At 39.9% G+C, this 72089-nt stretch overlaps 1 protein-coding gene across 3 annotated transcripts; it reads left to right on the forward strand.

Moving 5' to 3' along the window:
- Nucleotides 1-12292: 12292 nt before the first annotated feature.
- On the forward strand, nucleotides 12293-50075 carry DCTD (dCMP deaminase). 3 transcript variants are annotated; one of them, XM_040065683.2, is made up of 6 exons: nucleotides 12293-12311; nucleotides 33045-33156; nucleotides 34491-34626; nucleotides 45034-45150; nucleotides 46363-46459; nucleotides 48429-50075. In XM_040065683.2, exons 2-6 carry the CDS (start codon nucleotides 33106-33108, stop codon nucleotides 48505-48507), a joined length of 480 nt encoding a protein of 159 aa, XP_039921617.1. In that variant the 5' UTR covers nucleotides 12293-12311; nucleotides 33045-33105; the 3' UTR covers nucleotides 48508-50075. The 3 variants fall into 3 exon arrangements, with proteins under 3 accessions (XP_039921617.1, XP_039921614.1, XP_039921615.1); XM_040065680.2 differs by lacking the exon at nucleotides 12293-12311 and adding an exon at nucleotides 29002-29081; XM_040065681.2 differs by lacking the exon at nucleotides 12293-12311 and adding an exon at nucleotides 29459-29551.
- The last annotated feature ends 22014 nt before the right edge of the window (nucleotides 50076-72089 follow it).

A 72089-nucleotide genomic window follows, 5' to 3' on the forward strand; every position in this document is an offset into this window, starting at 1 on the left:
ATCCTATCAAATCCCTATTGTTTACTTTTGGCATTGTATTCCAAAGCTCAGCCCATTCCAGTGCCATCTCCTGCTTTTTCATAATTTATTGTCAGAACAGGAAGTATTTTGTTAGCATCATTTATTAATATTTCATGTGCCTTTTGCCCAGCTACAAGACAGAAGTATTTCTTGACCATGTCTGCCTTTTTTTCTCTACATCATGTCTAATTCTGTTATTGCTATCCATGAATAGAACAATACATCCTGTGACAGCAGAATGTGAAAAACTAAACTACACAAAGTCAAAATACAGGACTTAAAGTAGACCTGTATTTTTGAGCTCTGATGCCATTAGAATTATTCTGAGGAAGCTGACATACATTTTAAGGTTTTTCATGCAAAGATTTGTACATACCTTTATTTTACTCGAGTCGATTTTGATTGAATTAATGTAGTATTAAAAATAATTTTAAAAGGGGGGGTCATTCTTTTTTCACACTTTTAGTATTATCTTAATACTATCCATTAATCTTAAAATCCATACACTTTTTCCAGAAGGGCCCTTCAAATTTCTATTACTTATTAAAAATAAGGGCTAATAATTATAGTGATAAAACCAAAAATATCATTAAGACCTTACTTCAGCCCTACTGGTCTTGCTTTATGTCATTGACAGTTTATTTCACTATGTGTAATTTTTGACTAACCACAAAATAATTTGGGCTTTTTATTAGGAAGTCTAGAATTGATTTGTAAAGATATAATGATTTTTGTTTTATAAAGTAAATTTTCAACCCAAGAAAAACACAATCAAAAAACCCTGGGCTTAGAGACATTTAGTAACCTTGAGTTTCTTTTGCTGAGGGCCCCTTTAACGCTTTGACAAATCTCCTGAATACTTTTCATTTCCCATCAATTCCTAGATGTCCCCTTCTGTCCCCAGCCCTGAACCCTGCCTCCTCTCCAGAAAATCTCAGTCACCTTTCCTTCAGGGACAGCTTGATAAATCGATGCAAGATAAAGGTTTGGCATTCCTGCTCTGACTCCCCATCTGCCTGGAAGAGCTATAGTAAGAGCACAGAAACGGACATAACCCTTTACTGTAGCATATTATTTTCTGGACATTTTTCTGCCATATGAAGCTGTGATTTATGGCTCAAATTAATGAACACATACTCCCACCTTCCTCAGGGGTGTCTGGATGGTTTTGAGCCACCAGTATGTGGCATTGGAAAGCTGCAGACCCTTGATTTCCATAGGAGCAACACTCTCCTTCCTGCTGAGAGCAGTGGGAACAGCAGGAGGTTTTTTGTCTCCTGGACTGTAGCAAAGGGCCCCGGCTGCCAGGCGGCATTGCCTCACTGAATGGGCCTGGCTGAGTGCATCCTCATCCTCCCACAATCAGCAGAGCTTTTGGTAGGGAGGATTTTGTCACACTACTTCTCTCCCAGCAAAGCAGACTTACAGGACTTTTCTTACGGCTCAAGGTTTCTGATTTTCTAGTCACAGGCAGACATTACAACAGGGAATAAGCATATTGTGATCTACTTTCAAATTTCTTTTCAAACCACTAGTCCAGGTACTTGGGAAATATTGATAATTGTCTGATAATTTTTAAATAATAATAATAATAATAATAATAATAATAATAATAATAATAATAATAATATCATTTGGAAGGCTCTACAAGAAAGTCTATGTCAAAAATGTATGTAGGAAGGGGATAAGTCAGCACCAATTATGTTAATGCATTCATTGTTAGACTCAATAATTCAACAACTTCTTATTGTTCTACCCAAGTTTATATTGTTACATCCAGAGGGGAAATGATTGTCACAACAGGTGAGCAAAAGGTTTCTCCTAGCAGGATCCAACTGTGCGGAGCTAGAATCCACGGTGTTTCAGAAGGCTTGAGGCACTTTCAGAATTCAGTCTTTCTAACTGCCTTCACAAAAAAGTTTCAAATCTGTTTGCATGCTTAGATTTTAAGATCACATGTAGATAACAAGTCACACATGCAGGTACAGTACAGCATTTGGAAGAGCTGAGCCTTATGAATCAGCAGAAGCTTGGAAACTTAGCAAAATACACTTTTAAGTTAAATAGCAAAAATAATGCTAAGTGTATATAGGTATAATTTGACAATGCACTAGGTTTTGCTATTCTCTGCTAAGAACGATACCTTTAATCTCCTGCTGCATCCAAACATCTATTTGAAAAACACAAATGTGTTTTTTTCATAAATATTACAAAAATTGTGCCTTAAATAAAAATATTGTTGCCATGGGACAAAACTTTAGATAATATATGCAGAAGTTACAGTAGCATCCAGGAGTTCATATTTTGTAGCTATTTACATTAGGGAAAACCTGTATTAACAGTTAGCAATTTGTTTCTCAGCAAAGTGCTTTCAAAATATTTGCTAATTAAAACCTTTATATCTTTTAGACAGTAAAAGTGCTCTTTCCAACCTGCAACAGCTACGTAACTTATTTTATTGGTGGTGTGGTAATAAAGTCAGATAAACCGTTGATTTAATGATTAGCATTTATAGAGTGCTTCTGCTTTCGGAGTACTTTGCAAACATAAACTAATTAATTCTTGCAACTAATTCTCCTGTAATTTGGGGAAGCAAATATATTCATAGACATTTGCCTATGCTATGGGGAAGAAAGTATTATCTCAGACATGTTATGAAATAGAGGCTTAAGACATAAAAACTGTTATTCACTTAAGTTCACAAAGATGGAAACGTTGTCAGAGTAGGAACTGAGATTAAATTATTGTTGTGGTTTAATGTGGCAGGCAGCTGAACACCACATAGCTGTTTACTCACTGTCCCCCTGCCACTGAAATGGAGAAGAGAATTGGGGGAAAAATGGTAAAATTCATGGGTTGAGACAAAGACAATTTAATAGAACAGAAAAGAAAGGAATTATGACGATGGCATTAGATATGATGATGATGATGATGATGATGATAATGATGATAATAATAATAATAATAATAATAATAATAATAATAATAATAATAATAACAACAGCAGTAGAAGGAGACTTGGAATAAGCAAAACAAGTGGTGCACAATGCAATTGCTCACCTCCCACTGACAAATGTCCAGACAGTTCCCAAGCAGTGGGCCCTGGCCAGCTTTCCACCTTGTTTATATACTGAGCATTCTTGCAACTCACATACCTGTCCCTCTAGGGTTGGGGTTGGTTTTCCTCCTCTCCTCTCTGAGTTCATGCAGATAAAACCACAGGGTGACCCACAGTGTGTAGTCACTCTATCCTCTCTCTTGAGCAGAGTCCTCATAACTGAGATGCTGGTCCATAGTGGTGGGGAGTGGAATATTTGAATTGCTGGAATTCGCAGGACAGTTTTTTGGGCAGTTTCCCCACAGCTGAGGCATGCCTCCGTAATGAGGCAGACACTTTCTTCATATTGTCAGAACTGGACAGCCAATTCACCCACTGTTTGTCCCTCTCTGTCCCTCTAGGTCATTACTGACAATGAGTGGGCATACAATGGTGTTGAGCTCTGTATAAACTCCCACACCTGCCTTTCTCCACTTGTCTGGGTTATACACAACAGCTTTCTTGAAGGGATATTTTTCCCTAGGGCTTGATGGGTGTCAGCTCCAGAAGCTGAGTACTTGTATCCCTTTTCCTACTGCGTTGTCAATGTCCTCTTCCCTAGAAAAGGATCCCAGCTATTTGGCTTTTCCACCCTCTAATTTGAAGGTGATCCTAGCAGCAAAGCTGTGAGGTGACAATGTACTCACCTGGATGATGGCTGAAATCTTTTCACATATCTCATATCTCTCCTGGGTACACGTTATCCTCTCCTTTATGAATCCTGCATCTTCTTTCTCATGTTCTCCTGATGGTCCTGCTCTGGAGTAGTCTGCCTTGTCATTTCCTCCTTTAGTAAGGGAAGAGTTTCTTCCTTTTCTAGATGAGTTGACTTTTGCTTCCAACATTTCTTCTTGTGTGTTGAGCAAACTGATACTGGCAAGGGTCAGTTCTCTAGTTCAGGTGCAGTGCTTGCCATGGAGGTTGGAGTAGCTGTGCCAGTCACTGGGGCTGGAGTAGCCACCTGCCTGTCAGGGGGCTTGGAGTAGCTGTAGTGCGTGTTGCAGGTATTGAAGTAGCTGCAATAGTGTCATTTTCTTGTCAGATCCAGACACTTTCTTTTCCCCTTGTGGCTGCTGAGTAGTGTTGAGCAAGACTTGGTTGGCCTGGGCCAGTCCCGAGCATTTGCAGTGATTTTTGTCTCTCTGGAATGGTCAGGGTAATGGCATAATTTTTCCAAATATTCTACTAATTATTTTATATTCTCCAGTTGTTCAGAAGTGAAGTTCTGAAACACTGGAGGTTTGCACTGTCCAAGGTACTTGCCCATACTATTCCCCATACCCTGCCACTCACAACTATCCAGCCTTGGGGGAGATCTCTGGGTGGTATTCTCAAAGAGTTGTTTAAACATGACCTGAAGCATATTCAGGAGTAGGAGACATATCAACAGGAACATGCTGGTTTGAACATCCTGAGTAAATAAAAAATTTTCAAGAGCTGTTTTAACTAGCCTGGAGGAGAAGGGGAAGGTGAAGGAGAAAAAAGGGAGGTAGAGGAGCAGGGGAAAGTGTCCTGCCTTGGGTTTCCCACAGATTTGTGCTCTGAGTTGAAAAGGTAAAGAGTGTAATTATCAATAATTAATAGTTCTGAGACGGCTCCCAAAGTACTGAGATGGCAGTAATGCTGAGTACAAATACCAGATTAGTTTCATGGGCAGTAATTTTATCCTATCATAAGCCAGTGTTACAAAGTACAACAAAATTATAGTCTTAATCCAGGCCCCAGAGGTGATAAACAGCACAACAGGGAACATACACAGCAAATAAAGTGTTATATAACACAACCCTGAGAACAAGTGCAACAGCCCTGATGGGAAATAACTGAACATTGTGACTAGCAGCTACTAAACAATTTCATAAATGCTTATGGAAATTTTGTTTTAACACATTTTGGTCTGATCTCCTGTTGCATCAACCCTTTGTGCCCCATGTAGGGTGGGACATTGTGGTTTAACCAAGCAGGCAACCAAACACCACACAGACACCTGCTCACCAACCTCCTGCCATGGAGATGGGAGAGAGAACTGGGGGAGAAAGAAAAAATAAAATTCATGGGTTGAGATGAGGACAGTTCAATAGGACAGAAAAAGGAGGGGAAATTATAATGATAATGATAATAATAATAACAACAACAACAACATACAAAACAAGTGATGAACAGTACAATTGCTCACCTCATCCTGATCAATGTGCAGCCAGCTCTTGAGCAGTGGCCCCTGTCCATCTTTCCCCTAGTTTATATACTGAGCATAATGCCATATCCCTTTGGCCATATCCCTTTGGCCAGCTGTACCAGCTGTGTCCCCTCCTGGCTTCTTGTCCCCAGCCTGCTCACTGATGGGGTGTGGTGAGAAGCTGAAAATTCCATGGCTTACTGTAAACGCTGCTCAGCAACAACTGAAACATCAGCGTGTTGCCAACATTATTCTCATCCTAAACCAAAACAGCACTGTACCAGCTACCAGGAAGAAAATTTACTGTATCTCAGCTGAAACTAGGACAGTTATTCTCTTCATCCTCTTCTCTGCCCCAGTCACTCTGCTCTTTTTGCTGATGTTGTCTGGGAGGGTTCAGCAAGGTCTGCCAAAGCAAAGCAAAGCAAAGCAAAGCAAAGCAAAGCAAAGCAAAGCAAAGCAAAGCAAAGCAAAGCAAAGCAAAGCAAAGCAAAGCAAAACAAGGCAGAATAAGGCAAAGGAAAGCTTTGGACACTGAGGAGGCCCCTCCATCTTCTGTTAACCCAGCACATCAGGCCACTTGCTGGTGGTACATGCGTACCTCAGGAAAACGCGTGGCAGTTCACGCAGCAGGTTTGCCCACATGTGCTGGGCACAGGGTGCGGCCGTTGGACAAGGAGAGGACCTCAGCTGCAGTGAGCTCTCTCCTTGGGGTTCCCAGCCCCTGCACCTCCCACAGTCAGTGACATCCAGCCAAGCAGGCATGTGAGGCTGGGAGCAGGGAGCGTGGTATGCAGGACTGTCAGGGTGCAGCAGTGTACCCAAGTGTCAAACTTCATAGATCTTGTATACAGCAGTGCCCCTCTGGGCTCTCTGACCTCACTAATGAGCTCTTCCCACTGTGGTCTACCTGGTGTTAGCTCTCCAGGCCACCGCCACAATATGAAGACAAAATTTAAAAAGAAGCAGTATTCTCCTGCTGACAGCTTGCTTTATTTCTGCCTAGAGTACCACCTGCTACTAGTATTTATTATTGTAAAAGTGGAATTTGTTTGTTCCCTTTCTTTCCAATGGGTTTATTGATTTGTGGCCTACAATAATGCAGGTTTCCCATTTATTGCATCCCATCTAGGCTCTATGTTATTCTGCGTTTTAGCCATATGATGGATATGTAGCTCCTTGGATGTTGCAAGTGGTATGGGGAGAGTACAAGCTACAAGAAGGCTGTGTCATGGCCGTGATGGTATCAGAGGGTAATGAGGAATCCCTTGCAGGTTTTTAACTCAGCAAGGCAACTCAGTAAGGTCTCTGGATTCACAGGCTTTAGGAAATTTCCTGAAATTAAGATAATATTTTTACAGAAAATAAAGGCCATTAATAAGATTTCAAAATTAAAGTCTTGTTTTCAGTGAAATGGAGAATTCCATCATGTATGAAGGTCCTGTTGTTTGTTTGTCTGTTTTTGTTTTGCTAAATATTTGGAATTAATGTTAGTTTTTCAGATTTTATAAGTATATTATTTTTGGGTGAAGAAATCCTAAGCCAGAAATTAATTGTATTACTGCAGTGCATCAATTTCTCTTCAACAAACATTTTAAAAATCCAAGAAACTCTAGGATGTTTTTAATAGCTCAACCAAGTTTTCATATATCATGGGTCTTCTTTGAGCAAAAAAACCAGAGTGAAACAGCAACAGAGAGCTGTCTGCTAATGCACACTTCATTACATTCAGATAAACAACGCAATTAAATAATGTAGGAGGTTTGTAAAGATTAGGGGCTAAGAACCCCTTGGTGATCAGCTATTTGTTAAGTATTGAAGAGTAACTTTTTGTGATTCTGTTTCTGTATGCTGAGCCTGTCAAGTGGAGACTACTAGAAAACAGAGCAGTGCCGTGTTTTGTAATTGGTGTGCCAAGCACTATTTCTCTATGGAAATGAACAGATTTTTTTTTAATTTGCTACTTCATTGTATTTATAATTAGCCGTCTGGAAAAAAAAGTTCTCTTTTAGCATCTGCAGTGATGCATTGATTCTTTCATTACAGCAAATACACATGACCCCCGGTGTTCAACTGTAAACAATAATAGTTACTGGCTTCATTAGGAAGCTAGCAGATGGCTTATAAGTTCTCATGGTAGCATTTATCCATTTGAGGCTTGCAGCGTGCAAATGTTTGTCTTTTAAACAGAATAAAACAATGGAAAAGGGACTCTGCGCTTTGTTTTTATTAGTAGCAATTCATTTGTTTTTCAGATTTGAATCCAAGTATCTGAGTGCGCTGTCAATATTTCCTGGCTGCAGGTGAAATACTCTCTGGGCCTTATCTCTGCCTCTGTGCCATTTTCTGTCCAGAAGAAATGAGGCTAAATACCACTTCCAGAGCTTTAACAGAGCTGTATTTTTATTAGCAGAACTCGTGTCATATACCCAACCCTGTTTTCTTTCCCCTTTGTTTCTCCATTCCCCTTCCCCAGTGGTGCCCTCCCTTATCAGAGAGGCAGTACTGCCCATGATTTACCCTGCACAGACTGGGGATCTGACCATGACAATCAGTAGTGCCCTTTTGTCATTCCAAAACACTTACATGGCCAAATTTTTGTGCACAGTTTTGGATTACCTGATGAGTAACAGCTCATTTACCATCATCACCAGTCTGGTGCTCGGGGCGTGATGAACTTCAGGGTGCTTCCCAGAGAGGCTGCAGGCAGTTGCAATGATTGTCAAACATAACTGCCACATTTATTATCTCAATAGCCAGAGCTATCTGAAGACCAGTTAATATTCAATAAAATTTAGTAGAGCACAATAGCACTTTTAAAGCAGAGCAGTGTGTGGGCCTTTGATGGCTTTTCCTGCACTGCAAATACAGCTCAGTCTCTCGTTACGCTTTTCACATACTCAGTTTTGTTGGTAGCTGGAATCAAGCTACATTATCAAGATGTAGAAGCAGGGGTCTTGTATGAAATATGGTGTTAAATACCTCCAGCTCTCTTTGAAAGCACAGACATGTGGTGGTGCAAACTCCCCCAAAGAGTGCAAACTGGATCTGCACATGGAAAAGCCAATGATTACTTGAGAGTTTGTGTTCATGCACTATTGGCTGCTCATGGTTTCTTCATATAAGCGTTTGACTGTTGGTTTTTACAACAGGAAGGTAGAAATCAGCCATACGTTTCAGAAAGGACCATCAAAAATTAGAAACATTTTATAAGAAAAGTCTTATTTTGAGGTTTTAAGTGAACCTGACTGCCTGGGTCTCATGTTTTGTTTTTGTACAATAAAAGCACGAGTGTCAAGAAGGGAAATTCAAGTAAGCAATGGTGTAGTGATTCATTAGGGTTTCATGTTGTATTTTAATGTTTTATATTCAGTTTTAAAATTTAAAATTACTTTTATTTGGAGGGACATCTGTATATCCTGGAAGAGATATTGGAATTTTGCTTCCCGAGCATGTATTTTCACTTTTTATCCTCTTGTTTTATTAAAGATAGTATTTGCATAAAAAACTTCCTTTCTTCTAAGCACATCTGCTCTTACTTCTACCTCACCTGAAGATCTAACCCTTTGCATGTGATATCTACAATGAAGAGTAAGCAGCAGGAGCTGATGAGCTTTCAAGAAATAAAGATCCTATTTTCATGCAAATATACCAGTAATTAAAATCGATGGGAGAAAAGAAAAAGGCAACTCAATATGCAATACCTTCACATTTAATTTGAAGTATAATAGCTTTAAACTTTTCCATAAGAACACCCAGATTCTTTAAGTGGTTTCACTTTGAGAGCAGTAATAATTGTCATTCAGATTAATGGGTTAGTTTTTCTTCTCAAAAGACACCTTTAAAATAAGTTTAGAGGTAATAGTAAGAAGTTTTAAAGGTTGTTGTTTTTTTCCCTGTGGTTTGAACTAAAGCTAAATTCCTAAGTGAACTGAACTTCCACTCAAGCCTGTGGGTGAAGTACGGCTGTACTTAAACATTCAGCCTGAGGCCCACTGCAAGCCCAACATGACTTCCACTACAGAAAGTATGTCAGGCTGTATCTTCAGCATTTACTGTTGTCATTAACCATACCACTTTCCTGAAGGAAGCAGTTATTGAAAAACAAAGACTGTTTTTATTAAGTTTTACCATTACTTTCAATCACTTCAAATCTTACAAATTCAAGAAGGAATAGATACTCTGTGGTAGTAACTTATTCCATAATTCTATCCCTTTGAATTTACTGCAGGAGTTCAGAGAGAATCAACTTACACCTCAGAGAGACTTAACTTACATCGTTTCTCTTCTCTTCTAAAATTTGAGATCTTGAGCGTTCTCTATTCTCATGACACATGAGCACAATTCCCAATAAAATAAAACCATTGTCTAAACATGAAACCTAGTTCCATTCATCTTCAAGGCTCTAAGGCTGCAAGGTTCGAATGCATAAACAACTCTGCCATTTTACCTTATGCTATTTAAATTCCTTCTTCTCTATATAGAACTAGTCACAGCTCTCAAGTGATAAGTGCATCTTTGCTGATTAGAAATAAGTTTACTTCTGATGGGTTTGGAATATACGTGTATATAAAAAACAAAGCTACATCATTTAGAGCCCATAGAATGAAGAAGTGAGGTATTGATGATTTATTGATTAAGGCTTACATTTGGATGATGTGGAGCAGGAGCTAATAAATAATGTAAGAACACCATATAGAGCATAGCTGATGACCATTTACTTATAAGTGAGCTGCCAGTAAGTATATTTAATATATTAATTATTTTCAATATAGTAACATAAAGCAAGGAACTCACAGAAAGTCCTTTTTTTTTATAGTACAATAGTGAGATTGCTTCCATTTCTGCTTCTACCCTCATTTCATTTTCATAGCTTCATTCAGTACATGCCTATTAAATATATTATTATATTTCTTCCAACTTATTAGAAAGACTTACAGAAATTTCTGGATGTCTCGAAAGCTTTGTTAAAAAAAAAAACCAATTAAATGGAAAATTGTCCAGAACAAGATCCCAAGAAACTATTCTAAATGCATTGGGCCTATTTGTATTCATCATTGTACTCACCAAGAGTAGGAATAATACCAGTGATGCCACTTGTGCTAACTGCAGATTGCTCTGTTTTGCATATTCTACCAAAAAAGGTTATTAGTATTACAAAATGAGCATTCAAAAGTTAGAAGCTGACAATATTATGAAAAGAAGCGTTAAGAGATTGCTTTAAGGAGGGATAGTAGGGATAATTTGCATCTTAATATGTGGATACAAAATCAGGAAATCTACTGAAGGTGGATATCTGAAAGTATTGGAGGAAAAATTCCTTATGAAAATATTAGATATTAATTATAGATCTAAGATTCATCAGAGCATTTGACAGCACCTTTATATTATCATCACCCAGTAAGATGATGAAATTATCTAAGATATGTTAAGAATTAAGCAAGAACAGTCACAGGCTAATTCAAGAGAATCGTAAAATAAAATGAGTGCTGTCCATACCCACTTAGATAGGTTTAACAACATAGAGGAGCTAAGTAAAGGCCAACACAGAATGGGTCAGCATGGCAGACATTACTTCATGCCCTTGCTGTGAAAAGGATTCAGATGGGACAAGGAGAATTCTTATTTTCTTCTCAGTACCTTGATCTCCAACAAAAACAAAAACAAAACAAAACAACACAAAACAACAAAAAAACCCCAAAAACAAAACCACAACAACAAAACCAAAAAAACCAAACCAAAACAACAACAACCAAAAAAAACCCAAAAAACAAAAAACAAAAAAAAAAAAAAAAACCCAAAAAAACCAAAAAACAAAAAAAAACCCCACAACAAAAACCAAAAAAACAACCAAAAAACCACAACCCACCAAAAACAAAACAAAACAAAAACCTGTCAGGATAGGATCCCCCACCATCACTGCTTTCAATCCAATTTTTTCCATAGGTGTCTGACATCAGTAGTAAGCATTGCTCTATGTAGTGAAGGTTAGAACTCACTATGAAAAAAAGACCTATTCTATTGTATTAATTTTCTTATGCCTCATTTGGTATGTTGGTATTTGAATTACTTCAATAATGAGGTATGGTATCATTTAACCTCTGCCCTAAAAATCCTGGGGCAACGTGTATGTATAATTTTGGTTTGTGTCATTGAGGAAGGGTCTGTTTTATGGTGTAGTTCTGTAGTTCATCTTGCAGATGAAGCAGAAGGTAGTGACCGGGTGTGATTCTCTTTTTTTCCTGCAAAAATTGATTCTATTTTGATTTCTTTCTCCTACTTCTCTCCCTCCAGAATTCTGTCTTTCATACAGGTAGATGTTATTTTCATAGAGTCTGCCAATGAAGCATCTCTTTCAAGCCATAACCTCACATTCTTCATCCTCTAGATTCCAGTCAGCTTGGCCTGAGGCTGCAGAATACTGGGATCTTAGATTTTCAGATTACAAATCAATTAAAAAGCAGTATGAAGAGTGCAGAATGAGTTTTATGTGACCAGAATTGACTCTGAGTTTCGGAAGATGAGAAAAAGGCTAGAGCGTCTGGAAATTGCAGGTTTCACTCCTCTTTGCTGTAATCTAGGTAACGGAAGTTAAAATAACAGAGCACAATCATTATCTAGTGTAGTTCAACAAAGAGATCTACCAGAGAGCAAGCATTAGTCCCAGATGCAAAAATGTAAGGATCCACAAACCATCCATAATTATGGACTGAGTTAGCCACCTACTGCTTTTTATGTTCAGAGTAGACTTAGCGCCTCTGTGAGCTCTTCAAGTAGCATCACTTATTTCTTTGCTTCAGCTTCAGTCAAATGTTTATTTAGGAGCTGTTGTCAGAAGAATAAGCTGTTGTGATTCTAATGAGTATGGTTATATGTGAAGTGTACTTTACACTTGCTGTTGCCTTATCTTCACAGAATTACAGAATCGTTTGGGTTGGAATGGACCTCTGGAGATCATCTGGTTTGAGCCCACTGCCAAGGCAGGATCACCTAGAGCAGATTATACAGGAACATATCCAGGTAGGTTGAACTTCTCCATGGAAGGAGTCTCCACAACCTCCCTGGGCAGTACTCTGCTACCCAAAATCGAATAAAGTTCTTCCCCATGGTGAGGTGGAACTTCATGTGTTTTGGTTTATGATCATCTTGTCTAACTCATTCTTATTCTGCACTGGAAACTGAAAAGGCAGGTGGGAGACAAAATCCCCATGTGACTTGAGTAAATCAAGGATTTGGTAGCAATAGCTCTGCTTCCAAGTCACTGTTCTTGAGTACACATTTTGAGAGTGAGGGGAGAATTCACACTGCAGCACTCAAAGTGTGAGGATATATACACCAGTGATGAGTCTAGCATACACTGCACTGGTTAGAGAGTACAGCAACAAAGAACATCACTTAGTGCTTAATACATACTCTTCTGAAATACAGTGCACAAATCCCTCTTTATTCCCATAAATATCACAGCAGTCTTCCAACAAGGGTTGTTCTCTACCTCTGTTACTCTTTCTGATTTTTTGACAGTAACTGGAAAATTCTCAGAGTAAAGCTTATTTTGCAATTCTGTCAGTCACTGATGTGTCTGCTGGCATAATTACTAGATCATTGCATAGACAAACAAGTAAACTGATGGAAAGAAGTGTTAATCTTTGTCTTCTTGAAACAGATTCAAACTAATATTGTAGTTTTCAATTCTTGCCATGCTCTTTTGCACTTTTGTGAGTCTGGGTTTAGCATTCTCCATCTTCTTTACATAGTTTTTGTCCTTTCTAGCTGCTGCCAGATATTGAATGACTAATGGTATTTTACATTTTTACCAAAGAGTTTGAACAGAATTTATTATAATCATTTATCTATTTATCTGATGTAAGCTTTTTATTGAACACCACAAGGTCTCTGACATACTCAGTACAACCCATAATTTAGAGCATAATCTCTGTTATTTTAAAAAATATTTTTACTTTTAACATACTTACTTTTATATATTATAAATTTTCACTTTTATAGCATATATATGTCCACCTCTTTTCCATCACTGAATTTGAACTATATTGTCCTTGTTTCTGTTCATGATCAGCTGTTACCTCTATTCCTCACACATCAAACTGCACACGTTGAAGTTCTGTCAATTGTCCAGTTATTTACTGTGATGAAGAGGTGGATCTAATGCTAAGCTCTCTGCATTTGTCATCTTCCTTTCACATTTATGGCCATTCCTTGACTTTGAAAGCAAGCCAGTTTATTGTCCAGTTGAGAATTACTTCCTTACCTTCTCACCCTACTCATTAATAATGCACTTGGTACTGGATTAAAAGCTTCCTTGGAATCCAAGTGAATAATATATGCTTCTTTACTTTTGTCTGCTTTTGTTTCATTTTCCCAAAGAAACAAAGCTAGTTTGTTATGCATGATTTCCATTTTGGCAATCTTCACACCAAAATATTAAATATTCTATTTCTGTGGAAGATCTGGGCAGTTTACCAAAACAGAAATGTTCCTCTTGTATTTTTAGATACCTGTCATAGTGCCATAAGAAATATTTAACATTTTACAGACAGTACATAAAGCAACGTGTTTGGTACTGTACCCAATGCAAAAAACGTTTTCACACAACAGAAATTAACTACAGCCTAATAGAGAACAAAGTTGCTTCCCTCAATAAATACTTTTTAATGTCCTGAAACATATATTTTGTGCACAAAAACCTGCAAGTCAAGTTAATACATCAGTTACAGTTTCAAAGAGTACCTTGGGGTGCAACTCTGTTGCAATGTGAAAACAACAAAAGAAATATGAGTCTCCAAAATTGTCACAAATACATGAAATCTAGAAAGTACCCATTAAATAAATTCCATAAATTCTTCTTTGATGGAAGAAGAGTTACTGTTCCAACCTATTAGGCTGTTATGTATTTGAAACTGGAATTCCTTTAAAAGGCCTTGTCACTGAAACCCCAATGAATTCCACAGCGATGAAAAGAAAAGTCTAATTTGAAAAGAAGTCTAATTTGAGACTTTTGCCATATCCTGTTTTTTACTTCACTGAAAATTTTTTTCTTTGCGTACCTTGTATTTCTGTTCTTTGCGATTTATTAGTGGATAAAGATTTTAAATAATGACCAAAAAAAAAAAAAAAAAAAAAAAAAAAAAAAAAAAAAAAGAGGAAAATGTAAGCATCTTCATTGTTGCCTTTCTGAAATCCAAAAACCAAAGCCTGAGTTTGTGACTCTCCATGCAGAGACCGTTGTGTTCTAAACACTAAGTATGGTCCCACAAATGTGACCGTGCAGCCAGCTGTGCAAGTTGGTAGAGCCTTAGAGGGCTGGTTCTCCAGCCATTCGTGTGACTTAATTTTACCACACTGCCTGTCACATCCTAGCATTGCTTCTGGAGGGTTTCTGGCCAAAGGCCCTCGAACCATTACCAGATGGAGTTGTAACTGGGTGCCAAATAGTGAAGTGACAGAGCTGGCATCTCCCTCTATATAATCTTGGACCGGCAGATATCCCCCCCTGGCATATTCTCTTTCACTCCCTTCAAAGAGGAGACATAGTTTGTATTGTCTGTTTAGGGACTTCACTGGTCTCTGGGACTGCAGCAGAAACCTTTGTCCCACTAAGTATTAATTTTATGGTATTACCAGCACACACTGTCATCTCATTATTGGCTCTCAAAATAGTTTATAAATATACTGAAAAACATAGACAGACCACTGTGAAACTCCACTTTTGACATTTTTAAATGGAAATACTGACCATTTACTCTGATGCTCTCACTTTTATGTTTGAACCAGCTACTCTTCCATGCAGGAGGCCTCCCTTTCTAAGCTGTTATTGTTTAGATAGATTCAGGGTTCTTTATCCTAATATTGTCCCAAAGGAACTTCTTAAGGCCTGTCCTCTGCTCTCAGAGGGTCCTTGTTCTTACTCTGTGCCCCTACCCCTGTCAGCATTGTATTGAAACAAACCTTAATCATAGCCTAGCCAGAGCTCATGTTCAGAGAGTGGACCTGGAAGTGGTTTATGGCTGGGCTTGATGATCTTAAAGGTGTTTTCCTACCTAAATGATTCTACGATTCTATGAATACAAAGAGCAGTGCAGCAGATATTGTTTCTGAGATACATACATATGTATCATAACTTGTGATGGGTCTTTTTTTCCCCAGACATTTTCTTCTGCATTGACTCAAGGAGCACACTCTTTTCAACCACCTTTTCTGAACTTTATCAGAGGCTAACACTGAGCTTAGGCTGAAGCCTCCTAGCATGATTAAGGTCCCTTGAATACTGGGGAAGGGACCCTAGGGAATCTCCTGGGCACCTGTCCTGCATTTTGCTGGAGTCCCTTTTCTACCCTGAGCCTCATCACCCTCTGTAAGCTTTCAAGTTTTTCAAACCTTAACCCTAGACCTTATGACTTACCCTAACCTGAGGCTGGATTCATGTTACTTTCAGATCCTATGGGCTAAAGGGATCATGCCTTAAAAGAGGAGGTACAAATGTAGTGTTAATCCTGTTAATGTTTTAATAATCTAATCATACAATTTACCTCATTAATGCAGAAAAAAATACATTAACAATGCAGCTAAGTTTTTTCCTATAAACTTTGTTTTTCCTACTTGCTGTGGGGCCATACTCACCTTCTGCATATCCCAATGGGTCCTAAGGTTGTCAACTTCCATCTTCCTTAAGAAGATTGCTTCAGAAATGGATGTGTCATTGGCCTCCTGAGTCCTTTGATGGAAAGACTTTGATGTTCACAGTAGGAGTCTCTTTCCTCTCTGATTTGGGACCTGTTTGGGTTTTCTTAAGACCAGTCTGCATCCTTCTCATTGGATGATTGGATGATTCTCAAGTCTGAAATTTTCCCTCAGCTCCTTTCAATGTAAAAAGCCACTGTTACAATGGGATAGTTATGCTTTTACCATATAAAGCATACAGAGACTGTGGTCAACCCAGGTAGGCAATACCCTCTTGGCCATTAGATGATTGTCATACGCACACACTCCCAAAGAAAACCCCAAATTAAAATCTGCCTGTGTGAAGACAAGCCCAGAGAGATCCTGAAACCCAGCACTATTAGATCACTATGGAGTGTCTGGCCTTTTACTTGCATTGACAAAATCCTGTTTACTGAGCTACATCTGAAAGAACTGAAAATAACAACACAGTGAATAGTTTCTCATTTTACCAGTGAGAGGTCTTTGTTTTTCTGGGCCTTTTCCTTTATTTGAGAACAGAAGTCATGCTCTTTGGAACAATTTTTTCTTAGTCTTGTCCCAAAGCCTATGTCAGACCAGGCTGAACTTGCTTAGGATGCCCTCACATAATGTGCTCCTCCAGCACCTCTAAGTCCTGTCTTGGTGGTCTTTTTTTTATACCTTCAGTCTTACCACCCTTGTCACCCTTGTAGATATCTGGGTTTAGAAAACCCTAATTCTAACCTGAACTCATGTCTCTTGGAAATGAAAGTAGGCTGTATCAATATCATCATGCCTATATAATCTACATCATTTTTGGCTCCCTTGAAAAACTACCAAAATTGTAAAGCAGTGTCTTCCTCAACAGAATGCTGTCTTCCCAAAAAAAATCAGATCAATTCAGGTGTCTCCCGATGCTGTTTCTTATCAAAGTTTCTAGTAATTTGTCCTGTACACATCAGACTTAGATTCTTACTATTTCCAGATTTTCCCTGGGATCTTTTTTAAAAATCGATTTCGCATCTTCTGCCTTCCAGAAGCAAAGCAATTTTAAGCAATAGGTTAAACCCTGCAGTGAGTAATTCAGCTCTTTTGTCCTTGAGTTCCTTTAAAAATTTGGAGTGTAGACTATATATTCCTGGTGATATTCACTTTATCTATTTCTTCCATAATCTCTTCAATTTCAGACTGCTCTTCAGATGAGTTCCCTGCCAAGAAGGCTTCTGATTTTGAAATCTTCCCAGTTCCTTCCACAGCGACCACCAATGCAAAGGGTTCACTTAGCTTCTCTGCAATGACCTTGACTTCTCTGAGTACTCTTTAATGCCCTGAAAACAAACTAGTCTTACAGATTCTGGCAAATCTCCTGCTCCTGATGTGTTTTGTGGTGAAAAGGATTATTAGTTTTGATTCCTTTGTTAGGTATTCTTCAGATGCTTTTTGGTGTGCCTTATTATGTTTTCACATTTAACCTTGCAGAGTTTGTAGCTCTTTTCTTCTTGTGTCATTTGAACATGACTTCAGCATTTTCAAAGGTAGGTTTTTGCTTCTAACAGCCTTACTTACCCTGCTGGTTAGTTACACCAGCTTCCTTTGCCCTTTCTGAAGTCTATCTTAAGAGAAAGTATGTACTTCAACTATGATATCTTTAAATAGGTTCCTTGGTGCCTGTACAGCATTGAGAATCTGAGCTGCCCTTCTCTTCATTTTGACAAACTTCCTCTTTCTTACTTCGTTACTCTTTTTTGAATTACAACAGAGCTGTAGGGAAGAAGTGCCTGGAAGTAAGCCCCTAGTTGTTCCTTGACCATGATCTAGTCTAGAGGTTTTTGAAGGAGATTCCTTGAAGGGTTCCTTTCTTCAGAGCTGGGTCTGTAAAGAACATAGAAATAAAAATGGGGGAGATATGGAGGAATATGTGCTGTTCTAGGACTTTCTGTGTGCTTACTTGCCCTTGCTTTTTTACCCTAGTCCTATGGATATTTAATTCATGCAGCTGCCCTGTGCTTCCCTCCCTCGTAGCACTATTGGTTTTCACTGAACTGCTGTCCCCATTTGTATTTTTGTGGCACTCTTAATGGCATCACATCTGGATTGACAATTGTAACGAAAGCGATGCTGTGCACAGTCAGGTTACAGATACGCCTTGAGCTGCCCTGCTAAAGCACCAGGGACAACTCTTCATGGTACACGTTCCGTGACCCAGGTGTGTCACGAGTCTGGCACACGCAGGGCCAGCGGAACCAGAGGGAATGGCTCGTGATGGAGGCCCCTGTGCAGAAGTAACCGTGAGACTGCAGTGGGTGATTACGAGACTGAGCAGAAGGAAAGTGCAGAGTTCCCCTCTCATCAGCCTCATGTAAGAGAGTAACTTGGGTACCTTGGGTAACTCAGCTGCCAGTCAGGCTCATAAGAAGATCCATTGCTCAGGGTGATGACCTGCTTGTGCCATACCTTTGGGTACAGGGAACTGACTGCCTGGTCTGGGAAATCTGTACCATATATGGACCATGGCTTAGACAGTTAAAATTCAGTTAAAAAATCAACAACTTTTCAAAATAATGAGGTGTAAAAATAGTAACAGGCAGGGGTTCTTCTCACTTACTTTCCATGGCACTTTTTAAGACTTTTGTTCTAAGATTTTTTTAACACTCATATTTCTCCGCAAACCAATGCAGAAACCTTTTGAAGACCTTAGGAAAAGACGAAAATACTTCAGCCAAAAGGTAAAATCCAAAAGTTAGAACTTTGCTCCGTGCCATGGCACTTCCCAAGTGAAAGTGAGAAACCAGTGAGATAAATGAAAGTTTGGGTCCTGCCTGCCATTTTAATTAAAAAATTATTGTCAAATGTGAAAAGAAGCATGTAGGATTAACCTATTTTGACATATTCTAAATTTGGGATCAAAGAGATAAGCTTGTCACAGTGGGCTCCCACAGAATTTGGGGAGATAAAATTCCTGAGGCTTTGATCAGCTTTGGCTGATCCTGAGCTGTCATTCAGTGGTTTATATCCCTAGAATATAGAGTCATGGTTACAGTATGTTCCTCCTTTAGTATGCACAGATCTCTGCTCTGCAGAAAGGAAAGGATTTTAAGCTCTTTTGTAAGATCACAATAAAGATTAAGATTTTGCATGGCATAAATACTGGGTTTCATTTATTTATTCTCCAGCAGTGAGACAGCACTATTACATGGGTGGGATTTCTCTATCAATACACTTGCCATATCCCACTTCCTGCACTATCCATTTTGAGCTATAGATGTTATACTTATTTTTGTTCTCTGCATTAGTATTTGCCAGTGGGTGGTCATGAGTACCACAGAAATTCTGTGCAAGCAGCTGGTACTTCCAACAAGGTGTTCTTGGTCCTACTGCTGTTGAATTATCAGGAGAATAGAGTAGAAAAACATTTTTAGAAAGCTACGTTTGATGCCAAGTGTAAACAAAGACTACCACTATCAAAAAACCTTTCTTTCCTGGGTACCTGATGTGCTAAAGCCAGCTAGATATTAATGGTTTTATTAATATTTTTTCAGCTTCATGCTTTGAGAATAAAAGCATTAGCTCTTACAGACCATACTAGTTCTCATGTAAGCCACAGCTCATTTCAACAGCTATCACCTTTCATTTATCAGCTCAGAAAAATTGACAAACTCAATCCAATTCCTGTTATTGACTGCAAAAGCTGCTATTTTCCTGGTAATTATCTTAGTTCATGCCACAAGTCTGAATTTAAGTGCATAATTCAAATTCCTTTGAAGTTATATGAGCATTAGCTGTTTCATTCCTCTGTGTTATGCTTGACAAATTTGGGTCCTATTTAACATTTCTAATTATTTTTTTTATCGTCAAGGAAATTATTCTTGTCAAGCTATTCCATTAAAACATAGCTTTGGAGTAAGATTTTACTCATGGAAGCATATTGTTGTCTTTGCATAAGCAGAATTTATGAGTTCAGCTCCTTTCCCCAAGAGATTAAAATATGACTTTGTTGGCTTTGTGATTTTAGAGGCTTTCAGATTCACTTAGTTCACTTTCAAAACGTAGTTAAAATTCACATTTTATCTACAAAATCTAGAAAAAATGTGGGGGCTTTTTAAACGATAACTCATGTTTTCGCACTAACATTTATTGTCTCTACCTTTTGGAAAACCGTGAACTATCAGAAGACTGGGAATAAAATAGTCAGAATAGTAATTATGAAAGCACCATGGAAGAGCTTTTATAAATGAATAGTATAACAGTAACTGAGGGGACAGAGGAAATTCATGTTTGGAAAATTGCACTTTAAAGTTTATCTGGAGTTGCATTTCTTGACAAAATTGAGGGCAGTTTTATTTTTTTTACAAAAATTGATGATTTTCTAAATTTGGAATCAGCATACAGTCAGAGAGGCTGCTCTGTCATTAAAAGACTGATGAAGACTGCTTTTTAATTATGAAAAATGTATAAATATAGAATTCTAAACATGCTAAACAGAACCCACACCATCAGGTGAACTTTATTTGGATTAAAAATGAATTTTAAATTTATCTTGACCTCAAAATGTATGCTTTTGAACTGTAGAAGTGTTCAAACAGTGCAGAAAATTAGTGAAGTTAATGACATGATGAAAAATAAGGGGAAGGTCAGCTTGGACTAGGACAGACCACAAGACTGTACAAAAACTCTGTTAATGTAATATATATATTTATGTTAATATAATATATGTAATATCTAATGGTCATTTTTAAGCTAGTGATAACAAACATTTTTTAATATTTAAATAAAATTTTGAAAAGATAGGATAACTCAATAAATTTTTTATTTTGCCTCTGCAGACAACATATGACTGTAATTGTAAATGCTTGGGTATCAGTATTATTCGCTTGACTGATAAGAAGTTAAACAATATAAAGGGCAATAGCCTGAAATGGGGCTAGAGTTCCAGGCAATACTTTACAGCTAATTTCTTTAAATAGGAAACAGACTACACAAATCTGAGACTCCAGCATTCTAGTGCTTGCCCACTGAAATATGTGTAAACATTTTATGGGATACACTAATGAAATAAAACATCTGTGGGTGTGGTTTCTATCCACGCTTAAGGCAATTTGTTTAATATCTTGAATTGTGAGGGTTTGAGTCCCATACTCATATTGAGTTCCTTTAATACTATCTTACCTTGCTGTTCTTATTATTCATGTAACAGCAGTTTTTTTTTAAAGTTCTGTTTAGGTCTTGTCTCTAATATGTCTTTCAGACCTAAGTTTACAGACTAATTATGTATCAAGAAAATATTTTTATTGTTATTATATGTGTCAATTTTTTTGTTTCTTAGTATATTTTGTTATTAAAAAAAAGATAAATAAGGGTAAATATTTTACATAGTAATAAGTATTATATATGTCTGCTATGGCAGTATGTCCTCATATCTCCATTTTCTCCCTAACATGGAGGCATCTTATTGCCTTTGCTGCCTTCCATTGTAGTGTTTCATCTTTTGTTGTATTCTTTCAATCCTGATAACAATAATATTGAACACAGTATAAAAGAGATGCTGATGGAAATGTCTCATCTTGCAGTGTTTCAGAATGGCAGAAAAAGCAAAGATATTTTGTTTTTAATAATGTACAGAGAATATGAATTTCATCACATGTTTTGGCCAGCAAATCTAATTCTTAGGATTCTTCTCAGGTCTGGGTTTATGTGCAATTGTCCACTAGAGTGCAGGCTGAGACCAACAAACTCATTTTGTTCCTGTCATAAACTGACTTTGAACCCAGGTGTCTTAATGCACATCGTTAGTACATTAAAGCACTGCACCTTCTAGCTTCAGCTGTGAGTATATATACTGCTATCAAATTTGATGGATATAGCTTGTGAAGCTTAGTGACCTAGGGTGGTGATAATAAAGTATTCTGGAACCTGGATAACATTTTATTCTGTCACTATGGTTTTCTTGCTCTGGTGACATCAACTAATTTGTACTGCTTTGTAGGAGATTTCTGTATCTGGCTTTTTAGCCAGAGTCTCTGTCTCCTTACACTGCTCTTACTCTTCTCTGTCAGACTGAATTTCTTTCAGTGACAAAATGTTGCCCAATATTGATCCCAGAGTGCTAGCTAATTTCAGGTTCTTGTATTGCAGATCAGCTGAAGTGCTGTTCAAAACACTGAAGAATTTTCTAACACAAAATGCACAAAGAAATTGATCCATATAATATCTTCCAACAAGGATTCTCTGTTCCCCAATCCTTTAAAAGACCATTAAACTGCATTAAAAACATTTTTATTCTAAAAAATTATCCTAACAAGAGTAGCCAGTTTTCACTAAGCGCATAAATTTTTTAGGATTTTTGGCCTGTTTCTTATTTTTGCCTGTTTAAGACATTCATCTTCTGCGGAAAAATGCTCACCACAGAGGACATATATACCAGCAGAGTGATTTGGAGTTCTCCTTCTTACAGTCCCTATAGAACCTATTGAAGTTTTTGTAGAAATAATGGGGAGTTTTTTAGTTTACTTTCCTGTAAAGGAGGAATATCGTGTATCAGTTCCCTTTTGCTTCCTCAGTTTTGAAAAAAGTAAAACACATCTGTTATTTAATTTTTTTTATCTCCCTAGGCTGCTGTGAAGGCTGGCTTCAAAAGACAGTTTTTCTACAGTACTTTGAACCCTAAAAACATTTTGTTGTATTCTGAGAAATAAGAATTGAATAAATCTTAACTAATGTCTGTATTCCCTTTCTACAGTCAATAGCCCATCCACTTTTGAATTCCTTAATGATCCCTACTTCAAAAATCACATCCTGCTCTTTGCCTTCTTTAGGTAATCATCTCTTTTATATAGCACAGAGCTGCTGTGGCTCCATGCTAAAACTCCTCATTTACTATATACTGTCTTTGCCATCTGAGTCAATATCTTCCTAATGTGAATATGTTTTTATTTATAATGGTTTTAAAGTTACAATACCATAAAAAGTACGGATACAAACTGAAAAATAAAAAAATAATCTTGGGGTATCAAGTGCTCAGCTTGAGCTATTTCAGCCTGAAGAAATCATGTTTGTCTGATGTAGACAACTAAAAGCAAAATCTCATAATAGGAAAGTGCCAGGAAATATTGAAAAGGAATCATGCTGTCAATTCTGCTTATGGAATAAATTAGGTTTACTAATGGTTATATTTCCACTTATATCTACGGAGGGAGCTCAGAGTTCCTGTTCTTCCAAGGATGTCAAATGTATTTCCTGACAGCTCCGGCTCACTTTTCATTATTGATAAGTTAGAGCAGTGTGGCTGTTAGCTGCTCTTGTGTAATTAGTTCAATGAGGTTAGGAAACAGCCAGAATGTAGAAGAGATGAAAAACTAGTCACATATAATATGTCAGTGGCACCTGAGCTCCCTCTGCGCTGATGCCAAGCTAACACTCAGGACGTTACAAAACGAAGGCGTCGTGCCTTGTGTCTCACGGCTCTCTCGGTGTTATGTCCTAGGGACAGAGCAGTTATCCTCCCACTGAGGAAGGATTAGCCTTTTTTGCTAATTTGGGGAATTAGGTGAACTGGCAAATTGAAAGGCAAGTAAATTGAAGGGATTTCATCATGCTGAGGTGAGACAGGACAAACCCAGAGCAAATACAATGGTTAATTTTAATTTTTTTTTAAATTTAGTTTAATTTTGCCAGTGTATCTGAGAATCCTGAGATATTGTCTTCCCTTCCATGCTAAATCCCATATAAAGATGTAAAAAATTGATTCTGTATAGCAGCTCTAATATGAAGATTAACACGCTGTAATAATGAAATCTAAAAATGCGGTTAAGATAAATGACAGGAAATTATACATAAAAATAGGAAAATTCTCTATAGCCAAAATCTAAAGCTTATCATAAACAAAAAACCCAAAGAAGGTTGGACAGAAGTTTCATTGAAGTTAAAAAACACGAGTATAAGTGGAATTTGTATCAGGAGAAGAAAAGTAAAAATTACTAACAGCAAACTAGTTTGCCCAAATATGAAGGGACACGTATTCAATATAATTTGTAGGAAGAGTAAAAATTTCTGTCTTCAGAATGTGTCTGATGTCATGATTACAGATAATGTTATTTTCCAGTTGAATTTTTTGCAAGCTGATGCACTGCAAGAAATTTGGGGACTTGAGGAAAATTCATGGATGTAGTATGAAAAGCTACTACATCATCACAGGAAAATCTTGCCAAATCAGAAGGGACAGAAATAGAAGTTAATTTTCTCAGATATTAAAAATAGCCCTGAAAAATAAGGGGAAGGTAACAGAAGAAATAGAAAGCTGTGAAGTATGTAGGCAGCTGCTGAGTCCAGAAGCAGAATGCTAAGAAAGTGAAACTTTATACTGAAAACAGAAAATTAATTTCTCACTTCTAACTAGGGAATATCTGTGATCGTGACTAGTATGGGTAGACAAAGAGGGTAATTCATGTTTGGAAGGAATCACTAGGATTGCCAGAAGACGTTGCAGTCTGAGACTTTGCGTCTTAGTTTACTTTCCAAAGGAAACTTAGATTATCTGTGATTTCCAGTTGTGGCTGGAGATAGGAAAAAAGTTCCCATGCAATATCTTCCATTTTTCTAGCACCCATCTTTGTCCTGTTGTCCTGGTTTTGGCTGGGATAAAGTTACATTTTTTTCTTAGCAGCTGGTACAGGGCTGTGTTTTGGTTCAGTATGAAATTGTGTGAGATTGCATAAAAAGGGAAATTTGGATGCAAGGGCAGGTATGAATGGAAAAGGAGTTTCAAAAGTAGAGGACTGGTCAGAGACAGATACAAACATTAGGAAAAAACAGAGGAAAATCAGCAAATAACACACAGCATACAGAAAGAGCAAATCTAGCTGGAAAATATACCAATACCAAAGAAAAACAAGGTAATCAAGGTACTGCAAAGACAACATTTGCCTACAACTAGAACCATAATTATGAATAAAACAAGAAAACAGTCAAAATTAGGAAATCACCATATGTCCATAAAATTTTTATGTGAGATGAAAAATTGTTTCCTTTTAAAAATTGATCAGAAGACTGTTTAAAGAGTATACTTTATATACTCATTTCTAACCCCAGACAGAATAAAGTGCTAACATTTTGGGTTTAGGGAATTTTGCAGAATTTTCTCTGGAGGACTGAGAGTGTGATACTCCAAATAGTATCTCACCTGGACAGAAAGAAGACTTCAATGTAGCACTAGACTCTAGTTTTCAAGGAACAGATGCTATACAAAGGTAACATAATAAACAAGCCATCAAAATCTAAGAATAGAAAAGAGTAATGATTTCCTATTAGGACATGAAAAGCATAGGGATACCTTAATATTGGCTTGACTGATTCTGATAGATACTCACCATACACAGGAATCTCTGGCATTCAGTGCTTATAAATCTGTAAAAAGGTGGGCATCTAAACACAGATTTCAATGGCCTGAATTTTGGCACCTGAGTTTGAAAATACTGAATTTGCAACAGGCTTCCATCTGCACCATAATTACCATGGTATCATCCTATTTGGTTTTAATCAAAAGCTGGTAATAAGTTGCGTTTCCTACCATCTTTATTAATAAGTAGTTCCAAAATTGCACAGTAAAAAGAATTACGTGCTAAAAGTAAAAATCCTATAATAATTCTGACATACTTATGCTCCCTACAGAAAATGCTACAATATAAAGATCTAACAGTTTGTTGCAGTCTGTTAATGGGCTGGTTTGCTAACAAGCTTCTGCAGCTAACTCTGTTTAGGTCTTCCAGCAAGGAGGTTCCAAAATAGGACTTTGTTCCCAGTATGAAGTCTGACATTGCAACAAATGTTATTTGAGCAGTGAGGAAGCCATAACTCCATATTCTTTATTGGATTAGCTGTAGAAATTCAGAACTGCAGCATATACTAGCAGCTGCATTTGTATTTAATGTGTTCCTCAGACTGTAAGCAAGTATGGATAGAAAAGTTTAACTCAGGTAGAAATTCCTGTTTGGAAAAATATTTAGAAGATGAGTCTTGCCTAAAAAATAATGTTATCTACCTATGAAGATTATTCTCTCCATGAGCAGTTATTTCTCTGTAAGACAGAGAAGATACAATAAAGACATACTGTCATATTTATTTATCTTTCTCTTCAAACCTGGTAATTAGTTCCTGAAGAATCCATTCCATTAGAGAAAAAGACAACAGCTCATTTTTTTTACTTTTCCCTTAAATTTTGAGATTGATTTCAGGGTGGACTACCAAAGTGCATGTTTCATATTCTGGTAAATAGTAAACATTACTCTCTGAGCAACAATTTATACATATGGAACATTTAGGGAAAGATCTTGCTTGCCAGCAAAGTTAAAAGAGTCTGTTGGCAAGCAGCAGGAACATGGGGAGGGGGGTCTGTAAACTGGGGGTTCCCCAAATTTGACTTAGTTTGCTTTTGCTGAAATTGACAAAAGGTAGATGGGAATGTTTCATAAGAAGTAAGCTAAAAATATACACAACTTGACAGATGGTTATATATTTAGCGTGTATTTCAAACTTATATCACTTGGTGTTAATAAGAGCATCTAAAGTATTTGTAATCAGCTCAGATTTTTTATTGACACCTATCCAGCAAAGTCATTATAGTCCACACTCAGGACCTTGTTAGGAAATGAGATAGAAAAAACCTCCAAACCAATACCTTTTATTCAAATAAGATTACCTGAGATGCTTGAAGCTTTTTGACATACATCCTCCTTCTATGGAACAAGAGAGGAATGTGCAAGGACAGGACTAGAGTTCAGACATAAATTTAAAATAAGTTTGGCCTAAATTTGAATGCATGTCTGTCTTAACAGGGGCTTTGAGTTACAGCCCTCTAGTTCTGTCACAGAGATCTAAATGTTTCTGAGGCAGATGAAAGGTGCAAATAAGCTTCTGGATCTCAGAGTTAATGGAAAGGAGGATTCAGACAGCTGATCCAGGGCAGCTGCTGCTTCTGCAGAGCGGGCCACTGCCAGAGAAATCTTATGGAACCTGCCAGGCAGCCTGACTTTGCCCCACACCTGTAGTAAGTCAGGCTACCTACCCTCAGCACAGCCCTGAGTTTAGAACACAGGGTCCTGGCCTAGATCTTACCTAGCCCAGGTGTACCCCTCTTCCCACGTGTGCTTAAAGAAAGAGGCTGTTATGTCAGGTACAATAGTACATGGTCAGAACAGTCACAACTTGGCCACAAGGGAAGTTTTCAGTATAACTCTTTGAAAAAAACCTAGGGGAAATAAAAAATTAGCAAGGCTTCCAGAAGATGTGCCACTTAGCAACATTATAGGAGTCTACAAACTTAAATTCCACCAGGAGTTTTCCTCCACAGGCCGTATATCACTGCTGTATTATAAGTAGTAGTAGTTAGTAGATGTTATTGCGTTTATCCTCAGAATCCTAATTATGAAAAATAACAAATTTGTTGTGGATAATTGTAGTGCTACAATTTCAATTCATACTTCAAGAGTGCAGAAACAGATATACAGATAGTAGAGAACTTTTTGAACCGAATTATGCTTTTTTTTTTTTTCTTTTCCTCTTCATATTAATGTGCTCTTTAACTCTCTTCAGGGTCAGCCGTAGTTGGGCCTTTCTTTTCACCTTCAGGCTCTTGCTTTCCTGAGTGATGCTACTTTCATTAAATTTGTTCAATTTTTCTTGCATTAAATAGTTCCTTTTCATTCATTAACAAACTGTACATGAACATTTGTTGTCCATATGAAATTATGCCAATAGAAGTCTTGCAAACTGAAATAGCTATATGTTTTCCCACACTGAGGGCTGAAAAACTTGTCAGTTGAAGTATAACAGGTTGCTTTTGCCAAGTTTTCTGGTTACAGCTGAATAAGAATAGCTGTGAAATTAAGTAACATTTTCATATTTGATAGTTTGTCAGTTGTCTAAAAAAAAAAAAAAAAAAAAAAAAAAAGCTAGCTGATACAGCAGTCTTAACATGAAAACATATTAGCAATATGCTCCTCTGTTGATCACTGCAGGATCTCTCTGGTTCAGCATAGCTTCAAGAATAACTGTGAGCATGGCAGGTTCCTTGGCTTAGCCATCTTCTTGCACTCCTGTCGGCGTAGTAAGGTACCCGCTGTGCAATTTGCTGTGCGTATAGCCAGGAACTATAAAGACAGCTCCTGAGACAGCACTGCTGTGTATCCAGTCTCACAAAAATGTCCTGTTTTCCAGCCTGAAGCATCCTCCTGCATAAAGATTTTTGACCAGGCTGCAGGAAACCATCCTCTCAGCCATGTCAGTTGACCACGTTCAGATCAGCGGTGCAGCTCATGTGCGGTGCGAACCCACGGCTTGCGCACACAAACCCCTCCGGGGATGCTCTCAAAGGCAAGCGTTTTCCTTTTGTCCATCACTGAGTTCGCTGCCCCTGTCACTGCCTCCAGTGGGAACCGAATTGGTCTCGTTCCGCTGGGTTTGGGCCGTCTTCAGTTGATGCCTCGCAGCCCCGTGGGGCAAAGGTGTACCTTGCTCCCATTGGAGTGCTTTCGCAAAGGCATGCCCTACGAACACACCATACCAACATTTTGTGTTTATTGTCATACCTCTTCTTTTGCACTGTAATGGGTTATATATACCTGCTCAGCTACCTGGGCATCCTGGGAGACGTCTATGACCTAGCAGCAGCTGGAAGTATTAATACACCATAACTCAATTTCCATATGAATTTTATATCCAGAGAACAAATAAAAACTCCGGTTTTTCGACGTTTTAATACGTTAATGTCAAGCTTTAATAAATAGCATTTACCTCAAGAGCGTGAGCAGGGCAAAAACCCGCATGCTTGTTTCAAAGCACAACATTAGAAGCAGCGTCTGTCAGAGAATTGAACAGACATGCAAGCACTGGTTCATAGTGTCGCGGGGGCTCGCAGCGGCCCGGGGTGGCAGCGGGATCAGCTCCCGGGCGCACCCGAAGCGGGCTCGGGCCGTGCCGCTCGGGGCGCGGCTCGGCGGCCCCGGCCCGCCCCCGGCCCCGCCCGCCCGCGCTCGGCGTCCCGCGGCCGGAGCAGCGTGGGCCCGGCAGGATGAGCGGCCCCCAGCCCGGCCACCAGCGGAACGGGTACGCGAGGGCAGGGCCCGCGGGGGCCTCCCGGCCTCCTCCCGCCCGTCCTCCCGCGGCTCCCTCTCGCACCGCCGCCCTGCTCCCATCGCACGCCGGCTGGTTAAACTTTTTCCGGGCGGGCCGGGCCGCTGCCGCCTGCGGGTGAAACCCTGGTGGCGCGGCCCGACGGCCGCGGGTGGTGCGGCCATCCCGGCCTCGGAGGGAGGCGGGAATCCTCCGGGACGGGAGCGAGGGAGGGAGGGAGGGAGGGAGGCGGGAATCCTCCGGGACGGGAGCGAGGGAGGCGGGAATCCTCCGGCAGCGGACGGAGAGGAATGGAGAGGAAGGTCCGCGCAGCCGGGGACTCCCCCGGGCAGCGCCGGCCGTCGCCGCGCCGAGGGAAGCCCGGCCCGGCAGGGAGGCGTTTCCTGAAGCCCCTAAAGGCCGCGTGCTGAGGGTTTCGTAATCGCTGGGATAGGAAAAAGCAGGTAGGGTGTCTTGTGTTCATTATTTCCGGAAATGAGGAGCGGCGTGAGTAATATGCAATTAATTACAGAGTCAGAAGTGACTCAGTAAAAGTGAAGTGCGTTCAGTGAAGGGACGTGTTCTTGTGCTGCTTAATTGAGGCTCAGTATTCATACACAGTGTTTATCTTTACAGGTTTGATGGGTTATCTCCCAAGAAAATTGTGAATATAATTAATTTGTAATGCACTGAGTATTGTTTTTCTGTAAGAGAGATTGAGTTTTCTCTTTCAAAACTTTCTTTCCCAGTACAGAACATGTAATGACCCTATCTCAGTTACCTGGATGAGGGGAAAGACGGGAAGCCTCGAGTAAAGGAAATCCCACGTTAGTTTAATCTAGTAGTGATCATAAAATATGAGATTGAAAGAAGAAGCTTCTTTTGAAGGTCATCAAGAGCCTGTATCCTGTTTGGCTTTTGGGGAACGAGAGCTTAGTTGAAGATGTTTATTTCTTATTTTTAAGGCACACTTCATTTTTTACCTTTTTCAAAGCCCAGGTATTGATAGTTGGTCTTCAGTAGTATACATGATACTGGGGAATCATACTGCTTGAATAGAGCTGTAACATAATGCACATGGCATCAAAGATGAGTAAGCAGAGGAAAAACTTAAAAAAGAGGGAGGTTGATGTGATACCCCCCAATCCTCCAGTTGTACTATATTGTTGTATAGCTGACTGTCATAATTGTCATATGAAAAAAATTGAGATGATAAATTCTGTTTTAGGATTCTGAAAATAATTTTTTGTTATGATAGACAACTTAAGTAGCTGAATGACATTTGTTCCTTTTTCAGATGGTGTTACAGCTTACTTGAAGCCTAGATGGATGAAAAAGATGTGAAAAGGGAGTCAGTGTTCTCATTATAGAATCTTTTTCTGTATCTTCCCTTGAAATAACCTTTACAAAATTTTCTATAGACTACAAATTATTCTAAAATTTCGCTTTTTCTTTCCCCCCATTGTTCTTCGAAGTATTCTTCATGGCTTTCAGTTTCTGTTATTTTTGTTTATAAGTTCTTAGGGGTTTTCCTAAGGGTAAGTCTTGATTGCCTGTTTTACAGCAAGCTATAGTATTTTCTAGAGTAGCTTTCATTCATGCAATTCTAGAGCTTGAAAATGAGCATAAAGAAGATTATCAGCTGCCCCAAATCCATAAACTAATTTTCATGTGTGTGCTTGTCTGCTAGCCAAGGCCTTGGCTTCTGCTCAATCAGAAATTAAGTGGTTTATATCCATTTCACACTCTTGAGTTCTTATGCACTGAGTTGAGGGAATTATCTTGCCATACACAGTGATGTTAAGTAGAAGTAATTGAGTATGGCCTTTGGGGGGGTTTTATGTTCTCTTTGATGTAAGCCTTCTGCTTATTTTTTAGATATGTTCCTCTCCCTGTGAAGTTGGTACTCTGAGGGACCTCCACTTACACACAGTTCTGTATTTATTAGAAGAGTAAATACCAGCTTTTGTTATGTTCTGAATAAGTAGAGTTGCTAGGAAATAATTTAACAAAAGAAGATCTCACGACCTCTTAGTTCAGAGTACTGCTATCTTTCTGGAGCCCTTTTCCCAGAATGTTTTATTCAGTGTAGTTCTGCATTGTGTTTCATCCCTCTCCAAAGACATCACTGTGAATGTCACTTAGCCAGGAGCCATCATTTAAAGTCCAGTTGTGTTTTAGATTTTGTAAATCCCCCTTTTTGAGATATTTCAAATAATTGTATCGCTGAAACATTTTCTTGATGTTTCAGCTAACCTGTCAAAGTTTAGCTTGGCAGAGAGTGGTGTGAAGGCGCGTTTTTAATCTCTTCTTTCTCTGAGCACTTTTCCTTCTTGGTAGGATATAGCCCCAACCCTTTAGTTACAGTGATTCAAGTCAGTTTGGGCATTCTTAGAATCACAGACTTCATTTGTGTGTTTGCTTTGACAATTGACAGTTCAGGGCACTGTTTGCAATGTTGTCAAAGTCTGAGAGAGGTGTGTGGGTTACATCAAGTGTGTTCCTCCCTCCTTCCTTTGAGACGGTAGCCTTAAAGAGGATCTTCATTCATTCCAAGAACAAGCCAAAATTGCTAACTTGTGATGTGCCACATACAGACTATTCAAAACCAGCAATTTATCTTTGGTAAATAGCCCCTTTTAGGTTTCTAAAGTACAGTTTTATAATGTGCTGGCATTGTTTTCACTCAAACAGTGTAACCTCTTTATGACAACCTAACTGCAAGCCTCTAATATATGCTTTTTATGTTATAAAAATAATGATTAACTAAACACTTGCCTTCTAATGTTTGTCTTCTGAAAGTGCTGGTACTAGTGTTGCTAGGAGATGTCTTGCTTCTTACAGTTACCTGTGATGTATTTTTCTGTATGGCTGTACATCACAGGAAGGGTGTCTTGGTCTTAAGCTGTAGTCTTTGGTAAGAGGAGCCTAAGAAAAAAAGTACTGTGCCCCTTGTATTTTGATAGCCTAATCATTGTATTTGAGCTGTTCCATTGGTTTGGTTTTCAAGTTGTAGCAGTGATAGGTGAGAGAGTTTGGGTAAATTTATTTCAATTTGATCTTTTGTTTGAAATTTTCAAAGCTTAAATATATTTGTGGAGAGAGAGATGTCTGCTTTTCTTTTCTTTGAGCTGAAAAGCACAGAAATTCCCCTGTTGTGTCTTACACTGTCTGCGCAGGCTTTCACCCATAAGCAGGCAAGAGAAAATGATGTATCACCTTTTTTTCCTTCCTCCTTCCCCCAGATATACCCTTCAGGGCAGGGAAAGAAGCAACCTTTTGTGGCACTTTCATATATTATATCTAAAGGGAAAAGTTCTTGAACCCATCTCCTGTCAGTTTTCAAAAGGCTTTCGTAAGACATAAGAGAAAATTAGCAGGGAGCTGTTGGAATGGCCTCAGTCAGATCTTTGGCGGTAAATGTTGTAACAAGAGGTAAACCTATGGTGATAACCATATGGTCAGAAATTAATGACTGCAGAGGAAGTTACCAAATGGGAAGCTACTGAGCACTTGTCGTAGGCAGAAGTACAAAATAACTTAGATTAAAAGCTGGCAGTTATCACAGTCATCATAAAAAAGATTGTGTTGTTTGAAGGAGAAGAATGGCAGTACATGATATACCTGAACCTTAGTAATATACAAGGTGTTATCTATAAAGGATAAATTGCTCTGTCTTTGAATTGCTCAGTGCTCTGAATATCTCAGCCTTCTTATCTAAAAATGAAATTTGCAACCCTGCTTGGATGCCTTTTCCTTGAAAGAAAATGTTGCATATATAAGTTCCTGGAAAGCACTTAACACTGATGGTTTTACTATCAAAAATTAGTGAATGTGTGGTCTTAGCCACATTCTGATGCTGCTTACTTTAAACTTGTGCACATTAAAACAATACAATTTGTAGTAACTCTAGGCCTATGGTGTTTGCTGATGGCTGTCTTTTTCTATAAACTATAGTTTCAGCAGTGAAGCATCCTGCAAAAAAAGAGAGGATTATTTGGAATGGCCTGAATATTTTATGGCAGTAGCTTTTCTGTCAGCACAAAGAAGCAAGGATCCAAGCTCTCAGGTAAGAGGGCAGCATATAATAACATAACCTAATCTGTGTTGCATATCGCATCAGAAGTACACATAGCATTTTCAGGAATTTCTTAATAAAAGTTATTTCAGTGTATAGCTATTCAGTTTTTAGCATAGTCAGCACCTTCTGTTACAGAAATTCTCTTATTGGGCCTGACCTTGTATGTATAATTCTGTGTACATTTGTAGCTTGGGGTTTTATAAATCATCTTTTCATCTGGAAGTTAAAATAACACATGCATTTTTTCTCCTTTTTCCAGTAAATATAGTTGCTTTTAGAGGAGGATAAAACTGCTGGAAGTTTTAGGTTGTGATTTTTTAAGACACAACATTTTACAAGTTTCTTTTCCTCACCTCTAAGAGTATTCATTTGTTTGTTATTGGACTGACTGGAGTTTTCTTCTAGTTTGTTCCTCCCTCAGGCTCCCCTGGTCCCTGTGCTTCACTGTCCTCATTTTTCACGTTTCATGTGCCTTAGTTCAATATTGTTCAATATTGATTTCAGGTGATTGATACAGCTCCTGAAACATGCTATTCTGTGGGATCCAGTCATCCTGTTAGACTTTCTTTGTGTGAAAAAAATCAGGAATCAAATCCCAGAAAAGCAATCTGTTCACTTCCTTCTGTACATTATGGCAGTTAGCTCTCTGAAGGTTATTTACTTGGGACTATAGTTTTGTTACCCAAGGGCCGGTTGATAAACACATTATGTGATTCAAAATTAGTACTATTGCAATTCTAACAAATAATATGGGTAGAAAACATAAAAATGGGACATTTCATCCTTCTTTTCTTTAAGAAGAGTCCCTTTTTAGACTTGGGTTGAAGCAATAAAGGGTGGGAGTTAAAAGGTTTGGAATTTTAGTGCCCATTTGCAACAAGCCACAAAGGCTTGTGAGGCCTTCAGAAGCCAGCAACTTGTATTTCTGTTACATCTTCCATAACTTTTCTTTTGCTCATGTTGCTCATACTGTTGCTGGGAAGCTAGTTTAAACTTATGTGTTTACTAGGGTTCATTCAGTGCTGTTTCTGCCCCTTGAACTGAGTTCATTTCAGAAGTGGACAAGGAACAGTGCTGGCAGGCTGGGATGGGAACAGCATGACCAAAGGGGGAGCAGAGTTACATCTGCCCTGACTTATTCCAAAGCCCCAACAGTTAGGTACAATTGTAAGCCCTGTTCACTAGATGATGTGACTTAATGTATTAAGTGAAGCTTGTATCTCTTAAATGAAAATTGTAGTACTTACTATTTATATCTCATCTTTGTTGTTGACACATGGTTTTGCATGCTGCTGGTACTATATAAATCTGATTTTATTTAGGTTGGTGCCTGCATTGTAAATTCAGAAAACAAGATTGTTGGAATTGGCTACAATGGGATGCCTAATGGTTGCAGCGATGATGTACTACCCTGGACAAGAACAGGAGAAAATAGACTAGACACAAAATATCCTTATGGTAAGGCTTCTTGTGGATGGCAGGTTAGACTTATGATGTCTGTATATGTGAAAGTTCAGCTGGTAAAGTATTGATCAGTTTTTCTTCCACTCACTCGATATCGTTAATATGCCCAGATGTGGTATAGTAGGATAAAAATCACAGTCTTCTTGAAGGACTGACTTCCTGGTGGAATAGGTTCATAAATATTAGCCATTTTGAGTTGGGTAGTGAAAGCCTGTAAATATGAAGCAGATTATTAGCACACAGTTGCAGTGTATTGCAGATGATTGCTGCTTCTGTGTGTCTCCACAGAAATTTCAGAGTGTTTGTATGCAAAACAAGTAATTGGGTCAAAAATACAGGTAGTAAAATTATAAACTCCAGTGGTGGGAAATTTCCATTTCAGGTGTTGATGCAATAGGTCATATATACTATGAAGAAGCTGAATATTTGTCTTGAAGTCTGTGTGCCATGGGTCTACCCTTCTATGGGTGAGGTGACTTTCATTGTTTATTTCAGCCTCTGATTTGATTTCCATTTACTAGATGGACAAAAGGAATGAAGAGCAAGGATGGTTTCATGGTAAATATGGTTGAGTGCTGCTTTGCATCTTGCCTTTGTCTTTGCAGTAGGCATAGTTTGGCCTTATGTAAGTGTTATTTAAAGGGCTCTCCGTGAAATTTGGTGGACCTATCAGCAGGGCTGACTCTTCTGGATCAGGGTTTGCAGGAACCAAGGAGACTGGGCTCCGTCAGGCTTCACTCCTTAAGTGCTGTCTGCGCATGGAAATGGGTTTGACTACTGCCTTGTGGCCTGCAATGGCTGATGTGTGGGAGAGACCTTGGTTAGGACTGGTTAGAGACCATACTGGTTAGAGACCTGTGCTTCCTTGAGTCCCCCTTCACCTTTCTGTACCCACTCCACCTCCTGCTGCACTTCTCTGTGTGACACTGTCATAGTTTTAATTTCAAACCGGGCAGAAACAGCAATTAATGTAGTGGTTTCATGTTCACTAAATTTTGGTCTTGGTACTTACTCTTTTTGTGAGAGAGAGACTAGGAGAAAAACAAAGCAGGCTCAACTTTAAAATTAACAAATAGTTTATTAACATACACTAAAAGAATAGAAAAAAAAGGAAGTTGGAAAGAAAAACTAAAATGGGATGAAACTTCAAAAACACTTTTCCCTCCCCTTACAAACTATTCACTTTGTTACAAAACAACATAAAGAAACAAAACTTGTAATTTTCAGTCAGTTTCACTATCTGATAATAGTCTTTCATCATTTCATTAGGGGAAGAGTATCTTCTGGAGTCATGGATCCCACTGACAACTTAGAACAGTTCTCTTGTGGGTTTTAAACTGTCACAAAAACAACCGCCGGGAGAAACTTGCCTTTGTGACCCTCCCAGGAGCAGTTTCCCAAGCTGCATATGGGTCATGGGTCTTAGACTTTTGCATCCTGGGGTGTCACTTTCTAAAGATGAATAACTCCAAAGCAAAGGATTCTTCACCTCAAGGTAGAGAGATATCTTCTCACTTCCTCACTGGCACAGGGGGCTTCTCATCTTTATCTCTGTTCAAGCATCTTATAGGATATTACTTAGTCCATCACGAACACCTTTGCTTAAATCTACACACAAATTAAAACAATCATCTCCCCAAATGCATATCTTTCCCATGATTTAAAGGAATGACCTAAATATAGAGTTAATTTCCATGGCTCAAGTAAGAATAGAACAACCAACTCTTTAACCCTTTGTCCCAATAGTCTTTTCACTCTTGCTTTACTTCATCCTGCTGTTCTTTATGTTCACTCTGTCCTTTCTTACTCTCTCAGAGAAGGGCTGAGCTCTAGAAGCTTCATGTTGCTAAGAAAGAGTTAAATCTGCTCGGAGTCTTTGTCTCTCTCCCTCTGTAGCTCATGGTGTTAGATGTTCAAGGCCGAGCTGATGAGGGAGGAAGAACTCACAGAAACATCAGAGATCGGAGCACCCGGGCAGTCCGGAATTTCAAAAAACCCAGGCAGGATCATAAATGCCTTCTCAGCCCACCCCTCAGTGTAAATTGGGGTGGCTTTGGCCTAAATGGTGCCCATAGCTCTTATCAGGGCCTAGCAGAGATCTCTCCCTGCTCCAGAGAAGTCTGAAGAAAGTAGCTGTTACAAAACAGCAATCTCTCCTTCCCATCCCCCTTCACCCGGGAGCCGATGGAATCCGGCCAGGACTCAGGCCAGCTCCCACCAAAAGGGGGGAGCAGCAGGCCCAGCTCAATGTTACCTGTCTCTCTCTGGCCAAAGGAAGAAGAAAAAGGACCCACCTACAGGAAATTCATGGTACTTCCCAAAGTCGCATCTAGTTATTCTCAGTGGTTAAAACAGAGGCCAATATTCCAGCTAACTCTCTGATAGGTCCCTGTCTCTTCTAAAGCAATTCCTAGGTCTTGACCTGGAGAATTACTCTACATTTTTCTATAACTAAAAAACCAAACTGTACTAACCCATGACAGACACCAATGCAGCAGAAGGCACAGGCACAGAAGAAACAAGAGCTTCTTCATCCTGTGCTGCATCTCAGCCTATCCTGAGCTCAGGAATGGCAGGGCAGAGAAACAAAAAAGAGAGAACCAGAGCTTTGAGAAATTTTCCTTCTCCCTGCATGGGTGGGGGAAAGTCAGCCCCAGAGTTCACCTTTTGCAGAGAAGTACTGACTCTTTTCCAGTGACCAGTATTTATCTCTGCCTGCTAATTCTGTTTCTTACTTGTAACTTTACAATTGGTGTGATAGAGAAATTAAACTTGCATGAGTTTTGACATAGCCTGAGTTCACTCAGAGCTCTTTCTAAAAACCATTTTCTGGTTTTCTATAGCATTGAAGTGAAAGATGATATGCAATGGCTCAGCACATAATTCATCAGTTTGATATTTTTGACTTCTTAAAACCCCAGTACTTTGTCCTTGTTCACTTCACCAATTTATTATAAAACCTCTAATGGTAATTCTGAAGCTCGAGACTATTTCATATTATTGTTTTTAACAGGTGCATTCCCAATATAGGGCCAAATTTGAAGTCTGCTTCTGCCAAATTTGAAGTCTCTGAACTGGTTTTACATATAGTGCTGTGACCATAATGGTACAACTTAGTGGGACCGCTCTTTATTTATAGGGTGAGGAAACAAGTGTTAGCCCATTGATTAAATAAAAAGCACTGAAAACAGAATATTGATTTTGGTTGAATCTTTATGCTGCTTTAAGGTCTCAGTTCTGAGCTGAAATTAGCATGGGTGGTCTCTGGCATCAGCGCATATTCCAGGCACTCAAATCTAAGCTGACCAGTTTAAACTAAAAGTACTGTGAGGAATCTTTGTACAAGATGATGTGAGAATGTCTTTCTTTTTGTTGACTCTGACTGCAGAAGATGTGGAGCCTGTGATGTCTAAAAAATGAGCTAACTCGTAACAGCTTGGAGCGCCAAGCTGATTTCCAGGAGTTGGTCTAACTGCTGCCCTTCCCCCCATTTTCTTAGTCTTCACCTCATTAAAAAAATCACAGCTTTGTAACACAAAGTGTCTGCTGTGATGAATAAACAACCTATTTCGTAATTCACAGATCATTTAAACTCTAGCAATTTCTTATTAATCTTGATAGCACAGTTGACAGACCAGACAAGTATATATATAAAAAAATCTTCTGCTTAAAAAAATTCTGGTAGATGCAGAGACACATAGAATTGCTGCTAAAATCTCATTAAACTGTCATTTTTCCTTTCTCCTTTTGCTAATCATCACAGCATTTGTGTAAATTGAACTTTTTCTCCTTGCATTTTCCTGGCTTGTTCAGAGACTACAATCTCACTGTGTGCTTCATTAGCTAATCATGGGAACAATGGCACTTCCATCTCTGCACTGTAGCTTATTGGATGAAGCTGATGGTACCTGTGCATCTACCACCACACGAAGTTGGAAGATGTTTTCTGGAGCTACTTCATGCATCTGCAGTGCTACAGAAAAGGTTTGGGGTTGGATCTGAGTGCTGACCACCTGGTCTTGGGTACTCTTGTGGGTTAACCATAAACACTTAGCTCACTTCCCATGTTTTGCAGCACTTTGACTAGCTTTCTCCAGAACAAAGCTTCAGCGTTGCTCTTCCAATGGTGCTCCAGAGGGCATAGTAGAAAAAAAGACTGTAAGAAAACAATCAGGTATAGGCTTATAATGCAAAGCCTGCTGAGATGGTGTGCTTAACCTTCCTCCTTCCCTCAGGCCATACTGGTTAGATATGTAACACATACTCTGTTGCATGCTCTGAAAATCCCTTTCTGGTGGGCTGCATAAAAATCTTTTCACTTCTTTATGCACTTTGAACTGAGACATACAAAATAACTGTGTGGTGTCCTGGGACTCATGGAACTTGAGGAAACGCAGGGCCAAGGGCGGTGTGTTGCTGAGGGAGCCCTAAGATGAGCATCAGCCAGTCTGTGCCAGTTGGCCTCAGGGCCAAGGGTCAGTCCCTGGCCCTGTCTGTGTTTAGCAGCATAGGCACAGCAGGGGATTAGACCCAGAGGCAGTCTTTGCAGAAGGGTGTTAGGTGATCCTATAACAAATTTACTGAGCTCTAGAAGAGCTGATGGATGCATTGACCCTACAGCTCTGATCAGATTCACTGTTTCATGGTTAAAAATCTTCCAATTTCCACCCTAAATTTATCTGTGCTTAGTTTTTAGGTTCTTGCGTTTGCCAGCAATGTTCTTCTAGCTTTTGGTATTCACTGTGGTTAACCCTTCCTCTTTCCCTGTGCATTTATTGATAAGCTACCTTTTGAACTTCTGTTGTGAGGTTAAACAAGTGCTGTCACTCTTGAATTTTGCTGTATCTTGACACTTGTTGGTTTGAATTCACCGCTATCTTGATTACCTATGTCTGCTGCAATATACTGTATGTATCTATCTCACACCCTCAAGAGTGGGTTCTGCTCAGCTTGTTGTTAGGGGCAGTGTTGTGCTTGATTAAGAAATCCAGGTGTAACCTGAGCTGCTGCTGGGAGAAGGCATCAAAATGTGGTAGCTTGTGTTCACCTTTTCTTAGAGGTTGCAAACATTTGCAAGGCATTTGGATGTTACAGGAATAGTGACATGGATCCCCTGTATTGATACTGTGCATTCCTTATGAGATTCTTGAAGTGGATAAAGGTTCTTCCTTCTAATTGTGATGTATATTTGAACAGCATAGCCTTGTTATATCAGAAAGCACAAAGTGTTTTGCAGAGTGCCGTTTTTCACGGCACGATGTCAGGATTTTGTTGTTGTGTTGGAACTAGCTCCAGGCTGCCAGTCAATGACAGCAGCAGGGATGTGTCTGCGTACATGAGAGAAGAGGAAGGCCAGTTTTACTAAGATGCTATTAAACATTTACTAAGATGTTGTTAAAAGCTCTTTCTGAAGCATTGTGTTCAGTACTATGTGCAGAAGCTTCTTAATAATTAGGCAAAATTCTGTCTTTCAAAGTCAAAAGTCTGCCCTTTGTTTCTGTTAGATGAATCTGAGGATTTGTTGATGCTCAGTTTCCTCTCACCAATCATTTAAAATACTACATATTCCCCTATTAATACAAGTCTTCCCACTAAATCTAGTTGCTGTGTTCCTGTTATGCCCTCTGTCTCCACTGTAATCTTAAGAACATCCATTTGACAACCAGTCTCTAATTAAGGGTTTTAAATTAAAATGACTGGCAAATTTAGAAACCTCTGAGCAATACAGAAAATATTGAGTAAGTATGCTTACAAATATTTATACAGGTTCAAATATGATAAAATATGTGCTGTGGCAAAAAGTATGCTCTAATTGAATGGTACCTGCTGTGTAAAATGAAACAAACTGTTACCAACATTTCCTTGTGTTAGGATTATGAGCTTTTTGTCAATTTTTCAAAGAAATGAACACTCAACAATATTCAGACAAATGTTAGTTTTATAGAAGCTGTTATTTTGACAGCACAAAATTTGATAAGGCACACTCTGAAGAAGTGTGCCTTATCACTCTCTCCAACTGGCAGTGCAAAGATGAGGCTTCAGCTGGGAAGGGGTTCTATAGGAGATGGGTCTCCACTTACAGCCACTCACTATTGTCCTGCATGGATTTTTGGCCAATTCTGGTGTCATACATCAAATACTTAGAAATTTTGGAGATCTAGAAATAACAATTCCTCTTGTTCTGCTTGCCTGCTAAGAAACACCTGTGTTCTGCTGGGAGTAGGACCGACTTGGAGCAGGATGGGAGCAACTGTGAAATAGGGTAGGTTAGCTGATGCTACTCAGGTTTTGAGAGGGGCTTCTCTGGTCTGACCCAGCAAGTTCTGTGGTGTTCATAAATGGGGTAAGCGGTTCCCATCTTCACTTCCCAGTTCTCATTATTCATGGAAGAAAGCAGTGAGGCTTGGGTTCTGCTTTTCTTTCTGCAATCTGAAGAGGCTAGGACTCCCAACAAATCTGCTGCTGTTATCCTTACCTCTGTGCCCTGACCACAGCAGCTGCTCTTCTCCAGCACACACACGGGGATAGAGAGAGAACAGCAGGAAGGGCTGAGGGTGGTGCCAGCATCGATATCCTGCCCTTAATGCAGTGACCAGCAACCATCCCTAGGCTTTCAAAAAGGTTGAAAAAAAATAGATGTCATTCCACAAAGTTGAGATCTATCAACTGCTGCCCCCAATGGTTTTCACTCCAGACCCCCATTCCTTAAATTAATGTTTTGATACCTTCTGTGATTCTTGCTGTGTTCAGTGTCAGAGTTCCAGCAAGTAAAGTATAACAAAATTCTTAGTCTGGCTCAGTTAGTAATTAGTAGCACTAAAAAGCCATTCTCCCTAGCCCTTCCTCTGATTGCTTTTTTAAAGGGTCTTTAAAATTATGGTGATCCCTAGCATGCTCTTCATCAAGCATGTGAGCCTTTAAACAGTATTAAACACTTTGACTAGTCTTGTGGTTCTTATAAAATTACTAGTCAGAACACAGTTAGAATGTGGGAAGAGTACTTCTGACTCTGCAACCCACTGGGAACATGCTCATGTTAAGTGTTCAATCCTGAAAAATTACCATTTATAGGGTAAGCAGGGGTCTCTTACTTACAGGTGAGCTTAAGGATGAGTACTACCTCAGCTGTGCAACACAAACCAGCATGCAATGAGAAGAGACAGAAACACTAGCAATTAATACTACCAGTAATGAACCATTCATTGGCTTTTTTCTTTTCTTTTTTTTTTCCCCCCTCTCATGAACATAGTAGCAGGTGGTGGGAATGTCAGAGCACACACTTAACTTCTTGTTGCATGGTTATTTCTTCAGCTAATGAAGCCTTTTGAGAATACTTTTCAAGCTACTTTTACAGAATGGGAACCAGTGTTGTGGACTTGATATTATGTTGGCTGTATGTGAATACTGTTTTTTAAAAGCCAAAGCTCTGAAGCCCCTCATAGGGTATTGTAAAAACTATTAGTTTTACTAGTCTGCTTAAAGATACAGCATTCAGAATTCTGAATACTGTGCACCTGTGAAAGGTTATTTTAAGTTAGCTTCTTACTATCTTGGAGAGGACAATTTTTAAATATTAGCAGGAGCGTTTAACAGCTTAGAAAACTTCATAACACCCCAAATGTAAACTAGTTAGTCATTAACAAGAGGGATTTTGGACTTCTGGATTTGTTTTCTGTCTCTCAAAAATGCTGGGCCAGTCCGTAAGAAAAACCTATCTTACCTTGTCAATGCCTTTTTGACAGAGAGGGGTGATATACGAGTAAGAGGGAATTAAGAGTGATGGGACAAAGCCTAAAAATACTTGTCTGATGCCAGCACCTTCTTAAGAACCATCTGGCATAATATCCCTTCAAGTAGCAGATGTCTAGGGAGATGTATAAAACAAACACATGTGTAATGATAGTTCCCCAGAATATACTTTCAAATCACAGCAACTGAGACAAAATGGTTTGGTATTTAATAGCTCCGTAGACTAAAAAAAGTAATACTGGGTGGAAAATGATGAGTTCTGGAATCAGTACAAGGTTCTGGTCCTGTACTAGTTTCTGCAGTAAGTTCAGTAAGAAATACTTGGTTAGGCATGTGAAAACTATACCTCATTTTCTATTTGAAATGAAAACTTGCTGGGTTTGTTTTAGACTCAAGTACTTTTTGTCTTGGAATGATTAGTCTGTATCTTATTGCTGTCTCTGTGTCTTCTGTCCACATGGGATAGTTGTAATTTTTCTTAACTTCAGATTGTGTGAAGATGGTCAGGAGGAAAAATTTATGGTTTTCCCTTGATCCAGCTGATTATCTTGTGTAAGTTATTCTTGGCCTGACCTTGTTTTCGCTTGGGAAGAAGTTTGTTGTTGAAAGTTTGTAGAAGTCTGCCAAAAGGACCTTTTTCTCTCATTAGTGCAGGAAGGAAACTTCTTGTAGTACTAATAATAAAACTAGTCTGGTTTTACGGCTGAAGATTTCTGAGTTTTAGTGAAGGAAAAATATTTACTGAATGAATTAATTTTGTTTCTTTTTTAGTTTTGGAAGCCTTTGCAAACAGCCTTCTTTCTGGAGGCCGTCCAAATTTTAAAACTGCTGCTTAGGACATAAATATATTGTTCAAAGAAACTTTAAAGTGATATTTCTGTCCTGTTGACATAACCCCTACTTCCGGTTGTGGGAATTATGTCACTCTTTTACTCAATCCTCCATAGCTTCAGAAAAATAATTTTCTGACTATTCATTTTAAAGGCTTTATAAGATTGGTCAACTTAGTAATATACTTGGAGTTCAATGTATTTTCTGGGTTTTCTAAATGTGTAGGTTCATATAACTGCACCTCTCATCATTTAATGGTACATATTTAAAATACAGTGTGACCCAATAACAGTTGCAGTAGGAACAGTAAAAATAGTGAAAGAAGCCTTGATGTGATGGTTCTTGGCTTTTGGTTGTATTTTTTTCTTTTCAATTTCCTATTGTTTGTGTTGGGTTCTGGCTTTACTGGTTATGAGAAGGTATGCGGACAGCATAACGTGGGTGTGGTAAGAGCCAATACTGAGCTTTCTTTTGCAAGTGTTTGGTCCTTTGTGACTTGCCTGCATGGGAAGTTTGTGTGCTGTAAGTTAGGCTGTAAATTTGTAGTGCATTAGCTGTTGTATAGAAAATTCCATGTAGACGTTTAGCGCATATGGAAAACATTTCCATTCAGCAGTGATTCCTGCGTGTTGAAGGTACTGCACTCAGTTATTTGTGTGGTGAGATCATTGACACAGAGGTGAGCATATAGCACCAAGTTTACTATGAAGTTGTGCTGTGAAACTTGGTCTGTTTCAATTTTCACATGGGCGCAAGGGAGAAGAAAACAACTTTTAAAAAAAATCTGTTCTTTAAAACAAGCAGTGGAAAACCTCTTAATGTCTGCACATTCAGGTCTCTAAATGATCTCAAACCCACACCACAATTCAGCATCTGTTTAGGAAGTCAGGGCAGCAGGCAGTTTCTTAGTAGGTAGGTATATAAATTATGCAACTTGCTGTTATTCCTAGGAGTAAACAGGAAGTTCTCGCAGAGATCCTAATGTTTTTTCAGAGCTCGATGGTGGATGACACAGAAACTGCGCTCTTCTCAGCTGTGTTGGTAACACATTAGATAATCTGCTCATGTGTACCTTACAAACACCGAAACCCTAAGTCACTGTCTGTCCAGAAAGAGCTATTGTGTTACGGTGGAGTAAGGCAGGATGGTCCTTTGCTACCTGGCCTATCTCAAATCCCTGGAGAAATACACGACTTTGTTTTCCTGCTTGTGAAGTCTGGCACCTTTTAATGAGCAGTACAGTCACGCTAATATTAAAGCTGGATGTTTTTATGGCCGAGTGTGTCTTGTGTATTCTGGGAGTGGGAGGATCCTGCAGCAGCGCTGAGCCATTCTGAGGCCCAGAGGACAGAGCCGCTCGGTTTTACTTGGCAATTCTGCTGCCTTTAAGAGCGCACAGCGCGCTCCTACAGCCATCAGACTGTTCCTATCTGTGCATGTAAACACATAAATGAGCTGGTTTATACTGGCAGTTAGAAACTCCAGAGAGTTGTGAAGCTGTGAGATATTGCTTCGCTAAGGGTGGTTGCAATGGCTTGGCCCACAGCCTACGGCTTTGTTGCCTGCGATAGGTGTTAGCAAATGGCAGTGCTAATGCACTTAATGATATCATTACTAATCGGCAGCCTGGTCAGAACAATCGACTTTCATTGATCTTGGTATTTCTGCTTGTATTTCTTTCTCTTGCCCTTTGTGATAAGCTGTGCAAGCTATTTGCCTTTGAAAAGATGTAAGCAGTTATATTGTAACGCTTTAATTTTGGTTTGACCGATTTATTTTAATTATCAGTATTATGAACAGTTTCCTCCCTTGTTTAATCAGTGTGCCATGCCGAATTGAATGCCATCATGAACAAAAACTCAGCTGATGTGAAAGGCTGCAGCATGTATGTTGCCTTATTTCCATGTAATGAATGTGCAAAGCTCATCATCCAGGCAGGTAAGCAGTAGTGCCAGCTTGCTTTTTCAGGGTTGCAGTGCTGCCTGCTCCTTGGTATCTTCTAATAGATGTATTTGATGTTAAATTGCTGATGTTAGATCTAAATTAATTGCACTGTCAACCTCATAAGATGCTACTTGTGGGGGTTTTTTGCATCTGAATGGTGCCAAATTTTTCCGGTGCTAATTGCATCTACTCTGATTTTAAACGTGCTTCTAATTTTGGTTTGTAACTTCTTAGACCAGGAGCTGCCAAAGAACAACACAGGCATTGCAGATAATTACTGTCAATTTTACTGTGCTCTGGAACATTGAATAGAGTAGGCCAGAAAGAAATAAACTTCTGCATGACAAAAGGCCTGTTGGGAGTAGATACATGAAATTTTAATTTGAATGTGATGCATGGAAGATATTTGAAGATTTTAAAATATCTTTGCTCATAAATGTCGTAAGATTTCTATGATCCTACTTTAATTATGTCTTTCATTACAATTATTATAAATCTGTGCTACTGGAGCAAGTGTGCTGGCCTAAATGTGTCTCCTTTTTTGAGATTAGGCAGTATCTGCAGCGGGCTTCAGTTCTGTAAAAATCCCTGCTTAAAAGAAGCATGTATTTTGCTCACTGAGTGAAGCCATGCTGTCCCAGCATGGATTGCTGTTCTGGGGAGTGTCTCTCACTACTAATGGCCACAGGAATATGGGAAGAAAGCGGCAAACAGAACGCTTCTTTATTTTGGTTCAGTGTGGCTTGAAATCAAAAGGAGTGAGGAGGGAAAGATAATGGTATTCTCCGTCTGTGCTTCATACAATTCTTACTTACAGAACCAAAATCAAATGGTCTTCAAGGTAGAGTGGCTGCTTGTTCTCAATGTAGTCACTCATCCTTTTCCGTGTGCACTTAGGTCAGCACTAAATTGCAATGTATTGATATTCATGCTATCTGGCAAGCACGGGAAGATGTTGATCAGCTGTGAAACGCTTATGAATTCTCTTTTGAAGCCTTTATATTTCTCCCCTGCCTAAGTGATTTAGGAAAAGATCATCCAGCAATTTTACACAGCATCCATTTGTGAGTAGAGGTGTACCAAGGAGTTGTAGAGCATGTGGATGAATGCTGCCTCTTCTGATTTTGTGCACCAGATATTACTTTTTCTTTTTTTTTTTTTTTTTTTTTGTGTAATTCTAACATTTTTTCTCTGTGACTTTTTTAGGCATAAAGGAAGTTATTTTCATGTCTGACAAGTATCATGACACTACAGAAATGACAGCTGCACGGCGGATGTTTGATTTGGCAGGTATTATATATAGGTGAGAGAATTAGCTTTGTTTTTACTCTGGAATGGAAGAAAATTGGGGTGTGAAAGAGACCAACTTTTGGGCAATTTTTTTTTTATTTCTTTCAATCATGAAGCATTTTATTCCTCTGTAGTGTTTGTAGATGGTCTGCTCTGTAGAAGGACTGGGTTGACAGACTGTTGCACCATTCTTTTGTCTTGTGTATGGTTTGAATTCAGTTTTGAAATGTTTGTATGAGAATATGGTCCCGTGACTCATTTTGTTCTTGGAATGAAAATGAAATTGCCAGGGGGATGGTTATTTGTTACATTGTACTTGGAGAGTCTTCCTTGACGCTGCTTGGAGCAGGAGGTGGGGCTAGATGATCTCCTGATGTCCCTTGTAACCTGAACTGTCCTGTGATCATACGAGTTGGACTGAAACAACCAATTTTTTTGTTGTTTTTGTGGATTATTCCATCCTTATTGAAACTTTAGTATCTTTTTGTTGCAGTCAATTCGGGCAGGTCTCAAACAAGCCAGCGGTATTTAATTCTTGGTATTTACCGCTGTTCATCTTCTTTGGTCAGCTTTTAGGTGAGAAAAGGGTAAAACTTGGAATATTTGCCTTAAAGTAATGATAATCTGAAAAATGTTTCAAGAATGGGGTTTTGTCCTGGGGTGACTTTCCCTCTTCTTTAAAGACACTGACAGAGATACCTAAAGACAATCTCTTCAACAGCAAGTTTGATAGGAGCAACATGCTGTGGATGAGGCTAATTATGTAGTCAGAGAGGCTTTGCAACTCTAAAAAGTTTTACAGTATTAATATAAAGACTTTGAAAAATTTGCAAACATAACAATTCTGACAAATAAAATTTTAGGATAAAAGATACCTACTGGGCTAAGAAACATCAATGGAAAAACACAGCAGTACTTGAAATTCAGTTTTAGTCCTTCAGTGTATTTCCTGTCTACTAAGACTATTTGACTAAGAAGCATAAATCATTCTCTTGCAAGTCAAATCTTGTAACTTCTCCAGGGTGAGGAAATGCTTCTCGCATTTCAGATCGCTATTCGGAACAAAGCGCTCAGAGTTTCTGTGGTCAGCAGCATGTGCTTTCCTGCTTGACTGTTACTTATCCTTGTATCGATCGCTGAGGATGTAGGTGGTACTTAATGAATCTCTTGAACTCAACTGCAGAGCTTAATTAGGCACTAAATCCACACGATTTGCATAATCTTTTGTTTACTGGTAGACTGGAAAGTGTATGCTCAGTCCCTGTATACCTTCCTTGCTAATTGCTGTAGCAGATGCTGTAATGATAATAAAAGGAAACATTTTGTGGCAGTATTAATTTTAGAGTTCTAAAGTTAAAATTTTTAAATGATTGCCTTTTAACTAGTTTGGGTTTTACCCAGTATGGTGTAATTTGATCTATTTCTCTTCCACAAAAAATATTTTATTATGCTGACACAAAGCTTGAAAGTGTTTTTCTAAAACTTGGCAGGAAAAAATTGATCAAAATTTCACTATTTTCAAAATGTATTCCAAATATCTTTTTTTAATCTGCATACATATACAGAAGATTTAAATTTTTTTTTCTGGATATCTATATCTGTACCTGGATCTTTAAATATATATTTAAAATATTTGAAATATTAATATATGAACAAAAATTGCAGACCTGGTAACATGATGCCACCACCTGCAGCTAAGTTGTTAAAAGTCCTTTGACTCCTGGGTAATTTATAAATTCCAATAGCTGAAGAATGTACAGGGCAACCCACCCCATGTGTCTTTTTGTCTTAGTCTTTCTTGTCCAGGTTTCTCTCAGTGTGGTGCACTATAATTGGCTCCCATAGAGAAGAAAACTACAAGAATCCAAAGATGTGTTTTTTGGGATTTTTTTATTCCTTCAAAAATTTAGCTGTAACTAAAGCAAGCAAAATGTTTTAACTACTTACTAACTAATATGCGTATTTTTCTCTTTTTTTTTTAGGGAATTCAAGCCCAAGTGTAACAAGATCATCATCGACTTTGATTCAATTAACAGCAGACCAAGTCAAAAGCTTCTGTGAATTATGTCTCATTAAGTCTTTAGAAGAGTGTGATTATCCTTTTCTAAAAAGCTGCTAATGCCTTTCATCTTGAAGTTACTTGCAACTTGCGACTTTTTAATGGTTTCTGTAGCTGAAGTAGACTTATAAGAAATCCAAGGCATAAAATATCCCACTCACTTGTCACGTGGAATCTAAATCTATTGAAAAATTGGTTTATGCCTTTATCAAAATTGCTTAAAAAGTGGAGTCATGTAGATGAAACAAAATAACTAAAGGAAACTGTTCTGATTCTTCCTGTATTCAGCACCACATGCTCTGATGGGCTGTCAGCATAGATTTAGCCTCAGTTTAACAGCAGTGCTTGTAACCAGTAGTACGGTGGAATATGTTAATATATGTTGATCTCTCTGTTGGATATGTGGATCTTAAGAGTTGATCCCAATAAAGAACAAAAAGCGTTATCCGTGCAAATGCTAATCTTCCAACTAGCATAACACTAATATTTAAAAGGTTTTACGCTTTAGGAATGTGTGGCATTCTGCTTGTTACCCAACAAATGAAATGCTGAATTTTCTTTTAATTGCTATCTGATACTGCCAAACTTGGGGAGAGGAAGCTGTTCTGAGAATTGTCCGTGCCTAAGTGAGCTTTATGGGTGCTTTCAAATCCTTGTTTTCCCCAAGACTCCAGATTTGAAGGGGCTTGAGGGAGTAAATAATTTGGCTCTTTACCTCGGGGACTTTAACATGGAGTTTGTTTTCATGTGTAAAAGAAAATCATTTTATTGGTCCAAGCTGTTCCTAGATAATCCAACATAGCTCAGTCCTTACCTCCACTGTAAGGTAACCGAATAATTTTTTGTCCTTTGAGAGAAATTGGAGATATTCAACCCATGTTCATATCTGTGCCAAAAGATATAATTACGGTGTTAGCTTGTTTCCCAGTGCTGACATAGTACCTTCATTTTCATAAATGTTGCCTAAAATAATATCCTTTTTAATTTTATCTTGAGATCTGGGAATAGATTTGAGTTCTTTTTCTCTAATTTGATTTTTAAAAATTAAATATGCCTAATGGCTTTGTTTAGATAACATGGGTGGTTGTTTGTTTTGTTGGGGTTTTTTGTTTATTTTTTTAATGTGGTTATACTTCAGTGAGCTTTTATTTTCTCTACAAAAGCTTTGTTTCATATTTTGGGACATTATGTAATTTGGCTTCATACCAGTATTATTAAAGTCTTATTAAAATCCACTACACTGAAGTAGACTCATTATTATAATATTAAGTCATGCACTTGGCTCCAGAGCGCTGCTGTTTTTGCAATTGTATGGAAAGCATATTTTGTGCATTTGTGATATTACATAAAGTATAATGTTCATGAACCATTTGACTACTAAAGGGATCACTGTAATGTATTATGTGTTCATTTGTAAGATAATTTCTGAGTTTCTTTTTCTTACAGCTGTTTTCCATGTCAAAATTGGTCTGTGGCTTAGTGCCAGAAGAAAAAATTTGCACATATGTGGGGGGGGGGAGAGCATGAAACCTGAAAAATTACTTTAATAAAATGTCACTAAGCAAGTTTATGCACATCTTTTTGTTTATTCTGAATTAGTAAGTAGAAGCATTTTGATAATAGGACAGAGGGGAGAGAACAAGCAAAATTTTTGGGGTTTGCAGCAAAATTGCTATTTTCTTCATATATAATTGCTATAATCTAAGTTCAGATTTAAAATGTATATGCATTGCATATGTAATACTGTAAGTGCTTCATGTTAGGCCTTGTGAAAATGTAATGTGCATTAAAACTTGAAAGTTTTTTGAACCAATGTCCAGATGTTTTTAGGAAAGTACTTTTTCTTTTATAAATGTGTTTTCCCCCAGGACTTCCCTGGTTGTATAACTGTAGCGATAGCTCTGGACTCCAGGACGGTTTGGATGGATGTAGATGAGAGATCTCTGAAGTTAGGTTTTAGAAGATGTGGTTTATTATAAAGGGTGTGGGGCCTTGCTTGGAGTTGCCAGGTGCAACTCGAGGCAGGGTCTATGGGGTGGGGGAAGGGAGAGGTAGGGAGAGGAAATTCCAAGAGGAAGGTCCCTGGGAGGAAGTGGCAAGACAGAAGAAGAGCTAATAGTGTAGTAGAGAGGAAGAGAGGAGTGAAGAGGCAGAGCGAAGAGAGGAGAAGCAGAGCGAAGAGAGCAAAGTTCCCGATACAATACATTAAATCTTTTTCCATACTGAATATTCTAATTTACACTAACCAATCTAGTACAAGATACAAATCCTATAGCATTTACATACAGCCTATAAGAATCATTACATTACCCTACGTGTTACACTTTAAGAGTTGCTCTTCGAACCCCTCTTGTCAAGCTAGCAGGGTCTGCTCTGGCCCGTGGACTTTAGGTAAAGAGAAGGGCATTGTTAAATCAAGGGAGGATTACCTTCAGCTGGCCATACCATTGTTTTCCAGACACTTAGTAGCTAGGACATCTCAGACATCGAAACTTGCTTTCAATTCTATTTCACTTACAGGTTTCATATTCTCAAATTCTAAGCAGTCATATTTATAAGGCTTTCTAGGTTCATCCTCCCCAACACATAACAAAAAAAACAGTACTGGAGAAAAGGATAGAATTTTAGAGTTCTCCTGGTCGGGTTTGATCTGATAGAGGCACACGTACAAGATATCAGAGTAACAGTCAGTTGACTCAGGCCAGTAAGTGGACTGTAATTTCCAGGGCAATTTTATGGAAAAAGAGAAAGCATATCTACAACTCTGGAGACACTGTGTGCTCAGTTTGAGGGTAATGGTTTAGAGAAAATCTTAAAGAAAGTTTTGATCCTTACTTCATGTGTGTCCAAAACTCCATACACTTCTCAGATTCTTTGGTTTTGTTTTAGGGGTTCAGGAGATAGTGCTTTGACTTCCAAATAAAGAGCACTTAATAGAGGAAACAAAGGAAACAGCTAAATATAATAAAGCGTATTTCTGCTGCTGAAGCTCGAGATGAATAGAAGCATTTGGAGTGGAAGGATTTCTAGAGGGTATTTAGTCTTACCTCTTTCTGAAAGCACCATTGGCTTCCATGTTACATCCAGTTGCTCAGGCCTTGGCCACGTGTGTGTCTACAAGAACAGAGAATCTGCAGCTGTTTTGGTCAGCCATTCCAATTCTTGATGCTCACTGGCTCTCCTCTGTGACACAGGCACTGCAACAGGATCCACTCAATGGATGCAAGGATCCAGGTGGATCCTGTCCTTTCAAGCTGCCTCCCATCCACTGGGCACTCAGCCAGCTGGGAGTTGTTCTGTTCCTGGTGCAGGACTTCATCTGAAGTTTCCATCAGTTTCATTCCTCCAGCCACTACTCCAGCTGTACTTGGAGCCGTTGGCCCCCTGATCCTGATGGTTCACCCGTGTGAAACTGCACAGCTCCTTCTGGGGCTGCCAGCGCCACTCCCACGGTAAGCACACCCCAGCCTGCCGGGGAAGGGGAGCTGACTGCAGGCTCGGGCCTCAGTAGGGATTGCTTGGAAAACCTGGCACAGCAACCTGGGAGGAGACCCTGGGGAGCGCTTAGGTAGTTTCCTTGGTACCGTTAACTAGAAGTCACATGCAATAAAATGCTGAGATCCTATCCAGTTCAGTATAATGCTGTCTTAACAGCTCAGTCTAAACCCTGGCAGCACCTAGATTTTCTTTACACATATTAGACCATTCCCTTGCAAAAAACCCAAGGAACTGGCAGTGTTATTTACATAAATTTCATTTAAGAAGGGGTGGTTTCACAGGCTGGCACACTGAGTAAGAGCATAATCTCTCTATTTTTGAAACTTTGATCACTGACTGCATTTTATTGCTTTATATATTAGGAATATTTTCACGAAGATTACAAAAAGTGTGCTGTGACCAGTACAGTTGTTCTAGTTTCTCAAATAGCTTGTGATAACACTGGCAGTAGCTCAGCCTGAAAGCTCCATGTACATAACTGAGAAGCTGCAGTAGTTCATCAGCTAACAAAATGAATCTTGCGGGAATTTTAAGATGTTGGCAACAAGCACAATGCAGGAAAATTCTGCCTTGCCCCCCTTGACTTTTCTCTCTGAAGCTGGGTCACAGGAGCCTTTATGCAAGTGAGTGAGGTGGGACAAAGTACAGGCGCCTCACCCAATGCCCTGAAGCAGCAATTGCAGGGGGCTGGGGCTAATTCTCACCCGGTGCCTGGGGTAAGTTTATGAGCTGCAGCTGTGGGGAGCAGGTGGGCTTTAGGGAGCCAGGAAACGGCTGTGGAGCAGCATGAGACTCATAAAGGTGTAGGCAGCAGTGCTCTAGCAACCCAACAGGGTTGGTTTGGGTTGCTGCTGCAGTGGGAGCACTTAGGAATGAACTACAGAAGTGACCACAGCTGAAAGGCCTTTTTTTTTTTTTTTTTTTGCAGCTGTTTCTTCTCAGTTGTAGGTAAGAAAAAGATTTATGTAATAGAGAGCTGAAAGTGTGAGGTACCAGCTCTTCCGCTCTTCAGTGATGATGGCTCAAAGGGTTTGCACCACTATAGTTCCTTTTAGCAGATTTATCTCCCTTCCGTTTAAAATCCAGGTTTATCTAATGTAAAACTCCCTCTGATTTGAGAACAGAGGGGTAAAACTTGTTTCAAGTGCTTAGTCTGCATCTACTTCATGGTTTTAGCCTTGGGAACTACTGAAAGGTACACTGCAAAAGCCCTGAAAAGAGCTGACTGTCTAAGAAACCATATATGAAACTTCTAAATCCATGTTCCCTTCCTTTTACTCTTAATGCACCTGTTTACTTTCTTTGGTTAGAAGGAAATGGGGTGGGGGGAGGGAAAAATGAAACAATTCATGAACGGTCCCTGTCTCATTCAAAAAAGACCATTGCCTTCCTGGCATTTACAGCTCAGTTAAACAGCAGTGAAAGCTTTAATGAAGCGTGTGGTTAATCGAGCTATGGAAGAGTGCAGCTTTTTTTTTTTTTTTTTTTTTTTTTTTTTTTTTTTTTTTTTTTTTTTGGAGTAAGAGCTTAATCGCAGCAGCTCGCTTCCTAACATTGCTCATCTTGAGGAGGGGTGGATTTGTGTCGTCTGAATGCTTCAAAGACACTGATGCGGCTGAGCTTTGAACTCCTTCCCTGCTGAGGAAGCATCCCAGGAGGAAGGTGCCTTGGGCAGCTCCATGCCTGGAAGGCACCACCAGATAATTGTGGCGGGAGCGCTGCTGCCTGTCACTCCGAATAACAACGAGAAGGGCACCATCCTCCTCCCAGCTCTGCGGCAGAAGGGCAACGCTCAGAACGGGGAGATGTGCGATAGGGTACACGAATTACCCTCATTTCTTTTGTGCATCTGCCTGTTTCCCTTTTTTTTTTTTTTTTTTTTTTTTTTTTTTTTTTTTTTTTTTTTAAGGAGTAGGGGTTGGAATGGGAAACTGCTACTTCTGTCTTTTCTGCTTCAAGATTTGTGCTGGAAAATCTTGCCTCTTCCAGGGCACTCCCCCTGCTAAATGTGAGGCAAAAGAAAGAAAATCCAGCTCGATGCGCTGGATTTTTAGTTGTTGACATTATTTACTGTGCTCTTAAAAACCCCTGCCCTGAGGAGAATGAGCATAATGTGCTCCAGCAGCAAAATATGCATAATAAAGAAGCAATTGCCTGCGGTTTCCTGGGATTTCTTACTCAGTTCTGTACCTCCCTACTCCTTCATTGTTTCAAGCTACTGCGTACTTCAATTCTGCCATGCAAATATTCAGGAAGGCTCCCTGCACCGAAGGAGAGGAAACGAATTCTATTCAAATCCCCGCTTCTGAGGCAGAAGTTGTGGCTCGGCTTGGCAGAGACCTGGGCACATTCTTTAGCTGGCTGTGTAACTCTGCTGTTGCTGCTTGTTGACTCGTGCACAAGTCTTTTATGTGGCATATCTTGTTCTGAGAGGGTTTTCTTTCCTCCACTGTTCAATCAACTCTGACTGCTAATCAGAACGTTGCTGGGTAAACAGGACTGATTGAAATTAAAATTTTAATTTTGTGGTGTAAACAATATGGCACTTTAATATTTTTTCCTGTTATTAAAGATACTACTAATAATGCATCTAGTGTTTTGTGGTACGGTTTTCATATTTATTTCTTGAAGCACTGACAAGTTTTGCTTAAGAGCTTCACATTCAGACGCCAGGATTTGTTTTCCACGTATTCCCTTTTTTTTCAAGGGTGACTGAACTGTACTTAATTACATTGGATATGGTTTGTTTTGACTTTTGTGTTTTTAATCTCACGGAGATGTGTTTCTGTGACAACTGGAGATGTCACACTGTAACAAAGAGCCATACCACGCATGCCTTAGTCCATGTGAATCTACTTGTTACTGTAACATTGCTTATCTAACTTCCAGAGGAGAAAAACCAGGCGCTAATTAGGTGTGGAAACACTGTAAAAGAGTGTTGGTCGGTTCTTGGAGGGGAAGGACAGGGAGACTAGAAAGTCCTAGAGAGCAAAATAAATTTGTGATGGGATGTTGAAGCCTGGAGATGAAAGGAAGAGAGAAAAGGAAGCGTGTGGTTGCATACAAGGTCTGTTACCTCTCAGGCTCTGCAAGGTCAAAGGAAGCTTGTCTGAAAACAGGGTAGGGGGAAAGAATCTCCCTGAGATTTGGTGAAAAATAAGTGGAGTAACAAGGAGGGTAGAGAGTCTGAGTATGTCAGACAGCCGTGTTCTGAAGTGAAGGAGTGTTCAAAGTGGCTGGGGAATATGTATGCCAGAAATCCCTGTATATCTTGTGCTAACCTGGAGTCATTTTCTTCTGAATCGGACAGGCTTTGTAAGCTCTTCTAGTGTGCCTGGTCACCAAGAGATCCCTGAGGAGCACGTGTGTGGTTGGTTTGTGGGAGTACACTGAAATTCCTGTGCAGGCTGGATGCAGCTGGACTACAGCCTCTGTTCCAGGGAGTCCCACAGACAGTGATTTCAGAGACTGCAAAGGAGGTTGACTGTATTCCACTGAGAGCCACATCTCTACCCTGAAAATAAAACTGACCAGTAGATTTCACAGTGCAGTGGCCCCTGGTGGCTTCCAGGTGTATGCTTTGACTACTGCCTCCTCCCTTCCCTGCCCTCTTACATTCTGCAGATCCCATCGTGTGTCCCAGAGCCTCTTTCCCTTCAGGGATTTCTACAGAGATGTGAGCAAGAGGGAATTGTGGCAGAAGTGGCACTGTCATAGGTCAGCATGGATCATTATTTGCCTGGCAGGTCTGTAGGTCTCTGCTCCTTCCATTGCCCTTCCCTGAAATATGGGATCTTGCAGCACTACAGCTGCTTCCTCTGGGTCATGCTGAGTGGAGAAGAGTGGGAGCCATGGTGAGTGAGCACTTCCATCTCTGAGGGACACTTCTCTTCTAGGGCAGCACCATGGTTCAGGTAGGATGGCTCTGGATGTCCCTACTGCTCTTCCCCTCTTGTTCATGCAGGCTCATCTTCCTGTTGGAAATGCTCCATATGAGCACGGGTGAACCTGGTCACTCCTCAGCAGGATACATCTGCCTGAGATCCCGGGCCTTTGGGATCTCAGGAACCCTAGGACTGACAAATCTAGAGAGAGGTAACTGATCAAAGAACCATAGAATCATTAAGGCTGGAAAAGGTCTTTAACATGATGAAGTCCAACCATCAGCCTAGAACTACCACCACTATGTTCACCATTAAACCATGTCCTCAAGCGCCATGTCCACACATTGTTTGAACACTTCTAGGGATGGTGACTTCCGTGAGCAGCCTGTTCCAAAGCTTTACAACCCTTTCTGTAATTTTTTTCCCCCCTAATATGTAGGGGACAGCACAGCTTGAGGCCATTTCCTCTTGTCCTGTCACCTATGACCTGGGAGAAGAGACTGTCCTAGGTTACAATGTAAAATGTGCCCAAAGTATGTATTCTATCACCATCTACATGAAATGTTGTTGTGCACCACTGTTTCCCGTGCCCCCTCCCTCCAGACTATCTTCTGTTAATGGCCCATCAATGCCGTCCTGCATGACTCATAGATAACTCTCCCCAGGAGCTATCTCTGTTTAATAGGTAATCAAGGACCCATTGCAAAACTGATAAAATGATATCAGCCCATTGAGAGATGCTCTGCCCAGGGGGAGGAGCCAAGCATTCCCACCTGGATATAATCGGGGCCTTGGGACAGCACAGGCAGCCTTACCCACTGGATTCCCAGAGGACAAGAGCTACCAGACCTTTCTGCAAGAACACTGCTTCAACAAGACCACTTCATCTGGACTGCTACCACCACGGTGTCAGGTTGTATTCTGACTCTGTCAGTGATCTTTTGTACTATTGCATGTGTTTTATTTTATTTTGCCTTTTTTTTTTTTTTTTCCTCTCCTATTAAATTGTTTTTTCTGGCTTGGAGTCTCTCGCTGGTTTTGCCTTCAAGCCAGCACAGAGACAAAACAGTACCTGCTTACAATCTCCTTTGAGGTAGTTGTAAATGGCTAGCTCCCCTGAGCCTCCTTTCTCCACGCTAAACACTCCCTGATCCCTCAGCCACTTCTAAAACTTGAGCTCCAGACCCTTCAACAGCTTCACTGTTCCCTGGACACACTCCAGCACCTCAGTGTCTTTCTAGCAGTGAGGGGCCTGACACTGGAGACAGAGCTTGAGCTGCAGCCTCATCAGTGCCAAGCACAGAGGGACAATCACTGCCCTGGTGTCCTGCCGGCCATGCCGTTCCTGATACAAGCCACATGCCACTGGCCACCTTGCCTCCCTGTGCACACTGCTGGCTCATGTTCAGCCAGATGTCATCCAGTACCTCTAGGTCCTTTTTCACCAGGAAAAATGTCTGCCATGGCTCCTGCTGTCTGGTATATTGAAATGGTACTTTCATACATTTGGGTTGAACAAAAATCTCAGCAGGCTGATCCCACTGTTCACTTCTGGCCAGTTCCTTTTCTGTTGATCATAGCGTAGAGTGCCAGAAAAGCTGCCTCTGCTCTTTGCTGAGAGCTAGGTAGCTTGTATAAGTGAGATTGCATATTCCCCTTGCAGCTAATACAGTACTACATATTTCCTGTTCATGACAGGAAAAATATGTGCTTAACTACCCTTTAAGTCAGCGGGGCTAAAGCTGATGATGTACTTACATCCCCTCCTGACCCAAGGTCTATGAAGAGATGGAGCCCAAGGTCCCTACTGGCATTCAAATATCTCCTTTCTGACAAAGTCTGAGAAAACAGTTTTACAGCTCAGTAATAAATATTCTGATTTGAGATTCTGCCCTCAAGTGGGGCTACACATTACCTGGATTGATTTTAGATGCACTTTTAGCTTAGACTGAAGTAACTAAGGTATTCTTTCACATAACCCCTGTGGGGTTGGGAATGGACTGGGGAAGAGCAAAGGAGAACTGTTTCAGGCCACAGTTTTCTCTGCTGGGTAACTCCCCATAAAGTCAAAATACCTGTGTGGAATTGGAGCTTCACTTTTGTTTTATTTCAACTGCTTTTTGAGGTTAAGGCAAAACTACCAGTATCAGGCATGCAGAGCTGACTGACTTCACCTCAGGCAGAGGAGGAATACTGAGTAAAACGAATGATGTTTCTGAAAATTTGGCATTCAAGGGAGAGCAGGTCGTGCGTTCACACACCCAAATGTGTTTTCTTTCTAAAGACAAATCTCCAAAAGAGAGAGGGGGCAGATTCTGATAACATCTGCAGGGCTTTTTTCAGTCTCTTCTTGGTGTTTTGTTTGTTTGTTTGTTTTTTAATCCTGCAGACAACTTCTGGTCCTGATACTTAAAACTCCTTCTGGTCCTGGTAGCTTAAAATTCTCTGGCAGTAATACTTAGGAATTTCCTCACCCGTGTCGTTTTTATCCTCACCCGTGCCGTTTTTACCAGCTACAGAAAAAGAGCCCTTTCCAGTGTGCATGCCCATACACATGTAGCAGACACCTCTGTCCCTCTCTCCTCCGCTGTGCTGCCCAGCAATGCCTGCAGATTGGGCAGTAGCATTCAGATGTGAGCAGTGAGCACTGTGAAAAGCATGTCAGCCTACATGGGCTGTCTGTTCTGATTTGAAAAAATCTGTTGAAGGATGCAGCAGGGGAGACAGGCTGTGGAGAGGAACATAGGAGGCCAACATCTAAGAAGCGAAGACTCTCAAAAGAGCCAGGAGTTGTGTTTAAGGAAGGCAGATTGATCTCCTTGATGTCAGGCAATGAGACTTGACAGATGTGCAAAGTTTAAAGAAAAAAAAAGTTTATCTCTAACCCACAGATAATGTTAAGACCATTGGAAGCAGAGTGAACGGAAGTTGCATACTTGGAGCCTTGTCCCTATGTGTTGCAGGGCATGCATTCCTTGACTTTCAGTTTCTGGGAGGAGACCACAAAGCTGCAGGACAGTGCCCACCCTGGGGGCTGAGCAGCAGCCACCTTGTGCTGCCTCAGCCCGGTATTTGCAATGAGCCTTCTGTGGCAGAGGGGAGAAAGCTCTCCCTCTGCTAGGGCATCACTGTCTTCTCAGCCGCTGCAGGGGCTTGCTGGGCAGGAGCCTGCGAGCTACTGGGAGCCTTGTTGTGGTTGTCCTCAGAGCGCTGCCTGAGCCTGGGATAAACAAAACCAAAATTAGCGGGGACTCTGAGGGGCAGTGACGTTTAGCTGCCCACAGAGAAGATTGAGTATGTCTGCAAAGTGAAATTAAGGAGTGACTTGAGAGATGCTGGGTGAGATGTTATTAGGGCCTGGAAAAAGACACTGAGACATTCCGGGTGCTCCTGGCTGCCCTGCTCTGACCGCCCTCGGACCAGGACTGTGCCTCTGTGGTTAGTGTTCTCTGGTGGGACTCCTCTCTGCTTCCAACCCTGCCTTTGACTCTGGCCAACTTTCTTGATCTCATTGTGTGTTTCCTCCCCTGTGAACGTTTCCTTTTCTTTGAGATATTGGAAAGAGGGATCATAGAAAATGGTGAAGGCTTTATAGTTATGACACTCTTCCTGCATCTGTATGGGTCACGCACAGTGCCGCTACATCAAAATTCTGCGAGGTCTTGCCTGTGAGGAACATCAGGGTTCCTTGGATAAATGGAGGCTACAACTCTCTCTGCCTACTCTGCCATTTGCTTCTGGACATTTCTTTTCTGAGCTAAATTGAAATCCCAGAGTCATAGCCTGATCAAGCTTAACTGAAAAATATTTTTTGTATAGTTACAAAATGAGAAAACTTGTTCATCCAAAACCTGCTGTAAGAAACAGCTTTAAACGAAAGATAACATAGTCTTCAAATGATTTTTTAAAAGACCCAGGTATCAAAATCCTCATTAGACAGTGAAGAAAACTCAGTCTTCTGTAGTTGGTCTGGCACATTGCATTAAACAGCTGTACCTACAGATGAAACAAATAAATTTTGAAACTTGCTGTTTCCTTTTGTTATTTCTGACAGATTTTTATTGTAACAATATTTCTTTGTTGCTAGTCATTTTACTGAAACTAATACCTTACCAAGACTTCTTAATGGAGAAATCTAACATTTAAATTTCCGAATTAGCAAGTTTTAAAATTTAGCTTAAAAAATCCAAATTAAAACTTTTTTCCCCCCCTTTGTCACCTTCTAAATTCCTGAGTTTTGTTCTCATTGAATAGCAGATGATGTTTGAAAGACTGAACACATTTAAATATGTGGGGATATTTTTCCTAAGAGGGCTCAGAAGGAAGAAGGACTGAGTGGGTTATTTGTGTGTGTGATGAGTTAATTAGATAAAGTTTTAGGTTTTGCTCATGGAATTACTCAAAAGCATAGTCAAAGAATAAAGCAGTTGATTTTTCCCTCTTCCTTATTCCATATTCTTTCATCGTATGCTTGCAACATCACATACCATTGATATCCATGGAAATAATATCAGGAGCAGCTGATGAACTCTTGGGAAATAAATATCCCATTTTCATGCAAATATTCTAAATATCAAAGAGGTGAGGAAAAAAGTGATTGATAAATAGAATTATTACTGTCTTAGAATGTATTTCAATATTTTCCTTGAGGCAGCAGTAGATTTTTGAAACTCTGTTCTTACTGAACACAGACTTTTGTAGACCAGTGTGTGGCTATGCAAGTTATGAGGGAGAAAGCAAAATATAAAATAATGCACATTGATTTTTGTGTGGAAGTATTCTAGATACTCCTTGTGTAATTTAACTTTATTGTAAGAATAAAATCCAATAACTTTAGAAGGAGCAGACACCTTCCATTTAAAAGCTAGATTGTGAGAGATGAATTGCTTGCTTGGAGCTGGACATCAGTGATTAGTGTAGTCTGTGTCACAGGAAAGCTGGGTCTACGTGTTCCCTCAATAATGCACTAAAATTCCACTTTTCTCCCTGCTTTTAAATGAGAGCAGTATAGTATTGAAAAGATTGCTCTTTCTATTGTAATTTTATTCCAAACTGTAGAATTTACCTGCGCTGGTGTGAACGTTTGCTTTCTGTCCTACTGCCAGCGCATTTTAATGCGGAGTCCTGAAGTGGGATGGTGTTCCAGTCTGTGTGTCTGCAGCCAAGGGTGTAGATTACACCCTCCTGAATCCTATTTCTGTTGAAAACTATGGACGGGAGCCTCAGTGAAGTAGATGTTATTATGATGATGTTATCAGAGACAGCATTAGTAGAAAACCTTTAAAGAAATACAGTTTCCTGACAAAGAATCCCTCTAATACTCCTAGGGGATCATGGTGGGTTGACCTGGCTGGACACCAGGTGCCCACCAAAGCCACTCTGTCACTCCACTTCCCAGCTGAACAGGAGAGAGAAAACAGAACGAAAGGCTTGTGGGCTGAGATGAGGACAGGGACAGATCACTCCCCTGGAGCAGTCACCATCATGAGCAAAACAGACTCAACTTGGGAAAATCAGTAGGATAATGAGAAAGAAAAATCTTAAAACAAACTTCCCCCACCCCTCCCTTCTTTCCAGGCTTTATTCTCAAGCCTGTCCCTCCTCCCTGCCAGTGGTGCAGGGACATGGGAGATGGGGGCTGTGATCAGTTCATCACACCCTGCCACTGTTGCTCCTTCCCCCTCAGGAGAAGGACTCCTCACACTCTTCCCTGCTCCAGCATGGGCTCCCTCCCACAGTAGACAGTCTCCATGAACTTCTCCAATGTGAGTCCTTCCCATGGGCTGCAGTTCTTCAAAACTCCTCCAGTGTGGGTCTGTTCCATGGGGTGCAGTATTTCGGGAGCAGATGGCTCCAGTGTGAGTCCTCTGTGGGGTCATGAGTCCTGGCAGCAAACCTGCCTCCAGCACAGGCTCCTCTCTCCATGAGTGCACTGATCCTGCCAGGAGCCTGTTCCAACATGGCCTTCCCATAGGGTTACAGCCTCCTTTGGCTATTGCCCTGCTCCAGTGTGGGGTCATCTACAGGCTGCAGGTGGATACCAGCTGCACCATGGATATCCACGGGCTGCAGGAGCACAGCTGCTGCACGGTGGCCTTTACCAGAGACTACAGGGCAATCTCAGATCTGGCACCGGCAGCACCTCCTCCCCCTCCTTCTGCACCGACCTTGGTGTCTGTAGAGCTGTTGCTTGCTTGTATCTCCCTCTTCTCTGTGGCTTCAATTTGCTATTTTGGATCTTTCCCCCCCTTCTTATTTCTGTCATCCCAGAGGCACTACTACCATTGTTGATTGGCCAGTGGTAGGTCCATCTTTTGAGTTGCCTGGAATTGGTTCCATTGGACAGAGGGAAAGCTGGCTGCTTCTCACAGAAGCCACCTCTGTAGCCCCTTTCCCACTACCAAAGCCTTGGCACACAAACCCAATACAGACACATGCACAAAGCACCCCTCCTTAATATTTTTGTTTGTTTTAGTAATCAAGATCCTCAAATCCCTTTCTCTGCCACTTTCAAAGAATGCTTATAAGAAAAAAACCACACCAGCTGTGTGAGCTAGCTCTCACATCTCTCCTCTAAGGCCTTTTAAGCAAGAACTTAATAAAAATGTTATGGTAGTCACATACCTCAACTACCTCTGAATTAAAAAAAGAAAAAAAAAAAAGCTGATTTTTTGCCTTATACATAATGATACTTACCTCTGTATTGTGGTCATAAGAACTTCTGAGTTATTAAGATGGGAATCACCATGAGACTGTTGCTAAAAACAAAGGTAGGAAGGGATTGATGCCAGGGTCTAGAGCTGATGGAGTCTTGATCCATTTGGAAGGCATAGCCTTCTTTAGGGGAGTTGTCTGGACCATCAAAACTGTCAGCAATCTAATCAAATACTCTTACGGTGGACACTCCCCCCTCTGTTTGATGAACAAACACGTAACAGCATGTTGCTGGGATTATGTTCCTGTAAACTCAGGCAGTTACTGTTTGGTTTCTATGCTGCTACACCATTGATTGTCTAAAGATTTCAGTTTGATGCTGTCAAATTAAGATGCAACTTATTCACCTGAAGGTAAAGACCAAAGATATTCACAGCCAATCCTTAGTAGGAAAAAGAGACAGGGAGGGGAAGAGGGTCATTAAGCCTCACTGACTTTTCCCGGCCTTTTTTCTTAGGTTGTGAACAAATCAAGGTGAAACACTTCTAACCAAAGTGGTACATGAGACTAACATGTCTGAAGTGTGACAGTGCGATAGTTTCTTTCATCAGCTGAGTCTGAGGAAAGAGTTGCATTCAGCTGTGTTAGACTTCCAGCATGAATGAGGAGTTAGTTGGGCTGATTGGGTCTTGCTCCAGGCAGTTACACAGGTAATTGCCCTCGAGTCTGCCTTGCCTCACTGCAAGCCTCTATAACCACTCTTCTCTACCCTGATGAAAGAGAGAAGAAAATTACTGCATATGGGAAAAAAACATCTGAAACACTGAAAGTCTCTGTGAGGGAGAAACATAGAAGTTTATTAAGTAGTGTAAGAGTTAGCCAACTGAGCACAATAGATGAGTTTGCAATGAGATTCAGTAGACTTAAAAAACAAGTGTGACTTTTGGACTATGTCATGGAGAAGAAAGAAGTTCACAGGACTGTTCTGCAAGGTATCCTGCACACTGGTAGGTACTAAGGTCCTGTCTAGGGCAGTTTCTGCTTTAGGTAATACACACAAGGTGAAAAGATAATCAGGAACCCAGGGACGAGGGGAGAACCCAAAATGAGTAACCTCTTTAAATGATGCCTGAATGGCACTAAGGTGTTCTCAGATATTTGAAGTTATAGAGAGGGACTAGACTCAGAAGCCTGTATCAAGGGTCTGTAATGGGACTAAGTATGGTAAAATAAAAAAAGGAGGAAAATTAAATATTTGGAGGAATTTTATTGAGAGTGGCACTGCAAACCTCTAACAGCAGCATAGCCTTGGGGACCAAACCATTGTTGCACAAAAATCTTCAGCTTGATTTGTATTTCAAACCAAGAGATACTTGAAGGTTTGAGGGTTTCCTCTTTCTTTATTCCTTTTCCTGCTGTTGTTCAGTGGAGTGTTGTATATCCTTATATGCTAGTATATATCAGACATGGGCTGATAAAACAGAAAACGCTGGCATGAGCGTTTGCTTAGGAAAGATTTTTTTTCACACCATATTGACTTGTCCCGGCTATGGAATATGCTACCATGGTTTCCACTGCAATCCACATCTTCAAGCATCTGCAATTTGCTGCAATAAAACTTTCAGCCTGAAATTTCCCTCCTGCTGTTTGGTCCCAGTGCAGAGCAGTTGTACATTTAAAACACTTATTTTAAATGGTTTATAAACTAGATTACCAGAATAGCTGCTGATGTTTCCACCTGCAAGTATTTTCCCTGGAGAAGAGTTTGACAGTGTGGTGGTCTCATGGCAGGAAGGGACAACACCATGACATTGGGATTGCCAAATGTCACTTGTGTGACACAGGTCAGAAATACTGAGTATTTAATGACACAGCTGAATTACCCCAATTGCTTTGATAGTATAGTGATTGCTGAGCCTGCCAAGTAAATAATTAATTTCAAGTATGTATTTAGCTCCTGTGGCTGGCAGCCACCTTTCTAATAGGTTGGTACTATTAGGCTAAGGCAGAAGCCTTTAACCAGAGATTAACGAGCAGGTTAACTTTTAGCACATAAATAATCTGCATTTTTCAAAAGGTTTTGTGTTTATTTAAAGAACAAAATACCACAGCATGCCCTTCTAGGCCTTCCTCACTACTCTTTTGTCTACCAAGACCACCAGGACTCTCTCTGTGACCAGTGTTTGTAGCTGTAGCCAATCTCCCCATCATTTCTAAGAGCTGGTATGACGGCTTTCTATTGCTTCCGGAGAACAGTCATGCTCAGTTGTTGGGCAATACTCAGCATAACCCAAAAAGAAAATTTTTCTTCTCTTAGAGAGGTAGAAGTGAAAGTTGACTTTCAGGTGATTTGGGGGTTCCCCCTCTACAGCTTCAGCTGTGAAGAGAGAAGGTCCAGCATGGCTGACAGAGGCAAGGATGGACAGATGTGCATGTGCTGTGTTTGGGGTTTAGTCCCATATCTATAAATTGAAATAGAAAAACTCTACTCACATGTAGAGTTGAATTTTGGCCAGTCTCGCCCTCCTTTTAATTTTCAACCTCTTACAAACTGGTATTGATGTGTAAAGGGTCCCTGACATCATTCTCAGATATGGCACTGATTAAAGACCCAAAAGCAAAAAGTCTGTTTCCCAACCTCTGAGAACTGATGTTCTCTTCTCTTTACTCTACCCCTCACGTCCTTTCAGATTAACAGTGCAAAGTCAAAGAAACCAAGGACTCAGTATTATCCACCTTGCCTTTGACCCTCTTCACAATCTGTCACAACCTTAATGTACTTTAAGATATATAAGAGGTATTCATGGATATGCTGTCTGATGCTCTGAATCCTACAGAGCCTTTTAAAAAATGTATGAATTTGTAATATAAAACAGGTAGTTGTGTGAGTCAGCTAAAGCCATGCTTACTTTAAAATGGATAAGTGGCCGTGAATGCAGTATAGCTTGCAATATCCAAGGGGGATATGTACCCACCTGTGATTAACCTTCCTTGGCCATTAAATGTCACAGTTGGTGCATACACATGAAGCAGAAAGAATACATATTTGTCAGTAAAAAGGTGACTGTATGAAAGAAATAATGAAATGACATTTTCAGTAGTTTTGTCATAACTGGAGCATGGAGGAAAATTGCTTTCTGTAAATCCTGGCCCAACAGAACAAAACACATTTCTTTCCAGTTGGGAAGCCATACTCATAGACATAATGAAAGCATTGTGAGCTCTGACTTTTGCAAACTCTGATAGAAACCAATCTGCAATCTTGACAGATAGGATCTTTTGCAGGATGCACTGTTCATTTACAGCAGCTAGAGACCTCAATTAATTTATGAATGAGGACAGCAGGCTGTGAACTCCCCAGCTCAGCCTAGCTGGAGATGCCCCTGTCTGAATTTATGTTCCGGTAATTTAAAAAGATTTATACAAAGGTTTTCTTTCATTCTGAGAGCAGATTAAAATTCTAATGGAAACCATTTATATGCATTTGTTGAATTGAATAATATTTATTGCTGTTTGAAAAGAGGAGTAAAATAAGAAAGCAATGCTAAAAAACCTTGCTATCAATAAAGTTAGTGAGGCAGGAATAAATAAGTAGAGAGGCAGAAAGAGCCCAAAGCAGAAAGTAATACTTAGAGCCTGTAGAAACCCCAGTGTTTTATAAAAACATAATGAAAGCAATTTGCACCTGTTTCTGAACAAACAGATAATAGGATGTTACCCTACCCAGTGTGCATGGTCTCCCAGTTCTTTAATTCATCTAGGCAGATACAGCACAAAGAAAGGACAGCTTCATCACAGACATACTGATTGCAGCTCATAAAATGCACTCTCACTCTGGTAGGGTTGTGATTTTTTGAGATGGATGTGATGGTTACACAACATATTCATTTATTCCAGGAAAAACTTTTTTGAAGGCTCCTAGATGACTTCACAGCAGAAATCCAATTGCAGGAGAAGATACTATTAAGACATATGCTTCTGAAGCCCATTAACTCATAACCTTTGTTCCAGTATGACCATACTGGCTGGGATGAAGTTTTGTGATTTGCTTTTGAAGGAATGGTTTGCAAGCAGCACACAGGGGCCTGTGCCAACACAATATGACTGTATACAGGAGGAGGAATAAACTAGAAGTATGCCTGATCAATAATCACTATCATTTTACTTGGCTTTTGTTTCCTCTGAGCTGTGATTATCAATAGAGTCAACCTATGGGTGTTTTTGCATGAAAAGGAGCATGTAAATATCTGAGCTGTTTCTGAAAAGACTTCTTGGTGAAAGAAATGTATTTTCACTAGCTGAAATGGTAAAGAGATTGCAGGTTCTCCCAAAGCTAGTGACAGTGCACACATGCAAAAGCATTCTCCCTGCATGACTCAGAGTGGGATCCTGTTTCCACATCTGAATGCAGAAGTCCAGGCAAACTGCTGGCATTGCATGATAACAATAAAACGTAGACAAGCTAAAGTAAATTTTGGCAAGGACTGCAATAAGCTCGGCTACCATGCTAATGTCTTGTACAGCCATGTGCACCAGAATAAAGGAAGGGGTGTCAGAAGGGAAAGTAGTGCTGAAAAAGGGTTCAGTTCTTGGTGGGATGGGCTGTGTCAGCAAGAACATGCTGATAAACCAGTAAGAATTGAAAACACACATTCTGTATGCTACCAAGTTAGTCTATATAATGCATATATTATCCTGAAACGTTCAAACATATCTGGGAAAAACAATATCAACTAATAAAATATTTTTTCTTTAGGCATTCCTCATTCCAAGTCCATGAATTTAATTCCATTGGTCTCAAGATAAAGTGACTTTTGATGATAAATATCTGGATACAAACAAAGAACTAATGCCAGATGATATAGACATCCTAAAATGATGAGGGTTAGTTATGAAAGTATCGACGTGTTTTAAAGGCTGGCCAAATTGAACTTAGAACTAATTTATGACATCTTTATTCACATTAAATAGTATTTTGTTTTATCTGTAATTCCACTGATGATTTGTTAATTTCTAGTAAGAATTTCATCCATGACAACCAGAGTTCACAGAGCACAAAAGCATAGGAATCTCCTTAAAATCAATAATATTTTCATTAATTTCTAAAAGACATGAGGTGCTATCCTTTAAAGCGTATTCATATTTTGATAAACTTTAAAAAAAGGTAAAAATCTGGCTCATTTTTCCAAGTATCTGAGCACGTAAGCTAGGTTTTTCAGAAGAGAAAAGTGGCTAAGCCAAGCTATTCTACAGCATTTTTTTCTGGGCTATCTGGCGGCAAAAGCATGCATAAATTACTATCCCTTTATTGTACAGCCACCAGGAATGTGAATATTTTCCTCCTACCTTTTATCTTAACTTAAGGTTCATTGAACTATCCAGGGTGTCAGGAAGTGTATTTTTATTTTTTTCCATGGGGGGGTGGAGGGGGCAGTAAATTAACACATTGCATTTTCCTTCCACACACATTCTTCACTGCCTTTATGGATTTCATTGGATAAAGGCTCCACTAATGGAAATGCAAATTTTCTACCTGTCATAGCATACTTTTAACTCTGCTGTTTGTCATAGCAACACATTCCTCAAAAGCATGGCTATTTTGACTTCCCAGAAGCCAGAGGAATTGAGTCTGCACCTACCAGGACTCTGCTTGTCCTAGAAGAAAATAAAGAACATTTTGGTGTAAATTTGAATGGGAAATATTGGCCTCTTTAGCTCTATGCTATAAATAAAAACCTATGTAGATTGAAAGTTACCCATTTCCAGTTTAGTAGTTTTGTTACACTTTCATAGACAGCAGCTTCTTTCATTTCCTAGCGACACATTAGTGATTCTGGTTTTGATAATATTCCATCTAATCTAATCTAATGCTATCTTTTGAGGGTTGGTCGTAGAAAGCTACATGCACAATAGTGGAGAGATCCTTGGGCTACATGATTTAGCAGATTAGAAAATGTACTTTGTCTTTACTGGTCCATTTTAAATAGATCAGACAGCCTTGCCAAATTTTAGTAGTATAATTATGCAACATACTTTTCAGAGTACAGATAGAGAAATGAGTTTCTTTGTTGTCACATTTGTGTAAGAACTGAAAAAACAAGCTTTCTATCCTCAGTAAGAGAAAACCTTTTCATTCACTTTTTGAGAATTTGCACTTTTATTACTATCTAAATCTCAGTGGCCACAAAGGGCTGTGTTTAAGGTGAAGGGTAAATTAAATCCTCATGCTTTTCAAGCAGTCTGTCAAATTCACGGTGACTTGGGAGATCCAGGAGTTTGTGTGCCATATGTTAGTCCAGATGAACAATACCTACAGTATATTTTTACATAGTTAACCTTCATTTTTGACAGCCTTCCCTAGTGTACTTTCTAGCCTAAGCAATACGTTCTTTAACTCTTCTCCCCCTGAAACCAATTCCTTTGAGTAATCACACTTCTTTTTTCAGTCCTGACTTCTATTTTCTTTTTAAATTTTGTCTAGTTCTTTTCTTTCCTGGAGGGCTCTACTTATTCCTGCGAAATTGTAGCATTTTGTCACCTCCACTGTCTTTGAGTCAGTCTTCTCTTCCTGATCCACTCATCCTTCACTAGTGCCCTTTACAAAGTGTCTCTCACCATTTCTGTTTTGTCTCAAAGAGGAAGGAAGGCCCTTTCCTTCTCTGCCCAGTTTGACTCCTGGATGTAAGTAGAACTGTGGAAACTCACGGCTAGAACTAATGCCTCACCCCAGTAACTTCTGCAGTTCACGCTCTCAGTGTTAAACCAAGGCTCTGTAGCATCATTTAAAAAATGAAATGCCACGGTGTCATTCCTGCCTGAACAGGCAGGTACTTCTTGTAGGCATTGTCTAGGTTCTAGTTCCAAACTGTATTGCAGTGACTGAAGAATAAAGTAAAGGAGCTAAGTGTCTGAGAGCTATGGATGGATCCTCTTGTTTGCACAGGCATTGCAGTACAACTGACAGCAAAAGAAAACTAAAGTTCTCACATGATGATGATCTTCACACACAGAAATTCTCCCCTGTGCACAGACTGGAGGAGATCAGCAGCAGCCACGGCTGCTCATTGTGAAGGCAAAGAGCGGTTCCAAAATGCTCCTTTCTGCAAAGAGACCATTCCACTGAAATGGATGATGCTTCCCAAGGCTGGAGTTGTTACAAAGTATTTACTTAGCTGTAGAGATCATAATGTTCCACAGTTTATTTGAATTATTAAAATGCAATACTGCACAAAAATCATTATTGCAGAGCTTCAAAACACTTACTGACAATGTGGTCTCGGCAAAGTAAGTATTGAGTCTTTTTAATGTATAGTTGTTGCAACAGAGAAAAAGGAAACCTGTGTTTCATACTAAGCTGGGCTTTCCAGAGAGATAGAAGGCATCGACTCTAATATTGATTCAATGCAGATTTCTGTTGCTTTATATTTTAAAAATACCCATCCTCCCCATCCTCTCTCAGCAGATCAGATGTCACTTCACTTTCCTTTTCTTGAAAGAACACTGGAAGCAGATTGTTGACAGCTTTGGGCTTCTGCACAGTCAGCATTACAAGAGAACAGTATAGACAGGAACAGAAGTCAAATGGCCTCCCAGGAGCTCCAACCCATTAAAACAATTGCTAAGGGCACAAGAGTACAATAAACATCTGTGGTTTGTCTCCCCAGCACACCACAAGCCTTTCAGTTTGCCTCCGCATGCAAAAGGGTTTGAGTGGTCTGATTGGACCCAGATGTGGACTTGCAGAGTTCAAGGCTTTCTGGGGCTTGAATTTTGGTTCCAGGCTGAGGCTAGGAGTCCTTGTAATGTTAGGTTCCAGACCAATGCTTCCTCAGATTTGACAGCCCTTTAATAGTACTTTCTGTTCTTGGCTTTCTTCTGCTCTTTGCAAGCATTCTGATCTACTTGACAAACCTCATTTCAACTAAATACCTCCATTGCAATGAAGAAAGTAAGCACCTTCCTAAGGTTCCCAGGGCAGGCTGCCTTCCTCGAGGCAGTCACTGGTTTTAGCTGAATTGGTATAAAAACACAGGCCTTGCCACATAATCATCAAGTTGCTGGTACAGAAAGAACAAGGGCAGAGGAAAGGAATGGTACCACCAAGGATTTCTTAGAATAGATGAGGCAAAGACATCAGGGAGAACCAAACACTGTCCAGGAGATGTTGCAGGACAGCATGGATGGAAGCTGGATGACTGTCCTGGATGAACAATGTCACAGGAGGTATCACCCTGGTGACTATAAACAGGGAAGATCAGTGTCTGCCTGTTCTGAAGTTACACACTTGGTGCTGCAGTTCTGCCATGCAGAAACAGTGTTATCTTTCTCACTAGGGACTGGAGACGATATTCGCAGGTACTGGAAATGAAACAGTGAATCCCAGAACCAGGCAGAATATGGGTGCAGGGAGAAAAGCAAATGAATGTAATCTTTCACCCTGCAAACCTTTTGGTATAGGAATTGTTCAATCATAGAGCTGATTCTTGAAAAACTGTCACGCAAAGAAGACTAGAAATAAAGAAAGAGAGCTTAGGACTCCTACAGGATGGCCAGTGCAGAAAGGAGATGAGTCTGGTTCCTAACTTTGCAATGAGAGGTGAGGGGGTCTTGTCAGCACTGCTGGGACAAGTTTAAGGGGATGTAAGCAGGGAGGATAATCACAGCACTCTGGCAGGTGGGAAGGCATTGCAACAGAAAGGATGACCTGCACAGAGTGAGTTACTGCCAGATGGCTCCCAGCTGGGGGACTTAAGAAGACTGTGATCTGGTTTAATCAAATGCCTGGCACCTTCTCTCTCTGCAGTGTCCAGAAAGACAGCCCTCACTGCCAGTGACAGAAAGAATCAGGACTGATGAGACTGCCTTTTACAAACACAGGCTGGGCAGTGCGCGTAATTCTTTTTGTTGGCTTCCTCTCAGTGGCATTACCTTGAATATGAGGAAATTAGGGAGAAAAATTGCTATGAGCTTTGTAGGCCTTTTATTGCTTTAATCTCCTCTCCTCTTTGCCTTATATTTTTCCGTCTCTTGTCATCCATCTTTGCAGAGACAGTGACCAAGTTAAGCTAAATAGCCTTTTAGATTTGTTTGCAATGAATTAGATTTCTGCTCTCAGAAACTGTTTGAAATTTTCTAAGTGTGTTATTTTCACTAGGACTAAATTTTCAATGCAAATTCTGGAAATGCTAGAAAACAAGAATTCAGCACATCTACTGGATTTAAGGAGGGAAAAATACCTGTCATGTCTACAGGGTAAAGAACTAGACTACGTGATTTCTGCGATTCTGATTAGCAGGACACATGGGAAAGGCAAGAAAGACTGCATTCTGGAGCACTTCCCTTATAGAAACTTGAGATGGTGGTTGTCAAGGTTGGTGCGCAAGAGGCTCTAAAGTAACTGGGTGAGCCCGCTGGATACTTAGTGCAGGGCCTGCAAGGGCTGTTTGTGTTAAGTTGTATTGATTGTCTTGTGTATAATTTAATAATGTTGAAGTCTGCTTTCTTTCCTTGCAGCTATAGACTGCATCTGTCCTTGTTGGAGTGTTCCC

The sequence above is a fragment of the Hirundo rustica genome, chromosome 5 (genome assembly GCF_015227805.2).
Source record: "Hirundo rustica isolate bHirRus1 chromosome 5, bHirRus1.pri.v3, whole genome shotgun sequence".
Lineage (NCBI taxonomy): Eukaryota > Metazoa > Chordata > Aves > Passeriformes > Hirundinidae > Hirundo > Hirundo rustica.

Coding starts and splice junctions, on each gene's coding strand:
- DCTD (XM_040065680.2), top strand. CDS start 29,047: ATGAGCGGCCCCCAGCCCGGCCACCAGCGGAACGG. Junction 29,082..33,044: donor CCCGGCCACCAGCGGAACGG/GTACGCGAGGGC, acceptor TATAAACTATAG/TTTCAGCAGTGAAGCATCCT. Junction 33,157..34,490: donor GCAAGGATCCAAGCTCTCAG/GTAAGAGGGCAG, acceptor GATTTTATTTAG/GTTGGTGCCTGCATTGTAAA.